Source organism: Mirounga leonina, unplaced genomic scaffold (genome assembly GCF_011800145.1).
Source record: "Mirounga leonina isolate KUSES-001 unplaced genomic scaffold, KU_Mleo_1.0 Mir_101414, whole genome shotgun sequence".
Lineage (NCBI taxonomy): Eukaryota > Metazoa > Chordata > Mammalia > Carnivora > Phocidae > Mirounga > Mirounga leonina.
In genome coordinates, this window is record NW_023270121.1 from 1,442,581 (window position 1) to 1,511,818 (window position 69,238).

At 36.8% G+C, this 69,238-nt stretch overlaps 1 protein-coding gene across 4 annotated transcripts; it reads left to right on the plus strand.

The window, feature by feature from the left end:
- Window positions 1-23,441: 23,441 nt before the first annotated feature.
- Window positions 23,442-59,391, plus strand: ZMAT1 (zinc finger matrin-type 1). 4 transcript variants are annotated; one of them, XM_035020994.1, is made up of 7 exons: window positions 23,442-23,753; window positions 39,562-39,668; window positions 46,105-46,206; window positions 46,284-46,458; window positions 48,181-48,465; window positions 56,239-56,338; window positions 57,708-59,391. In XM_035020994.1, the coding sequence occupies exons 1-7, from the start codon at window positions 23,477-23,479 to the stop codon at window positions 59,032-59,034; spliced, it is 2,373 nt and encodes a 790-aa protein (XP_034876885.1). In that variant the 5' UTR covers window positions 23,442-23,476; the 3' UTR covers window positions 59,035-59,391. The 4 variants fall into 4 exon arrangements, with proteins under 4 accessions (XP_034876885.1, XP_034876966.1, XP_034877120.1 ...); XM_035021075.1 differs by having other exon boundaries at window positions 48,181-48,249; XM_035021229.1 differs by lacking the exons at window positions 23,442-23,753; window positions 39,562-39,668; window positions 46,105-46,206; window positions 46,284-46,458; window positions 48,181-48,465 and adding an exon at window positions 49,259-51,344.
- The last annotated feature ends 9,847 nt before the right edge of the window (window positions 59,392-69,238 follow it).

Genomic DNA, 69,238 nt, shown 5'->3' on the forward strand with positions numbered 1-69,238 from the left:
GATTTTCTTTGTTCCATAATATCTAAGGCCTCAGCTGGAAAAACTCAGAGGTTCAGGGTGGCTTCATGGCTAGGGCTGATATCATATGAAGTTATCTAGTTGATGCTAGTTGTGGGCTGGGTCCTCAGCAGAAACTGCTAACCAGACATCTGCATGTGATATCTCCACTGGCCTGGGCTTCCTCACAACATGGTGATTAGGTTCCAAGTGCAAGTAACACAAGAGAAAGGAAATAGAAGCTGCAGTTTCTCAATGCTTATGCCCAGAAACTGCCAAAGCATCACTTTGACATATTCTAATGGTTAAAGATAGGTCATAAGCATGCCCGGGTTCAAGGGGAAAGACCATATACCCTACCTCTTGATGGGAGTGTCAAAAAGTTTGTGGACATGGTTTAAAATCACCATGCTTTCTTTTGGTTCCTTTTATCCTACCAACTTTTCACAATAAGTACCAACAAGTCATATTATTTTTAAATTGTTGTTGTTGTTTATCTTTAAGTGCCCACTGGGGTTTTCAAGGATTGAAGAAAGTTTACATGGTCCTCGTACTCTGAAAAACCCAGGGAATTCTGCATGTCTTCTGTGTGCCAGGCACTGTGCTTGCTCCTCGACATAAATTACCCCAGTTATCCCATACAACATACCTGTGATGTAGAGTATTAGCAACTGCATTTACTAAATGAGGTCTTGGGTAACAGTCACTGAATGAAAAGATTGATATTGTAACCCAGGTCCTAATGATGTTATAGTCAATGTTATTGCCTTTAACATCAGAGCTGTTTTTGAAAAGAACCCCTGAAGTAAGATCAATAAAAATATGAAAATTGACTCCATAAGTTCTATGTCCTATAAGCTTAAATGTCTACTATGGCACTATATTAATAGAGGAAGATCTATGGAGACACAGTGTTTTATAAATTATATGGGTTCCACAAATGAGAAATATAGTTTGAATATGTGTTGAAAAAACAGTTGGAAAAAAAAGGTTGAGTGTATTGGCTATGTTTTTATGATCCTGGTGCTCTTAGGTGGATCACACACTCGTCTTGGGATCAGTGTCTTGATCAACGACAACTTCATTGCATAGGTTTATGTTCTCATGGGAATGGAGCCTATATGGAAGAGCAGTCCTGGTTTGCATTTTAAATTCTAGTGTTGGTGAGGAAGGACAGAAATGTATCTCATTACTTCATTGCTACTGGAATGGAGAAACAGGCCTCAGTTGAAAGAAGGAAGACATCATATATAATCTAGGAGGGAAGCTGGCAGCTCTTAAGGCAATGGACACATGTTGTTCAATGGGGAATTGTGTGGACTCTCACTGGATTCAATGCTAAACTGGATTCCATTTTTGTAGCAAAATGATAAATAATAACTTTAATTCAGGGTACGTTAAAGCACTTTCACATCTTTTTCATAAAGCTGGAACCTCCTACCCAGGGCTACTGAACTCAAGGCCTCTGCTCTTGTTAGTAATTGACCCCCATCTGTCTGTTGATGCCACCATGCTTTAATATCATGAGCCAGAAGGCAATTAATTAAAATAATTCATCTAATCTTCACATTCTTCTCCTGCATTTTCCTGGATGTTTGAGAAGCATGGCAGGTGAAATTCAAGCTGATAGGTGAGGTAAAGAAGAGAGGTGAAGGGATTTATGCAAGGTTATTATAGAATTACTGGGTTAAATCTGGTACCAGGACCCAGAGAGGTCTCCTGAATTTACTACAGTGGCCTCTCCAGCAACCAAACTACTGGCTTTATTCCTTGCTAAGTGGTATCTCATCTTTCAAGGAATCAATTCAAGGAATCAATTTCTCTCTCTCTCTCTCTCCCCCCGTATGTGTGTGTGGAGAGACAGACAGATGGACATACATATCACATTGTTTTCAAGATTCAGTGGTTATAGGATGAAGAAAAAAATAATAGCTTTATCATTTTCCTTTATGTTCATGTATTTTCTTAACTCTTGATTTTATTGTATAGTATGATTTAAGAGAAAATTTCCCAATGAGCCCCAAAATGAAAAGATGGTACAGAGGGACAGAGCATAATAGTGGTACTGCTAGACAGAGAAATAAATTCAGGAGACCCATCCTATTGGGCCCATGCATAACTTACATCCTTTCCATTAATGGTTACTCCCTCAAGTGACCATTTTGCTGGCACTATAATAATGGGAACTGATTGAGGTCAATTGGCTGGATTGTTCTGTCTACCTGATTGTTTAGTACCTTTTTCCATGCTCTCTACTGGGCGTTAACATGCATACGAAGGTGTTCACTTTTTGCCTACTCCCAAGAGTCCATCCACATGCCTCCTCACAGACATTTTTGTACTGGATTTTCTCATCTTTCACCTTTCAGGACCCTGAACAAACTGACAAGCCATTTTCCACTGCCTATGAATTCATATATATCCTCACCTTGGGCCAGTTTTCTTTGAACCAAGGTGAATGAACAGATGCTATGCACACTGGGAAGCTTTACCCTCAAAATGGGTGTCTTTCAGCCATGGACAGACATTTCTCCAAACAAGACATACAGGTGGCCAACAGACACATAAAAAGATGCTCACCATCACTTATCATCAGGGAAATGCAAATCAAAACTACAATGAGATATTACACCTGTCATAATGGCTGAAATTAACAACAGAAGAAACAACAGGTGTTGGTGAGAATGTGGAGAAAAAGGAACACTCGTGCACTGTTGGTGGAAATGTGAACTGGTGTAGCCACTCTGGAAAACAGTATGGAGGTTCCTCAAAAAGTTAAAAATAGAACCACCTTATGATCTAGTAATTGCACTACTGGGTAGTTACCCAAAGAGTGCAAGATGGACTCGTGAGCCCTGATGTTTATAGCAGCATTACTTACAATAGCCAAATTATGGAAACAGCCCAAGTGTCCACTGATTGATGAATGGGTAAAGATGTGGTTTATACATACAATGGAATATTATTCAGCCATAAAAAAGAAGGAAATCTTGCCCTTTGAAACATGGATGGAGCTAGAGAGCATAATGCTAAGTGAAATAAGTCAGAGAAGGACAAATACCATATGATTTCACTCATATGTGGAATTTAGGAAACAAAACAAACAAGCAAAGGGAAAAAATGAGAGACAAACCAAGAAAGAGACTCTTAATTATAGAGAACAATCTGATGATTACCAGAGGAGAGGAGAGAGGGGAATGGGTTAAGTAGGTGATGGGGATTAAGGAGTGCACTTGTCCAGATGAGCACTGGGTGTTGTATAGAAGTGCTGAATCACTGTATTGTACACCTGAAACTAATATAACAGTATATGTTAAATAACAAATTAAAATAGATTTTTTTAAAAAAAAAGCATTCTTCTGGCTCTTTGTTGAGACTACACTGAAAGAAGGCAAGTATAAAAGTAGGTAAATTATATAAAGCTATCGGAATAATATAGACAAAAGACTTAGGTCTCTCATGTCAGCATGGTAGCATTAGAGGCCATGATAAATGAATGAATTCTGAACAACTTAACAAGTCGCAATTCATTTAAACAGATTTAAATCATACAAAGACCTTTCTCTGACCACAGTGTAATTAAATTAGAAATCAATAACAAAAAGATAACTGAAAACTCTCCAAATATTTGGAAACTCAGTAACAAATTTAAAAATAACCCATAGACTGAAGAAGAAATAAAAAAGTGAAACTATAAAGATTTTAGGATGGAATTAAAATAAAAATAAAACATACCAAACATGTGGCATGCAGCTAAAGCAGTAAAGGGGGGGGGGGGGAAGAAGGAAAACAGAAACAGACTCATAAATACAGACAAGAAACTGGTGGTAGTTGGAGGGCAAAGGATTAGAAGGATGGGAAAACTAAAGGAATAGGATTAAGAGGTAAAAACTTCCAGTTATAAAATAAGTAAGTATTAAGGATGAAAATTATAGCACAAAGAATACAGTTCATGATATTTTAATATTGTTTATAGTGACAGATGTTAACTACATTTATCATGGTGAACAATGAGTAATGAACTGTTCAATCACTAATCTTGTACACCTAAAGCTAACACTGTATGTCAACTATAATGCAATAATAAAACTTAAAAAAATATAGCAATAGATGCTTATGTTAAAGATTTTATTTATTTATTTGGCAGAGAGAGACACAGCGAGAGAGGGAACACAAGAAAGGGTAGTAGGAGAGGGAGAAGCAGACTTGCCACTGAGCAGAGAGCCTGATGTGGGCTGGATCCCAGGACCCTGGGATCATAACCTGAGCCAAAGGCAAACGCTTAACGACTGAGCCACCCAGGCACCGATCCTTATGTTAAAGAAAAAGAATGACCTCAGGGGATGGGTGAGTAAGTGGAGATTAAGAAAAAAAAATGGATATCTTTCAGGGCTACCTCTGAATGAGGCTTATTGCAGCAGCATTCCATTTTCAACTTGCACCCACATACTGGGCCAACCCATCCACGAATGAGGCTCAGGCAATTTCTTTTTCAATCAGCTGCTCATAAGGGATTTCTCATGGCCATAAATGTGAGTTGAGACCTGACTGTGATGTAAAAGATTTTTTTTTCTTTTTTAAGGATTTTATTTATTTGTCAGAGAGAGAGAGAGGAAGAAAGAAAGAGAGAGCATGTGAGTGTACAAGCAGGGGGAGCTGCAGGCAGAGGGAGAAGCAGGCTTCCCACTGAGCAAGGAGCCCGATGTGGAACTTGATCCCAGGACCCTGGGATCATGACCTGAGCTGATGGCAGACGCTTAACCAACTGAGCCACCCAGGCGCCCCTAAAAGTTTTGATAATTGGGCTACCCACTCCAATAGTTTAATTGTGCTTTCTGGACATGCCCATGCCAAAACTCAGCCATGTTGCTTCTTATTTAGTTAGTTATTTAGTTATTTATTTTTATTATGTTCTTCTAATTTACAATGAATTGTTGCTGGGTCCAATCAAACTCATGATTTTGTGGGTCTGACAGTATCCAGCTCATGATGGGAAACTCTGGCTATATGTTCGCTTGGTGTTGAAGGATCAGGTTCTCTGTCTCTGTCAAGGCCCAATAACATGCCAGGGGCTCTTTTTTGAATGGTGTCTAATTCTTCATTTTAAATGGTATGGCCTTCTTCCAGAATATCAGAGAGTATGTTGTAAATCTCCTATTGATGCTTGCTATTAATTCTACATTTAATCTATTCTTCTACATGTACCTCTGATACCATAAGATCTGTTAGGTCATATGGCCCAAGCGGAGGGCTGCTTATATCCCACTGGACCTGCTGCAGGGCATTTTCCTACTCAGGCCACACTCAAAGTTGTTACCTTTGCATACCACTTGGTAAATGGGTCAAAACAGTATTCCCAAGTATTCCCAGTATTCCCAATTTGGAATATGCTGCCTCCACAGTCTGTCAGATTTGTCATCTACCCCACCTGATGGAAGGATGAAAATGCTGTAATGTGTCCTGTGTTTTCATAAGGTTGTCTCACTATGCCCAAGCCACTAGACCCCTAAAAACTTCACTGATATGAATTTGTAATGGTTTTATCTCCCACTCTGGAGCATATATGTTTTACTAAAGACTTGAATGTACTTTGAGTTCTTTCTCATCTGATCCAATTAACATCATGCCATCTATATAGCAAACCAAAAGGATGTTCTGCAGAATGTCCACATGTTCCACATCTCTTGAGACTATATTGTAACAGAATTTGAGTATTAACATATCCCTGGGACAAAGCCACAAATTAATATGTTGTTTAAATCATGGGAATGTAAACTGCACCTGGACATTCTTCATGTTAGGATGGAAAAGAACATATTTGTTAGATTAGTGGCCACATAGCATGTACTTGAAGCCATGTTAATTTGCTCTAGCAAAGATATCACTTTCAACACAGCAGATGCAATTGGAGCTAATACTTGTTTGAGTTTGTGATAATTTACTCTCTTCTTTCATAATCCCTCTGGTCCAGACTGATGAATTAAATGGGAAAATGATGGGCATCATTATTTAAGTCCTGCATCCGTTAAGTCTTTAAGGGTGGCAACAAATTTCTACCAATCCCCAGCGGATTTCATATTCTTTCTTTTTTTTTAGTGTCTTGACTAAAGTGTAGAGCTTCAGAGGATTCCACTTGGATTTCCCCAGAATGATAATGTTTTCCTCACAGGCTAAGGAACCAATGTGGAGGTTCTGCCGCCTATCATGTATATCCATTCTAATTATATATTTGTGGATCAGGGAGATGACAAGCAGATGATTTCATGGACTCATTAGAACAACAATCAGCCAGACATGGACAAATTCATTAGAATCACAGTGAGTCAGCCTGGGCTAATTCATATGCTCCCTCTCCAACAGAAGACCATGAATATGTTTCAGGTCTTCAGGCATCAATGTCAACAAGAGTCCTATGTCCAAGAACAAAAAATGCTCCCAGTGTACAATTAGCTAAGGACATGTCCAAAGGTCCCTTTGGAAAAAGACTAAGAACCATTAATATATAAACTTGCTATAGAATTGCAACATCCTTCTTTCTGTGTACCTGATAACTGTGTTGTCCCTTTATGCTGACAAGACAATATATTCAGGGGAGTAGGTCTGTTGGATTAAGTGCTAAAGTGAGAGTCAGCAGGCATGTGTCCCATAATCTGACCCATCAGTCTTTGTAGCATATGAGGTAGACCATATCCTCTCTCACCATGTTCAGTGCCCAGTAAGTGCCAACTCTTATTTTATAATGAACTAAATGTCCTGTGGTGCTTTTGAGTAATTTTGGAATACAAGGTCCTACAAAAATATTCAGACCCACATCCAAACATTCTAGAATGGAGTTTTTTATTTTATTTTTTACAAAAATGTTTATTTCTTTTAATTTTAATGCCAATATAGCTGACAAACAGTATATTAGTTTCAGGTGTACAATACAATGATTCAACAATTCAATGCATGACCCGGTGCTTATCACAACAAGTGCACTCCTTAATCCCCATCACCTATTTAACCCATCCCTCCATGCACTTCCCCTCTGGTAAACATCAGTTTGTTTTCTATAGTCAAGAGTACATTTCTGGGTTTGTCTTTCTCTCTCTCTTTTTTTTCCTTTGTTCATTTGTTATGTGTCTTAAATTCCACATATGAACAAAATTTTGTGGTATTTGTTTCTCTGTGACCGACTTATTTCACTTAGCATTATACTCTCTAGCTCCATGTATGTTGTTGTTGCAAATGGCTAGATTTCATTCTTTTTATGGCTGAAAAATTTTCCATTATATAGACATAGATGATATATAGATATAGAGATATAGATAAGTATAGATATAGATTATAGATAGATGATAGATAGATAGATAGATAGATAGATAGATAGATAGATAGATAGAGATCTGTCTATTGCCTTTTCTTTATCTATTCATCTATCAATAGACACATGGGCTGTTTCCATAATTTGGCTGTTATAGATAATGCTGCTATAAACATCTGGATTCATGTATCCCCTTGAATTACTATCTTTGTATTTTTTGCATAAATATCTACTAGTGCAATTGCTGGATCATAGGGTAGTTCTATTTTTAAATTTTGAGGAACCCCTATACTGTTTTCCACAGTGGCTGCACCAGTTTGCATTCCCACCAACAGTGCATGAGGGTTTCTTTTCCTCCGTATCCTTGACAACACTTGTTGTTTCTTGTGTTTTTGGTTTTAGCCATTCTTAGGTAGTATCTCGTAGTTTTGGTTTGCATTTCCCTGATGCTGAGGGTTGTTGACCACTTTTAATGTATCTGTTGAACATCTGGATGTCTTCTTTTGAGAAATGTCCATTCAAGCCTTCTGCCCATTTTTAACTGGATTGTTTTTTGGGTGTTGAGTTGTATACATTTTTTTTATATTTTGAATACTAACCCTTTATTGATATGTCATTGCAAATATCTTCACCCATTCTGTAGGTTGCCTTTTAGTTTTGTTGATTGTTTCCTTTGATGTGCAGAGCTTTTTATTTTGATGTAGTCTCAATAGTTTATTTTTGCTTTTATTTCCCTTGCCTCAAGAGATATATGTAGAAAAATGATGCTACAGACAATATAAGAGACATTACTGCCTGTGCTCTCTTCTAGGATTTTTATGGTTTCAGGTCTCACATTTAGGTTTTTCTTCCATTTTGAATTTATTTTTGTGGATGGTATAAGAAACTGATTTTTTTTCATTCTTTTGCATGTAGCTGACCAGTTTCCCCAACACCATTTGTTAAAGAGGCTGTCTTTTTCCCATTGGATTTTCTTTCCTGCTTTGCCAAAGATTAATTGGCCATGTAATTGTGAGTTTATTTTTGAGTTTTCTATTCTGTTCCATTGATCTGTGTGTCTATTTTTATGCCAGTACTTCACTGTTTTGATTACTATAACTTTGTAATAAAACTTGAAGTCTGGAGTTGTGATAACTCCAACTTTGTTTTTCTTTCTTTCTTTTTTTTTTTTTTTACTCCCAGGCTTTATTTTATTTACTTTTGCATTTAAATGGTTTTTTTTTTTAGTTTTTTATTGTTATGTTAATCACCATACATTACATCATTAGTTTTAGATGTAGTGTTCCATGATTCATTATTTGCATATAACACCCAGTGCTCCATGCAGAACATGCCCTCTTTAATACCCATCACCAGACTAACCCATCCTCCCACCCCCCTCCCCTCTAGAACCGTCAGTTTGTTTTTCAGAGTCCATCATCTCTCATGGTTCGTCTCCCCCTCTGATTTCCCCCACTTCATTCTTCCCCTCCTGCTATCTTCTTCTTCTTTTTTTTTTTCTTAACATATATTGCATTATTTGTTTCAGAGGTACAGATCTGAGATTCAACAGTCTTGCACAATTCACAGTGCTTACCAGAGCACATACCCTCCCCAGTGTCTATCACCCAGTCACCCCATCCCTCCCACCTCATGCCCCACTCCAGCAACCCTCAGTTTGTTTCCTGAGATTAAGAATTCTTCATATCAGTGAGGTCATATGATACATGTCTTTCTCTGACTTATTTCGCTCAGCATAATACCCTCCAGTTCCATCCACGTCGTTGCAAACGGCAAGATCTCATTCCTTTTGATGGCTGCATATATATATATATATATATACCACATCTTCTTTATCCATTCATCTGTCAATGGACATCTTGGCTCTTTCCACAGTTTGGCTATTGTGGACATTGCTGCTATAAACATCGGGGTGCACGTATCCCTTTGGATCCCCACATTTGTATCTTTGGGATAAATACCCAGCAGTGCAATTGCTGGATCATATGGTAGCTCTATTTTCAACTTTTTGAGGAACCTCCATACTGTTTTCCAGAGTGGCTGCACCAACTTGCATTCCCACCAACAGTGTAGGAGGGTTCCCCTTTCTCCACATCCCCGCCAACATCTGTCATTTCCTGACTTGTTAATTTTAGCCATTCTGACTGGTGTGAGGTGGTATCTCATTGAGGTTTGATTTGGATTTCCCTGATACTGAGCGATGTTGAGCACTTTTTCATGTGTCTGTTGGCCATTTGGATGTCTTCTTTGGAAAAATGTCTGTTCATGCCTTCTGCCCATTTCTTTATTGGATCATTTGTTCTTTGGGTGTTGAGTTTAAGAAGTTCTTTATAGATTTTGGATACTAGCCCTTTATCTGATATGTCTTTGCAAATATCTTCTCCCATTCTGTCGGTTGTCTTTTGGTTTTGTTGACTGTTTCCTTTGCTGTGCAAAAGCTTTTTATCTTAATGAAGTTGCAATAGTTCATTTTTGCCCTTGCTTCCCTTGCCTTTGGCAATGTTTCTAGGAAGAAGTTGCTGTGGCTGAGGTCGAAGAGGTTGCTGCCTGTGTTCTCCTTTAGGATTTTGATGGACTCCTGTCTCACATTGAGGTCTTTCAACCATTTGGAGTCTATTTGTGTGTGTGGTATAAGGAAATGGTCCAGTTTCATTCTTCTGCATGTGGCTGTCCAATTTTCCCAACACCATTTGTTGAAGAGACTGTCTTTTTTTCCATTAGACATTCTTTCCTGCTTTGTCAAAGATGAGTTAACCATAGAGTTGAGGGTCCATTTCTGGGCTCTCTATTCTGTTCCATTGATCTCTGTGTCTGTTTTTGTGCCAGTACCATACTGTCTTGATGATGACAGCTTTGTAATAGAGCTGGAAGTCCAGAATTGTGATGCTGCCAGCTTTGCTTTTTTTTTTTTTCAACATCCCTTTGGCTATTCAGGGTCTTTTCTGGTTCCATACAAATTTTAGGATTATTTGTTCCATTTCTTTGAAAAAAGTGGATGGTATTTTGATGGGGATTGCATTGAATGTGTAGATTGCTCTAGGTAGCTTTGACATCTTCACAATATTTGTTCTTCCAATCCATGAGCATGGAACGTTTTTCCATTTCTTTGTGTCTTCCTCAATTTCTTTCATGAGTATTTTATAGTTTTCTGAGTACAGATTTTTTGCCTCTTTGGTTAGATTTATTCCTAGGTATCTTATGGTTTGGGGTGCAATTGTCAATAGGATCGACTCCTTAGTTTCTCTTTCTTCTGTCTTGTTGGTGTATAGGAATGCCACTGATTTCTGTGCATTGATTTTATATCCTGCCACTTTACTGAATTCCTGTATGAGTTCTAGCAGTTTTGGGGTGGAGACTTTTGGGTTTTCCACATAAAGTATCATATCATCTGTAAACAGTGAGAGTTTGACTTCTTCTTTGCCAATTTGGATGCCTTTGATTTCTTTTTGTTGTCTGATTGCTGTGGCTAGGACTTCTAATACTATGTTGAATATCAGCGATGATAGTGGATATCCCTGCCGCGTTCCTGACCTTAGGGGGAAAGTTCTCAGTTTTTCCCAATTGAGAATGATACTTGCTGTAGGTTTTTCATAGATGGCTTTTATGATATTGAGGTATGTACCCTCTATGCCTATACTCTGAAGAGTTTTGGTCAAGAAAGGATGCTGTACTTTGTCAAATGCTTTTTCTGCATCTATTGAGAGGATCATGGATACAAAAATTCTCACCAAAATACTAGCCAATAGGATCCAACAGAACATTAAAAGGATTATTCACCATGACCAGGTGGGATTTATCCCTGGGCTGCAAGGTTGGTTCAACATCCGCAAATCAATCAACGTGATACAATGCATTAACAAAAGAAAGAACAAGAATCATATGATCCTCTCAATAGATGTTTTCCTTTTTCAACATTGCATTGGGTATTCAGTCTTTTGTGCTCCCATACAAATTTGAGAATTGTTTGCTTTATATGTGTGAAAAATGCTGTTGGTATTTTGATAGGGATTACATTGAAGGTGGAGATTGCTTTGGGTGGTATAGATATTTTAACACTATTTGTTCTTCCAATCCATGAGCATGGTTGTCTTTCCATTTCTTTGTGTCATTTTCAATCTCTTTCATAAGCATTCTATACTTTTCACAGTACAGGTCTTTGGTTAAGTTTATTCCTAGGTACCTTATTATTTTTGATGCAATTACAAATAGGATTGTTTTCTTAATTTCTCTTTCTACTGCTTCATTTTTAATGTATAGAAATGCAACAGATTTCTGCACATTTATTTTGTGTCCTATGACTTTGCTGAATTCATTTATCAGTTCTGGTAGTTTTTTGGTGGAATCTCTCAGGTTTTCTATATATAGTATCATGTCATCTGAAAATAGTGAGAGTTTGACTTTTTCCTTATCATTGGGGATGACTTTTATTCCTTTTTGTTGTCTGCTTGCTGTAGGTAAGACTTCTGGTACTATGTTGAATAAAAGAGGTGAGAGTGAACATCCTTGTCTTGTTCTGACCTTGGATGGAAAGCTCTGTTTTTCCTCATTGAATATGACATTCACTGTGGGTTTTTCATATATGGCCTTTATTATGTTGAGGTATGTTCCCTCTAAACCTACTTTCTTGAGGGTTTTTATCATGAATGGATGCTGTACTTTTTCCAATACTTTTTCTGCATCTATTGAAATGATCGTATGTTTTTTGTCCTTTCTCTTATTGATGTGATGTATCACGTTGATTGATTTGTGAATACTGAACCACCCTTGCATACTGGGAGTAAATCCTACTTGAGCATGGTGAATGTTTTTTTAAATGTAATGTTCAATTCAGTTTGCTAATATTCTGTTGAGAATTTTTGCATCTATGTTCATCAGAGATACTGGCCTGTAGTTCTCTTTTCTTGTGGCATCTTTATCTGCTTTTGGTATCAGGTACCAGCCTCATAGAAGGAATTTGAAAGTTTTCCTTATTCTTCAATTTTTTGGAATAGTTTGAGAAGATTAACTATTAACTCTCCTTTAAGTGTTTGGTAGAATTCCCCTTTGAAGCTGACTGGTCTTGGACCTTTGCTTATTGGGATTTTTTTGATTACTGATTCAATCTCTTTGCTGATAATGAATCTGTTCAAATTTTCTATTTCTTCCTGCTTCAGTTTTGGTAGGTTATATGTTTCTAGAAATTTATCCATTTCTTCTAGGTTGTCTAATTTGTTGGCATATAGTTTTTCATATTTCTGTGGTGATGATTACTATTTCTCCTCTTTCATTTGTGATTTTATTATTTGAGTCCTTTCTCTTTTTTTGAGGACTCTGGTTAGAGTTTTATCAATTTTGTTGATCTTTTCAAAGAAACCACTCCTGGTTTCATTGATCTGTTCTACTGGTTTTTTAGTTTCTATATCATTTATTTCTGCTCTAGTCTTTATTATTTCCTTCCTTCTGCTTGTTTTGGTTTTTTTGCTCTTTTCCTAGCTCCTTTAGGTATATGTTTATGTAATTTACTTGAAATTTTTCTTGCTTCTTGAAGTAGGCCTGTACTGCTATAAACTTCCCTCTTAAAACCACTTTTGCCTCATCCCAAAGGTTTTGGACTGTTGTGTTTTCATTTTTGCTTGTTTTTGTGTACCTCTTGATTTCTTCTTTGATTTCTTGGTTGACCCATTCATTGTTTAGTAGCATGTGTTTTAACCCCCATGTATTTGTGGCCTTTCCAGATTTTTTCTTGTGGTTGATTTCTAGTTTCATAGCATTGTAGTCACAAAAGATGCATGGTATTGGTATGTATTCATTCTTTTTTAATTTGTTGAGGTTTGTTTTGTGGCCTCATGTGTGAACTACTCTGGAGTATGTTCCATGTGCACATGATAATAATGTGTATTCTGCTGTTTTAGAATGGAATGTTTTGAATATATCAGTTAAATCCATCTTATCCAGTGTACTGTATAAAGCCACTGTTTCCTCGTTGATTTTCTCTTTGCATGATCTGTCCATTAACATAAGTGGGGTGTTAATGTCCCCTACTATTATTGTATTACTATTGATTAGATCCCTTATCTTTGTTATTTTTTTAATTTATTTAATTTTATTATGTTATGTTAGTCACCATACAATACATCATTAGTTTTTGATGTAGTGATCCACGATTCATTGTTTTCATATAACACCCAGTGCTCCATGCAGTACGTGCCCTCCTTAATAACCATCACCAGGCTAATCGATCCCCCACCCCCCTCCCCTCTAAAACCCTCAGTTTGTTTCTCAGAGTACATAGTCTCTCATGGTTTGTCTCTCCCTCCGATTTCCCCCTCCTTCATTTTTCCCTTCCTTCTCCTAATGTCCTCTATGCTATTCCTTATGTTCCACAAATAAGTGAAACCATATGATAATTGACTTTCTCTGCTTGACTTATTTCGCTTAGCATAATCTCCTCCAGTCCCATCCATGTTGATGTAAAAGTTGGGTATTCATCCTTTCTGATGGCTGAAACATCTTCCATTGTATATATGGACCACATCTTCTTTATCTATTCATCTGTTGAAGGCCATCTTGGCTCTTTCCACAGTTTGGGTATTGTGGACACTGCTACTCTGAACATTGGGGTGCATATGGCCCTTCTTTTCACTACGTCTGTGTCTTTGGGGTAAATACCCAGGAATGCAATTGCTGGGTCATAGGGTAGCTCTATTTATAACTTTTTGAGGCACCTCCACACTGTTTTCCAAAGTGGCTGTACCAACTTGCATTCCCACCAACAGTGTAAGAGGGTTCCCCTTTCTCCACAACCTCTCCAACATTTGTTCTTTTTTGCCTTGTCAATTTTTGCCATTCTAACTGGTATAAGGTGGTATCTCAGTGTGGTTTTGATTTAAATTTCCCTGATGGTTAATGATGATGAACATTTTTTCATGTGTCTGTTAGCCATTTGTATGTCTTCTTTGGAGAAGTGTCTGTTCATGTCTTCTAACACATTTTTTGACTTGATTATTTGTTTTTTGGGTGTTGAGTTTGAGAAGTTCTTTATAGATCTTGGAAATCAGCACTTTGTCTGTAGTGTCATTTGCAAATATCTTCTCCCATTCTGTGGGTTGCTTCTTTGTTTTGTTGACTGTTTCCTTTGCTGTGCAGAAGCTTTTTATCTTGATGAATTCCCAAAAGTTCATTTTTGCTTTTGTTTCACTAGCCTTTGGAAATGTATGTTGAAAGACATTGCTGTGGCCGATGTTGAAGAGGTTACTGCCTATGTTCTCCTCTAGGATTTTGATGGATTCCTGTCTCACATTGAGGTCTTTCATCCATTTTGAGCTTATCTTTGTGTATGCTGTTAGAGAATGGTCGAGTTTCATTCTTCTGTATATAGCTGTCCAATTTTCCCAGCATCATTTATCGAAGAGACTGTCTTTTTTCCATTGCATATTTTTTCCTGCTTTGTCAAAGATTATTTGACCATAGTGTGGAGGGTTCATATCTGGGCTCTCCATTCTGTTCCATTGGTCTATATGTCTGTTTTTGTGCCAGTACCATGCTGTCTTGGTGATCACTGCTTTGTAATATAGCTTGAAATCGGGCAAAGTGATGCCCCCAGCTTTGTTTTTCTTTTTCAACATTCCTTTGGTGATTTGGGGTCTTTTCTGATTCCAAACAAATTTTAGGATTGTTTGTTCCAGCACTTTGAAAAATGTCATTGGAACTTTGATCAGGATGGCATTGAAGGTATAGATTGCTCTGGGTAGCATAGACATTTAAACAGTGTTTGTTCTTCGGATCCATGAGCATGGAATGTTTTTCCATCTTTTTTGTCATCTTCAATTTCTTTCATGAGTGTTCTGTAGTTCCTAGAGTATAGATCCTTTACCTCTTTGGTTAGGTTTATTCCGAGGTATCTTATGGTTTTTGGTGCTATTGTAAATGGAATCGTTTCTCTGATTTCTCTTTCTACAGTTGCATTGTTAGTGTATAAGAAAGCAACTGATTTCTGTGCATTGATTTTGTATCCTGCCACATTACTGAATTGCTATATGAGTTCTAGTAATTTGGGGGTGGAGTCTTTTGGATTTTCCACATAAAGTATCATGTCATCTGCGAAGAGCGAGAGTTTGACTTCTTCTTTGCCAATTTGAATACGTTTTATTTCTTTTTGTTGTCTGGTTGCTATTGCCAGGATTTCTAGTACTATGTTGAACAACAGTGGTGAGAGTGGGCATCCTTGTCATATTCCTGATCTTAAGGGAAAGGCTCTCAGCTTTCCCCCATTGAGGATGATATTTGCTGTGGGTTTTTCAATAGATGGATTTTATGAACTTGAGGATTGTTCCTTCTATCCCTATACTCCGAAGAGTTTTAATCAAGAAAGGATGTTGTATTTTGTCAAATGCTTTTTCTGCATCAATTGAGAGGACCATATGGTTCTTCTCTCTCCTCTTATTAATGTGTTCTATCACATTGATTGATTTGCGAGTGTTGAACCATCCTTGCATTCCGGGGATAAATCCCACTTGGTCGTGGTGGATGATCCTTTTAATGTATTGTTGGATCCTATTAGCTAGGATTTTGTTGAGGATTTTGGAATCCATATTCATCAGGGATATCGGTCTGAAATTCTCCTTTTTGATGGGGTCTTTGCCTGGTTTGGGGATTAAGGTAATGCTGGCCTCATAGAATGAGTCTGGAAACTTTCCTTCTCTTTCTATTTTTAGGAAACAGCTTCAGGGGGCGCCTGGGTGCCTCAGTTGGTTAAACGACTGCCTTCGGCTCAGGTCATGATCCTGGAGTCCTGGAATCGAGTCCCACATGGGGCTCCCTGCTCAGCGGGGGGTCTGCTTCTCCTTCTGACCCTCTTCCCTCTCGTGCTCTCTGTCTCTCATTAAAAAAAAAAAAAGAAAGAAAGAAAGAAACAGCTTCAGGAGAATAGGTATTATTACTTCTTTGAATGTTTGGTAGAATTCCCCGGGGAATCCATCAGGCCTTGGACTCTTGTTTTTTGGGAGGTTTTTGATCACTGCTTCAATCTCATTACTGGTTATTAGCCTATTCAAGTTGTCAATTTCTTCCTGTTTCAGTCTTGGGAGTTTATAGGTTTCCCGGAAGGCATCCATTTCTTCCAGGTTGTTTAATTTATTGGCATATAGTTGTTGATAATAATTTCTAATAATTGTTTCTATTTCCTAAGTGTTAGTCATGATCTCTCCCCTTTCATTCATAATTTTATTAATTTGGGTCCTTTCTCTTTTCTTTTGGATAAGTTGGCCAGTGGTTTATCAATCTTATTAATTCTTTCAAAGAACCAGCTTCTAGTTTTGTTGATCTGATCTACCATGTTTCTGGTTTCTAATTCATTGATCTCTGCTCTAATCTTAATTATTTCTCTTCTAATGCATGCCTTAGGCATCATTTGTTGCTTTTTGTCTAGTACTTTAAGGTGTAAAGTTAGTTGGTGAATTCGGGATTTTTCTATTTTTTTGAGTGAGGCTTGGATGGCTATGTATTTCCCCCTTAGGACTGCCTATACAGTATCCCATAGGTTTTGGACTGATGTGTTTTCGTTCTCATTGGTTTCCATCAATTGTTTAAGTTCTTCTTTCCTGGTTGACCCAAACATTCTTGAGCAGAGTGGTCTTTAGCTTCCAAGTGTTTGAATTTCTGCTAAATTTTTTCTTGCGATTGAGTTCCAGTTTTAAAGCATTATGGTCTGAGAATGTGCAGGGAATAATTTCAGTCTTTTGGTATCAGTTGAGAACTGATTTGTGACCCAGTATGTGGTCTATTCTGGAGAAAGTTCCATGTGTGCTTGAGAAGAATGAGTATTCTGTTGTTTTAGGGTGGAATGTTCTGTATATATCTATGAGGTCCATCTGGACCAGTGTGTCATACAAAGCTCTTGTTTCTTTGTTGATTTTCTGCTTAGATGATCTGTCTATTGTTGAGAGTGGAGTATTGAGGTCTCCTACAATTAATGTATTGTTATCAATATGACTCTTTATTTTGGTTAACAGTTGGCTTATGTAGATGGCTGCTCCCATGCTGGGGGCATAGATATTTACAATTGTTAGATCTTCTTGTTGGATAGACCCTTTAAGAATGATATAGTGTCCTTCTGTGTCTCTAACTACAGTCTTTAGCTTAAAATCTAATTTGTGTGATATAAGAATTGCTACCCCAGCTTTCTTTTGAGTCAGCTGGCGTGGAAGATGGATCTCCATCCCTTCCCTCTCAGTCTGGATGTATCTTCAGGTTCAAAATGAGTCTCTTGTAAACAGCATATGGATGGGGCCTGTCTTTTTATCCAATCTGCAACCCTGTGCCGTTTTATGGGAGCACTTAAGCCATTCATGTTGAGAGTGATTATTGAAAGATATGAATTTATTTTCATCATGTTGCCTGTGAAGACCCTGTTTCTATAGATTGTCTATGTAAATTTCTGTCCTATATCACTCTTGGGGTCTTTCTCCTTTTATAGAACCCCCCTTCATATTTCTTGCAGGGCCGGCTTAGTGGTCCCATATTCTTTCAGTTTCTGTCAGTCCTGGAAACTCTGCATCTCTCCATCCATTCTAAATGACAGCCTTGCCAGATAAAGTATCCTTGGCTGCATGTTCTTCTAGTTTATTACCCTGAATATGTCTTGCCAGCCCTTTCTGGCTTGCCAGGTCTCTGTGGATAGGTCTTACATTATTCTGATGTTCCTCCCTCTGTATGTAAGGAATCTCTGTATAATCTCCTTTTCACACATATATATATATCATGTCAATAAAATATATTTTTATTGACAACTTTTCATGTCAATAAAAATATACTTCCAAAACATCAGTTGCCAGTCAGATACATCCTATGCTATCATACTTTTATCTATAACTATTACTGCTTAAATAATGGAGAAATATATAAATCATCTTATATTTTCATCATAACCCTGATTTGCCGTATGCTCTCTACTCTTAGTATTTTTTAATAAATTCTCCAGATATATTTTATGTGTGTTTGAATATAATTTAAATGCTATATATTCATATGTAAATATGTTTATTTAAAACTAAGTAACATTAGGGGCACCTGGGTGGCTCAGTCAAGCATCCAACTCCCCTTTTTTTGGCTCAGGTCATGATCTCAGGGTCATGAGCTTGAGCCCTGCATCAGGCTCCAGACTCCATGGGGAGTCTGCTTCTCTTTCTCTCTCTCTCCCTCTCCCTCTGCCCCTCCTGCCACTCGTGCTTTCTCTCTAATAAATAAATAAATCCTTTAAAAAATAAATAAAACTAAGTAACATTATATATACTACTTTATGCATTTCTTATTTGTATATCACAATCTATTTGCTTTTCTTTAACTTCATTGTTGTTGAACAACTTTGGATGTTTGATTGCCATTGTTTTTCACCTTTGATTTATTTGTTAATAAAACTGAACATCACTGTTCTACTTAGATTCGTTTTTATGTCAGTTATATTACTTATATGCCACTAAATTATGTTTTAATTATTTCTTTCATTTTCTGATGGCTTTAAGTGTATTGTGTTTGGTGATATTAAAATTTTAATTTCCCCATATTATTCCAAACAAAGTACATCATATTTCACTGTAAAAATAGTGAAAGGAGCACTGGTATACCTTTTTTTTTTTTTTTACTGCTTTCTCAAATATGCAGATATATTCCTTCATTTCTTTTTGGTATCTCTGACCTCCACCTTAACCTTTTACACATGCCTTTACCTGCATTTTCTTTCTATGATTTGGCGAGTTCGTAATTAAAGCTTAGTTGAGGCAATACAGTGTCCTCCCTGTAGCCCAGTGATGTAAACAGATTATTTCAATCACTAAATTAAAATCCAGGGAATAGTTAGTGACATCAACAAGGTTCAGTTTACATTCTTTAAATGGGATTAATGAGCCCGATATAACATCACTGTTGTGAGAAGACAAAAATTATGGAAAACGTCTAGCCCATGGCAGGGTTTTGTCAATTGTTACTTTCTGTCACATCCCACTTCCTCTCTCCTGTGAAAGAAATTACTTTGGCATTCACTTAGTAGCATTACTGTCATAGAAGCAATGATAAGTGGAAAAGGAAGAAAGGAAAGTATGTGCTCATTATCATAATGTATGACTGAGATTTGGTGGCATTTTTTTGTGTTATGACACATCACCAAATGGAGCTGTGGAATGCAGAGAAAATTAACTACTTTCTTTTATTTCATGCATTATCCTCTTCCCCTTTTTACTGTTTGATTGAACAGCAGGCACATAATTTTCCATGGAGCTTAAGAGGGCAGAATTAATTCCATAATTTAACAAATATTTGTTGGTGCACTGTTGGGGAGAATGCAAACTGGTGCAGACACTGTGGAAAACAGTATGAAGGTTCCCCAGAAAGTTAAAAATAGAACTACCTTATGATCCAGCAATCGCACTACTGGGTATTTACCCAAAGAATACAAGAATACTAATTTAAAGGGATACATGCACCCTTATATTTATAGCAGCATTATTTACAATATCCAAATATGGAAGGACCCCCAAGTGTCCACTGATGGAGGAATGGATAGAGAATATGTAGCATATATACAATGGAATACTTGGCCATAAAAAAATAATGAAATCTTGCCATCTGCAATGACATGGATAGAGCTAGAGAGTATAATGCTAAGCAAAATAAGTCCTTCAGAGAAAGACAAATACCATATGAATTCACTCATATGTGGAATTTAAGACACAAAACAAAACAAGCAAAGGGAAAAAAATAAGAAAGAGAGAGAGAGGCAAATCAAGAAAAAGACTCTTAACTATACAGAAGAAACTGATGATTACCAAAGGGGAGGTGGGTGGGGAGATGGGTTAAATAGGTGATGGGAATTAAGGAGTACACTTGTTGTGATGAGCACAGAAAGTGTTAAATCACTATATTGTACATCTAAAACTAATATAACACTGTATGATAAGTAACTAGAATAACAATAAAAACTTAATATTTATTGAATGCTATAGTCCAAAGACAGGAAATTATAACTACCACACAGAGGTCAGGGGACTGCAGAAAACTATTGTTAATCTTATATGTCCTCCAGAGCCTTTGGGTATAAGACTTGTGGAAGAATGCTAAAGTCACCACAAAAATTCATGTTTTATATCTTTTGGAATCCATATAAAGAATGGCTTTTATCCCCATTCTATTTTAAAATGTCATACAAATGTATATCATCAGTAGGACCTAAACCATATTCAGAATCCTGCTGGCCAAGAAATCTGAGAAATGTAATTCATAGGCTTCCAGCTTCTGCAATACAGGGGAGTGCATAGAAGGGGTACAAAGGCTTCCCAGTGCTGGCTGACAATATCTGAAAAAGTCCTCTGAGTTTTATTCCTCTAACATTTCTGATGATTTTTTAACATACCAGATTTCCTATATTAAATATTTTCTGTTTAAAATACCTAGTGCAACTGGGTATTTACCCCAAAGATACAAATGTAGGGATCCGAAGGGGTACATGCACCCCGATGTTTATAGCAGTAATGTCCACAATAGCCAAACTGTGGAAAGAGCCAAGATGTCCATCGACAGATGAATGGATAAAGAAGATGTGGTATATATATATGTATATGTGTGTGTGTGTGTGTGTATATATATATATATATATATATATATATAGGAATATTATGCAGCCATCAAAAAGAATGAGATCTTGCCATTTGCAACGACGTGGATGGAACAGGGGGGTGTTATGCCGAGCGAAATAAGTCAATCAGAGAAAGACATGTATCATATGACCTCACTGATATGAGGAATTCTTAATCTCAGGAAACAAACTGATGGTTGCTGGAGTGGTGGGAGGTGGGAGGGATGGGGTGGCTGGGTAATAGAGATTGGGGAGGGTATGTGCTATGGTGAGCACTGTGAATTGTGCAAGACTGTTGAAACAAATAATACATTATATGAAACAAATAATACATTATATGTTAAAAAAAGAAGAAGATAGCAAAAGGGGAAGAATGAAAGGGGGGAAATCGGAGGGGGAGACGAACCATGAGAGACGATGGACTCTGAAAAACCAACTGAGGGTTCTAGAGGGGAGGGGGGGGAGGATGGGTTAGGCTGGTGATGGGTATTAAAGAGGGCACGTTCTGCATGGAGCACTAGGTGTTACATGCAAATAATGAATCATGGAACACTACATCAAAAAAGTAATGATGTAATGTATGGTGATTAACATAACATAATAAAAAATATAAATAAATAAAAAATAAAATAAAATACCTAGTGCAGTTTCTCTTCTGTTGACTAAACCCTGAGTGATGTACACTCCCCAAAGATTTTGATTGAATAGTTTTTATACAAGAGGATGGTGATTCATATTTTGAGAAGCAATGTTTTTGAGGGATTTCCTCCCCCCTACACACAATATTGGAAGGGATAAAATTACATTCCCTCTTTAGGCTTACCTTGTCCTATTGGCTATTTCAGTGGAATATTTCTTGTGTGTGATCTATCCAGTAATTTCTTTGATGAGTAAACATTGCACTAACTTCCAGAAGGACAGGATAGAAAATTAGAGAAACCATTCAACACCTCAGGTAATCTTGGGTAAATTACTGAACCACAAAACGGAAAAGACATGTTCCTGAGAGTCCAGCATTCCAAGTCTTCAGATTTGGTAGTCAGAAATGCACAGCCAATACTGCCAAATTTTCAGTGCTTTTAAGAAACTTTTTCTTGGCATGAAATGACCCTTTCAAATATTGACAAGGAAGTAATAAACAATTTTACTGTTAATCAAAACATATCTGTGTGCCAGACCTAGGGACTTAGGGACCTAGCCCTAGGAACCACTGGTTCATGACCTTGGCTCTAGGACTTTACTGTGCTGGAGCAGAAGGATTCAAGAATAAAACAAATTGTCTTTTGTATCAAAATGTTCCCAGGCTATGGAGAAGAAAGGCACACAATACTAATATGCACAGGATATAGGGGCAGCACAGAGGAGGGTGGAATTAAGTCTAAGTAGGACAAAACAGGTTACTGGAGGAAGTGATGTATTATCTGGGTTTCAAGGGGTGTATAAGGGCTCATTAGACATGTGCCTAATGTGGGGAAAAGGGCATTTCAGGAAGAGGGAACAATATATACAACATTGCATAATGAAATGACGGTCTTCATAGGAATCTGTCATTAATTTAATATTGCTGAATCATAAAATAAGAGTGGTGATGTGGGGGCAGTGGAAGGGATTCAGATCAGAGGAAAGGAGACCAGTAAGAAGCCATAGTTCTGACAAGAGATGATGACTTGAAATAGGGTAATGGAAATGAGACTGGAAAGGAGAGCATACCCAAGAGAAACTTTTGCACAGAAGCACCAGGACACATATCCATCAACAGGGAAATGAATGGGGTATTATATACAGCATTAAAAGTGAATGAACTACAACTACATGGATGAATCTTAGAAACAAAATGTTTAGCAGAAGAAAAACGTCCCAAAATGCTACCTAGAAAAAGATACAAAATGTTGCAAAATTTAAAACAAAAGTAAAAAACATTGTTTAGGCATCATGTATGTGATAAGAATATACGTAACAAGAGCATGGAAATAATAAATATAAATCAGGATATTGGTTTCTTTAGGAGGGCAGTTGGGGGAAAATGCTGAGAAGTTTTAAATTATCAGTAATATTCTAGTTCTTTGGTTGGGTACCAGATTCACAGGTTTTTACTGTAATTTAAATAGGTAGATGTATATATAAGTAGTCGTTTATGGCCCCATGACGAAAGTCATGACCGAGTATTCTGTTTATTTCTGCTCTCTGTACAAGAAAGAGATATTTTGGGGGTGAAATCAGTTGGTTTCCACACATTTTTTTTAACCTTAAATTGGTTTTAGATCAGCTCCTCCAAAGGAAGAGGCCTCACTGTGTGAGGCCCACGTGCTTTTGCATCCCGCGCTTTTTGCCCTTTGCCCTTGGCCATCATCGCTTCCCCTCCAAAGGGAAACGGGTGACGCCAAGCAGTGGGGGAGGGGGGAAGGGCAGCCCGCGGGTCTAAAGCGTTCCTATTGGTGGGGAGAAGGAGCGAGAACGAAGCTCAAGCTGAGGCGTGGAAAAGAGGGGCGAGGGGGGCGGGGCTAAGCGGGGGGCGGGGCTAAAACGGCTTAACGGGAACGAGGCGCAAGTGCAATTGTCCGCGCCTCGCTGCGATGGCGGCGGCGCCGAGCACAGTCGCACCGCTGGCGGCGGAGTCTTCCCCTCAGGAAGCTACCGTCTCTGCCGCCTCCTCCTCCTACACCGCCTGCGCGGCGGCGGCGGTGGCGGCGGCAGTGATTGTGCCTGCCTCCTCCGCCACCTCCACCCCTGCCAGCCCGCCTGCCGGTGGCTGTGGCGACGGCGGCGGCGGCTTTGGCGGCTCTACTATGGCGGCGGCGGGGAGGGGGGGCAGTAGTTTTAAAGTAGACACCCGCCCTTGCCTCAGAGAAGGTGAGTTCCCGTCCCGGGGTGTGGGGGCGGCCCCATCTCCTTCGCTGCCTCTCTTCAGCCCGTCCGGGATCGGACTGGGCGCGGTTCGCCACCGCCCCACCCCCCACCTGCTGTGGCGCAGTAAAGGCCAAGCTCGCCCCGCCCCGCCCTGCCGTAGTAGCCCCGAGTGTGCAAGATGGACCGAAGCAGAGAGGGGCTTCCCTACTTCTACCCCCCCAAAAGGATGGGGGGGTCCCCAGGAAAAGAAGCTGCAGGTATTCACAAGGCAGGAGTTTAAAGGGAAGAAGAATACCACATAGTTTTTCTCTCAGCCAGGGTGCCTCAGGATGGTCTACGAAGCTGAGGTGTGAGTTGGTAAAAAGAGAGGGGGCAAGGTAGAAGTGCTGTGGAGCTGGAGGGTCAGGGAAAGGGAAGGGGGACTGATGGAGAAAGGGGGCAGAGATAAAGAAAAGGCCGAAGAAACAAGTAAGAGGGAGGAAACCCCGTTTGGTGAAATTCAGCATCCTGCAGTGTAGAAACTTGCAGTAGGATATTTAAAGAGAGAGGAGGTTAGGAATTTGGGGAGGTTAGAATGTATACTTGAGCTTTAAAGTAGGAGCTGTTAGATTTTAGGATCATAGGGTCTGGTGGAGGGGGTTGTACAAAGAAAAGAATAAAGGAAGAGAGTGTGGTAGAAGCACAGATTTCAGAAATCACTTTGGAGAGTTTTCTTTGGCTATTTGAGGGTGTGATCTTGTAGAGCAAGGTTTAGGGGCCCATCTTTGAGATGGCTTTGATTTTAATAAGTGCTGTTGTACCTACCAACACATACTACTCCTAACATAAAAAAGATATTTCTTGACGATTTCAGTAATAAGTGGTTTCTAGTTCACACAAAATACTATATACTAGTAAACAGCCTACTAATAGCAAACTGTAAAATTTGCCATTGAAATGTGTTTTAAAGCAGTGTTTGGAAATGCTTCTTAGATTGTTGAGACTGATTCCACTACAGAAGAGCTCAGTAAAGCATTTTGCCATCGTCAATTTCGTAATTAATTTCCAGTATTTGTGTGTTACCTTATATTGCTAACTTGCCTCCAAAGTGAAAGACGTGGCCACCAAAGTGGAGTAGAATAATTTAAGTTCCTTTTTCTTAGGAGGACACCCCATTAAAATTACCTCATAAAAAAATGATTTTCTCTTCACATTTTTAAATGGTACATCCCTCTGTGGTATTTCATAACTTGTCACACCTTTCACTTTGGAGGAATGGCAAAGCAGTAAAAAAAAAAAAAATCCTTTACAATATTGGTCATAGGCACATTACATAAATGCCACTTACTAAATATGGAAGTTAGAAATACACTGTGATATGGTGATGTCTTTTTATTTATTAACTCTCTTACTGAAGGCAACCTTTGAAAGACTGTAGTGTCTTTAGTCAGCCTGGATTTGTACAGTTGTTTCAGGATGAAAATATGAAATCTGGATTTTTTTGTTATTATACCAAACTATGTATAACTAGAAAGAAGGAGAGAACAGTTTTTAGAGGTGGTCGAGATCACAGTTCAATCTCACTGTCATGGCCTTTCCACCATAAGCTTTAGGACCGTATCTCATGGGTATCTCATGGAGCAAATGGCTTTTTGCCTGTCTCTGTGACTGGCTTGGTTATAGTATCTTTGAATTTATGTAGGTATTGAAGGCTTTAAGAGAGAGAAATTCATAAAGTAGTAGCAATACCCTGTATATACTATTACTAGCTGGCAAAATGAGGAGAGCTCTAGCATAGGAGTCTGGTGCAGTGAACTTAGGTTCTGTTGTTTATCTACTAGATTTTGTGACCCTGAACAGATCACAAACTTCCTGGATTTGGGTTTTGACATTTCTGAAATAGAGGTATTGGACCAGCCATGCTCCAAGGTTGATTTCAGATCTGAAAGTATGAACCATGATTTTGCAGTTCTGCAGTGATACTCTCGATGGCATTTCCATGGCTGTGCATTAGGACAGTAATTCATAAGCCATGAGAAACTTTGACCATAGTTATCATTTGACATTCAGTGAGTGATGAAATCTGTGTTGTTAGTGTTGAGACCATTTACTAGGATATGAAACCAAATATAATTGCTACCTAAAAATTATCTCTTACCATTTCATTTTAGGTAAATATCCTTCATTAACTGTTCACTCCAAACCAAAACTCTCTTCTTACCTTTCCACTTAACAAAAGATAAATATGTGATATAGTACACTGTCCAAAACATTATTAGGTCACAAAAATATTTTTGTTTAAATATTTATAAAGACTATAAATGGTTGCCAGTTGTATGATAGTAGATAAAGGAGAAGAGAGAAAAATGTTGCTTGATGGTGTGCCAGTATCTTTTGCTTGTTTGTTTTTTAAGCCCTGGTTAGAAAATCGGTCTAAATAGTGACAAAGAATTGTCAAGATTCCAGTTATTACAAGTCCACTCCAGATAGGACCATTAAAAGTGGTTTGATCAAGTATTTGCTGAACTATTTTCAACTATAGCCAACATCTTTCTTGGGGTTGGTAATGAGCAGATGTCAGTGGAGATTAGAAATTGCCAAGCAGGGGAGATTAGAAGCTTTTGAGGTTACAAATGGCAAATTGGGTAATAAAAACAAAACAACAAACAAAAGAAATGCCAAATAAATGGACATATGACAAAACACATACCTACCCAGAATTCTTGGAAAGGAGAGTCATGAGATTTTGTAGGACACTTCATATTTCATTCAGTAACATTTTCAAAAATGTTTAATGGCTCAAAAATGAATTTTCACCCAGTATTAATGTTCCAGTGTAATCATAGTAAAAATCAAAACAAAAACAAATCCCTTTTATTTACCTCTTCTTTTTAAGAAAAAATAAATTAAGTGGATTCTGTTTTAGACTGGAGGATTGCTGGCTTTTTATTTAGTTAATTATCCATTTGCATAGCAATTACCTAACAATTACCTTTGTCTCCATATTATTCGGTAAAGTTTCAAGTCCACCATAAGAAAACCTAGTTAATGGCCTTTCCTTCATTTACTCAGGAATCATTTATTGAACACCTGTATGTGTGTGTGCCAGGCACTATGCTCAGTGATGAGGATATAGATGAATTAGACACAGCTATATTTAAGAGCTCAATAGTAGTGCTTGGTAGTAAAATTATAAAATGAACAAATAGGAAAAATACGATTTTAAATATCACTTGTCGAACTCTTAAACTATCAGGACTGCCCCATTGTTTATTATAAACCTGTATTCTACCCATGGTGTCTTATATACTACAGGCACACTAAAACACATTATTATAAATATGGTATCTAGGAAGGAATAATTAGCAAACTGTTAGAATTAATTTTTAATTCTTTACATTTGGCAGGGTGGGGATGTCTGGAGAGAGGTTAATGACCACTGGTTAGTTTCTGACCCTCTGTCTTTAATTAGGTGTCAATATGTGATAATATTGACTAAGCATGCCCCTTCCTATATTCATCACGTATCTGTTAGGGTAGGAACTTTGATTCTTTTCCACCTGAAACCAGTCTTGTAGATCCATTCACATTTACTAACCTGTTGGAATGAATGGCATGGTGGCTTTCTGACACCAAGTAGGTATGGGATCAAGTAAATTAATGGATATACACAGTACTTGAATTCATTTTATAACTTCACAAGCAGACAGGACTCCAGAGCTAACTAGCCACAGAGTGCTTATATTATGAAGGTCAGGGACTTAGTTTAAATAAAGACAAGGTAAATATTAAACATATAACTAGTACTCCCAGTTATTTTATTAATTACATTGTATTTTGTAATTGTTAATATGCTATAGGAAAGCCTTCATTATTTTTTTTTGTAAGAATCTGTGTAAAATAGCCAAAACTTGCCAAATTTATAGGTCAGGTACTAATTTTATAAACTGAGAAAGTAAGGATACTAGATAGCATTATAACTGAGTGTTCATATCGTTCACGGGTACAAATCTGCATTTCTGGCACAAATAATATTTCTGAAAATTCCTTAAATGGGTTGTGACATTTAGGGGGAAAAAAGAGTTAAAACACCTTGGCAAGGTTAACATGATCCATTTTCCACTATAACTTAGTGTTGAGCTCTGTTTATCTTTCCTTTATATGATGGCATTAAAAAATTGCAAAGGTCAAGTCAGCTATTAAAAAATCCTTTTAAATCAAAATGTTTGAGGGAGGCTATCTCAAAAGGTGTAATCATGGAGAATACAGCACATATGCTCTTTGCAGAATTAAGATGATGATTTTTCTGGTTTATTAACTTGACTTTATATTAACCTGACTTTATATCTGTGACTGGTTTATTAACTTGACTTTATAACAACCTGACTTTAAATCTGTGACTAAGAGTGAGATTTATGTTTATATGATTGCAGCCAACTCTTCTAAGGTTTGCTCCATTCTTGTCACTTCATTAAAATAGGATGCAGAGTTTTTTTAGAATGCTATTTTTTTTTTTGCAACAGGATCAGTTGGACTGTGAAATTCCCACTTCAACAAAGCATTAAGACAATTAATAGCTAGTTATTGCTATAAACATCTGATGGGTTGTCTTGAGGAAGAAATTTGGTCTTTTGTACAACTAAATCTAATTGTCATGCAACAAATGGAAGTAAGATTCATTTTGTTAATTATAGCCATTTATATATAGAATCATCTACTTTGAATAAGCTTAAACTTCTTATCAAGATAACCGAAAAACATTTAATTGGAGTGAACAGAGAAAGTTCTCATACTTAGAACTGAAGGGATGTTACAATCTTCCTTTCCTCAGAGATCCTGTATGGTTGTTTTTTGGGGGTTTGTTTGTTTGTTTTTGAAAGAGAGAGAGCCCGTGCATGCATGGTGCCTGGGGAGGGGGATAGAGGCAGAGTGAGGGAGAGAATCTTAAGGAGGCAACCCCACCCAGTGCAGAGCCCAACACAGGGTTCGATCTCAGGACCCTGAGATCATGACCTGAGCCAAAATCAAGAGTCAGACACTTAACCAACTGAGCCATGCAGGCACCCCAGATCCTGTATGGTTTTTAATTTCATTAGTGAGAGTGGACCAAATTGTAGGCATAGATTCATTATTTTTTTTCTGACTCATGCCATAAATGTTTTTCTTTTATCACAAAAATCTATTTTATCCTAAATTGTCTGGTGTTATCTAGTAGTATTAGAAGAAAGTTTCAAATAGGATAATTTGGATTTCACACTCAATTGCATTTTTGGATACAGAAGTTAATGGTATTTTACTTTAGCATATTGCAGCTATTTGGAGTAGGTACAATCCAACAAGGGTCTCTAAAAACGAGTTTCTGAGAAGTGAATCCTCTTTGCTTTTTATATCATCAAAGGCAGATGCTCAAACAAGCTGAATTGAATATTTTTATATCAACATAAGGGATTCTAATCCACAGAATGTTAATTATTTGTACTCACATTTGTATTTCACTTACTTAAGAACATCCCTCAGCTATTACTAATGCCTCTCCTCAGACTTCGGAACTTTTTCATAGTCCAAATCCACCTGAATCTGGAATGATATATTTTAACTTCCCCACTCTTTTGTTTCCTATGACCTCTTTGGACTTTAGCTTCCTTATTTTGAAATGAGAACATTAGACTAAATCAGTTATAAACTAGAATCAATTTTGCCCCACAAGGGACATGTGTCAATGTTTGGAGATATTTTTGTCACAACTGGGGAGTGCCGCCAACTTCTAGCTGGTAGAGTGCTGCTAAATGTCTTACCATGCATAGAATATCCCCTCACAACAATGAATTATCTGGCCCAAAGTGATAATAGTGCTAAGATTCAGAAACATTGGACTAAATGATCTCTAAAATTACTCTGATCTGATAAAAAGTTATTATATATAATATTAAGTAAAACTTTCAGCTACTGAATTAGTAAACAAGCACACTTTATCAAGCGATTATGTGTGTTAAACATTTTTTTTAAATTTTGTTTCATTTAATAGTCAGCATGTTCTGGGAGAGACACTGTGTTTCTGTACTTTTTAGATAAAAAAACTGGCTCAGAGTGGTTAAATACTTTGCTCAAGGGTATAATAGAGGTAGAGAGAGGATTTGAATCTGTTTGACCAACTCAAAAGCTTATTCTTTTTTCCTACTACCCAGTGCTGTAGGTCATAATTTTTCCCCCATTCCAAATTATTATGAAAGCTTTGCTTTCTCAAGTCATGTAAACACTCCTGTAGGAAAGAAATAAAAAGACTAAACACTTGGGACACCTGGGTGGTTCAGTCAGTGAAGCTTCCGCCTTCGGTCAGGTCATGATCCTAGGGTCCTGGGATCGAGTCCCGCATCGGGCTCCTTGCTCAGTGGGGAGCCTGCTTCTCCCTCTGCCTGTTGCTCCCCCCTGCTTGTGCTCTCTCTCTCTTTCTCTCTCTCTGACTAGTAAATAAATAAAATTTTTAAAAAGACTAAACACTCTCATTAATAGAAAATTAATTGATTCTTTCTCTCACCAACGGCTAACGCCACACAAAAATATAATCAAATTGTAGGAGCACCAACTACATGATCTTTCTTATCAGATCCCATTTATGGTTTGTCACAAAACCACTCTTTCATTTAAAATAACCCTTATGAAAATTAACCCTTATAATTGTTATTCAAGAGAGGATCACTTATGTGATAATAGCAAAACAAAGGTTTATTACTTGCTCATGCATTTTCCTCTAAGTGATAAGTTGACTGCAGGGGAACTGCCTGCCCTTCATGCTGTGGTTGAGGGAGAAGAAGGTGCTTTTGTCTTTTATTTTAACTTTTTTCAGTATTTTATTACATTTCTTATTGTGGCCAAATATACACAACATAAAACTGTCATTTTAAGCATTTTTAAGTGTGCAACTCAGTGGCATTAAGTACATCCACGTTGTTAGGCAACCTTCACCACTATCCATCTCCAGAAATTTTTCATTTTCCCAAACTGGAACTCTGTACCTGTAGGTCATAGTTTTGTTATATGACCATATTTCTCCAATCTAAAGAACTTTCTGATGTGTCTAATATCTGGAAAATAAAATATTTAAAAGTTATGCTTAATTTGTTAACAGTTGGCACTAAAAGTGTACTGTTTATTGTGACCACAGAGGACAGCCTTGCAAAGCAGTTTTACTCTTTTAATACTCTGAATGTAAACAGGACCATGCATGAAACATGGTTTTATTTCATCTGTTCCATTTCCTTTAAGCTGTAACTCCATTATCAGCCTTAGGTCTCTGACAATTTGAATCTAGTTTTTGATAGTGCTTTCTTATTTCCCATTGCTTTTTTTAGGTTAAAATGCAAAGAAATGTTATCAACGTGAGAAACTCCTGTATGTTTCAAAGACAGTAGTATATCCCAGTCTTTATTTGAGAGGACACCATTGTATCACTAAGATCTCGCTATCAAGCTACACTAAGATGGGCTTTGATTCTGAGTATAAAATCTTGCTCCCCTATCCATATCTCTTTTCCAAGTTTATGATGGCATATAAAATTCAAATATGTCAGAGAATGAAGAACAGTTGAGAAGTACTATGCTACTATGCTAGGAATATTAAAGCAACATGTCTTAAGATCGACTGGGAGATATTTACCTTCCCATGTTCAAAGAACTTTATTTGCTGCAGGTGAGGGATGAAGTCACACTTATTTTTATTTATTTATTTATCATTATTTTGTCATTTGATATTCTAATATGTAATCTACTTATATTTTTAACCCTAGCTCTCCTAACTTCTAACTAAATTAGATTGGAAGATGCAGGACCATCTGCCATGAATTTGGTGTCTTCATTGGTGGAAAAGAAAACTCAGCCACTTTTACCTAAATTATAACTAAATTATAGGGTATAAAATAATACCCTAATTTGCTAAAAAAAAAAAAAAATGTTGACACCAGCTATAATGACCAAAACATTATATTTAGTAATTGAAATGCTGTGTATGTTTTTGCAAAGAAATAACTTGGAGAGAACCAATTTTAGGGTTAGGACACAGATAAGGAAATGCAGATAATGGAGGAGTAGGGGAAGAAATATTGGGACCTTTTGAATTTTTAGGCCCTAAAGTCTGTGCGACTGTATAGCTGCTTAAAACTTCAAACCATCTTTTGTGTTTCCTGATAGACTTATTATTTGGAAGGAGCTAAGATATTTGGATCCTTCTATAAGTACTCCACCAAAATTTTGCTTCTCTATGTATTTCTATCTAAAATACAACCTTTTCTTATTGATAACTATCAACCCCTATATGGTCAAGTACAAAGAAACTTTAGAAATGGAAATATGAAAGATTGTGTTATGTTCTTAGTCATATAGCTAATTAATAGCAGGGTAAAGGTTAATGCAGTCTCTCATTCTAGTGCTTTTTACAACTCTTAACTCCTTTTGGAATTAAGAATCATTGTGAGCCCATATTAACAACCAACCAATAAAAATACATTTGTTTCAAATTCTAACCAGTTTATAAAGAGAAAAGATGTGAAGAGAGTATAAAGAAGAAAAGGAAAAAGAGGAAGAAACAAATTGCCAAGTTTCTTCAGCTATTCATTCCTACCAGAACCAGTTCCAAAGCCCCAGTTCTTTGTGAGCACACTTATTTTCGTTCCTGGCATATAGTGAGTCCACAATAAACATTAGTTCCTGTTCCAGCCATCTTCCTCACAGCCAACATCATTTACTCACATGACCCCTAATTTAACGTCTATTCCCTGAAGTTGGTCTGCCCTCTAGGTCTTCCCCCTGAGACAGGCTGGAAAACACACTATATATCACTAATTTTCTCTCCCACTTTTAGAATTGGCAATAGGCCATTTACTTCTGGGAGTCCAAAAATCATGTCTCAAATAGTGGGGATAGGGGTATAGTAGGGTCTAAGGGAACATTTTTTAGCATCTCTTGTGAATCAGGCATGTATTTCTTATATATGCCAAACCTAGAGAGGAAGTTTCTCATTCAAGACTTTGGCCTTTTTAAGAACCAGCTCTCGGAAATCTTGGGCAGACTTAGGCACTTACTAACTATGTAACTTTAGACAAATTGCTTGACCTTTCCAAGCCTCAGGTATAACCTTTAGAAAGTAGCAATCATTACATTCAGGTCAAATTTAGGGGAAATGCAGTTTGAAGAAAATTTGGCAGTGTGGGGTGCCCTCTGAAAAACAGTACTCCATCATGTATGATTGTTCTCAGTAAAAAGCCAGCTTCCACAAGCCTCCTGTCTACAGATTCAGGATCTAAAAAATCTTGAAAGGCCAGAATTATTGGTAGAATCTAACAAAGGAGAACTTACATGAGACAAATACAAGTGTATATTGGGTCTTTATGAGAGCCATAAATATTTCTATCTATATAACTATGTCCTGGAGCGCAGACTTTGGCTCCAGGTGAAAAAGAAGGTTGTATTTTAGTCAAAAGTTAGCCTAGCATGAGTCAATAGTATGATGTGCCCACCAAAAAAATAGTGAAGCTATCTTGGGCTATATTAATAGGAGAGAAATATTCAAAACAAAGAGGTGAATGTACTTAACACTACTGAACTGTACATTTAAAAATGGTTAGGGACGGGGCGCCTGGGTGGCTCAGTTGGTTAAGCGACTGCCTTCAGCTCAGGTCATGATCCTGGAGTCCCTGGATCAAGTCCCGCATAGGGCTCCCTGCTCGGCAGGGAGTCTGCTTCTCCCTCTGACCCTCCCCCCTCTCATGTGCTCTCTCTCATTCTCTCTGTCTCAAATAAATAAGATCTTTTTAAAAAAATAAAATAAAAATGGTTAGGGTGGTAAATTTTATATTATACATTTTTACTACAATAAAAAAATGAGTTGATGATCTCATTTTACTAGCTTGTTGTTATTGTGACCCCATTAGGGTGATTGTGCTTATGTTACACTTTATGAATGGCAGGGATTTAGGTAAACTAGTGAGAGGACTAGAAATCGTACTGCATGACAGAACTGGGATCAGTTCACAAAAAGGCTAGGGTGGGAGGGGCAATAAAGATGTAACGATTCTCTTAAAATATTTGAGGATTGCCATTTTAGGAGAGGGATTATATTCACAATGACTTTGAGGAATAGAACTAGGACCAGTGGAAGCCCTGAGACACTATAAAACTGAACAGTGATGCATCAGCATCACCAGGGAACTTGTAAAAAATTGTACGTTCTTGGTCCGCCACCCCAGAACTACTGAATAAGAAGTTCTGGGAATGGGACCCAATAATTAATTTTTAACAAGTTTCCAGGTTATTCTGATGCACACGAAAGTTTGCGACCCCCCTACTCCAGGAAAACATTTTCAGTTCAACAGATTCAGCAACAGATCACCTGGAAAGCTTTTAAAAACAAGATAAACAAACAAGAAACTATGGTGGGGACCTACTCCCGAGATTCTGGTTAATTGGTCTGGGGTGGAGTCTAGGTATTGGTATGTTTTAAAAATAACCTAGTGACTTCAGTGTGCAGCCAGGGTTGAGAACTATCTTTGCGAAAGGTTGAACTAGCATCACTAGGTAGGCTGTTTAAGAGATTACTTGGGGACCCTATTTAACAACACAGATTCTTGGGCTTCAACTCTGGAGATTTATATAGATTTGAGGTAGTGTCAAGGAATACTTTTTTTCTTTCTCTTTTTTCCTTTCTTTTTTTCAAAAATCATTTCAGGTTATACTAAAGCACAGTTAGCTTGATAAGTATCGTAGATGACAAAACCTGTATATCAATCAGCTTAGTCACCAAATAGATATTGGACAGCCGTTATGTGTAAGGATCTGCGCCTGACCTGTAGGGCAATGATTCCCAACATGGTTGATTATCAGAATCACTTGTGGTTGGATTGGACCACCCACAGAGATTTTTAGTTCAGCATGTCTGATTTTGAAAAACTGTGCATGTGAATTTGATGTGATACCTAATTGAGAATAATATTTACATGAACTTTTTTATCTGAAATTTTGAACGTAGATTTAATCATATTTGAATTGATTAGGAAAGCATGCTATTTAAAGAAAATTAGGGTCAATCCTCCTAAGTACATTTTAATGTGCATCATCATTCCAGTATCTTTTTTTTTTTTTTTAAAGATTTTATTTATTTATTTGACAGAGAGATAGCGAGAGCAGGAACACAAGCAGGGGGAGTGGGAGAGGGAGAAGCGGGCTTCCTGCCGAGCAGGGAGCCCGATGTGGGACTCGATCCCAGGACCCTGGGATCATGACCTGGGCCAAAGGCAGATGCTTAACGACTGAGCCACCCAGGCGCCCCCAGTATCTTTTTTAATTACAGATTTTTGTATATTTTAATTTTTTATTCACTGAAGTCAAAACATGAGCACATTCATTATATTAGAATCACAAAGAATATCCCATTGACAAGTAATTGTAAGTGAATTTATTTGATCTAAGGTCAAAGTTCCACTTTTTGCATCAGGAATAACATTGTGTAAGCTTAAATGTGATAGATCTAAAAGCTTATCATATTCGTAGCAAATTCTAAGCTCCGGATTTAATGCCCCCTGGTTTTGATAGTTACATCTCTTATATCCATTCCTTCTTTTCTGTGCCTGCTGCCCCTCCTTTGGTTCAAGCCTCAGTGACCTCCTGCCTGCAATTGATTCCTAACTCCTATCCCCATTTTGAGCTACTTCTTTTCCCTTTTTGAATGCAGAATTCAATCCAAATGCCCTAGTGAAGACAGCTATGATTTGGCCTCATTCCAACCTTTCAATTATTGTCCTTCATATACTTGCCTCTCCCCAAATATGTTTATTCCACTTTTTTATCTGAATTTTACACATCTTTTAAATCTTAGTTCAAAACCTGTTCTCTAGAAAGATTTTCTCAAACTCCTCAGCAGGAACACATTGTACCTCATGTCTTTTATCACTTATGACATTTGATTTTGGGATCATCGTTTTTTCTATACACTTACTAAAATTACTAAATTGTAAATTCCTTGAGATTAGGAATTCATCGTTTCTAACATGTGGGACAGTAATGTATATAATGGAAAAAGTAGAGATAAAGCAAAGTTTTAGCTCCACCAAATAACACATGTGACAAGTAATTTTGATTGTACCGAATCCCTATTTTCTAATCTTCAGAATATGTGAAATGCCACTTACCTTGCATATTTGTTTTAAGGACTAAAGGGGTAAGCTGTTGTTTTGTTTGACACATAGAAGGCCTTCAATAGATGCTCATTCTTTTTCCTTATCTCTTTCCAAAATGTCTACCATAGTACTTTGAAACTAACTTCAATAAATATCATAAAGCTAAATGATGCCTAAAGGCACTGATGGCCTGAACTAGAGTGGTGTTATGGGAAGTGAAAAGGAAGAGATGGATATGAAATGACATTATAAGCTAGAATTGACGTGAAATAGTGATTTTCTGGGGAGAAGAATGGCTGAGACTTTGAGCCTGAAATATTGTGCCATTTAATAAAGAAAAAAGACCAAGAGCTTGTTTGAGGAAATGAGTCAAAGGCAGTAAGTCTAGGCAATACCATTCTAAAGAAAAAGTTACAGGGGTGCCAGTAACTTCATGGGCTTCCTGGAAATGATGTGGGGTACCGGTAATGAAAGGCTGGGTTAAAATACTCATCCTTTTTTTTTTTTTCAATGTAGCACTGGGTGTTATATGCAAATAATGAATCATGGAACACTACATCAAAAACTAATGATGTAATGTATGGTGATGAACATAACATAATAATTTAAAAAATTGAAAATAAATAAATAAATAAATAAATAAATAAATAAATAAATAAATAAATAAATAAATAAAATACTCGTCCTTGGTATTTCCCAACTTGAGTTGGGAAACATTGAGTTTCAAACATTGAGTATTTAGACCTGGGGAAATCTGGAATTAAAGATTGATTTAAGAGAGAAATGAGTGTTATATTTTAGGAATTTTTGAACTTCTAAATTAGTAGTTCCTTTTGTCTTCTTAAAGGAAGCTTTCCTTTGGTAATAAGATATATTGCTAACAAATTATAATATTTACTATTTAAAGGTTTTAAAGGGAAATTCAAAATCTTACCAGTATGCTCAAATTGCATATAATAGTTAATTCTGAAACAAGGGAAGTCCTGAAATACATTTTAACCTCTTTACCTTGCTGATTTTAGAGTCAAAGATAAATCATATATTCTAAAACAATCTAAAAAATAATTCAGAGGGGATACTATCGATATATTATAGGGATAAATTTTTAAGTGTTTGTCAAGGCATTTCTGACATGTTCCTAATTACAGTTATTCTTTCTTTTTATTAAACTATAATTAACATAAAGTATTATATTAGTTGCATTAGTAATTAGTTACATTACTAAATGTAATGATTCAACAATTCTGTTTTTCAGTGCTCATCAAGATAAGTGTACTCTTTGTTTTGTTTTGTTTTGTTGGCTTTTTTTATTGTTACGTTAATCACCATACATTACATCATTAGTTTTTGATGTAGTTTTCCATGATTCATGGTTTGCGTATAACACCCAGTGCTCCATTCAGTACATGCCCTCTTTAATACCCATCACCAGGCTAATCCATCCCCCCATCCCCCTCCCTTCTAGAACCCTCTGTTTGTTTCTCAGAGTCCATAGTCTCTCAAGATAAGTGTGCTCTTAATGCTTTTATCTATTTCACCACTTCACCCACCCACCTCCCCTCTGGAAACCACCAGGTTTTGATCTGTATTTAAGAATCTGCTTTTTGGGTTTGCCTCTTTTTTACTTTGTTCATTTGTTTTGTTTCTTAAATTCCATATATGAGTAAAATGGTATGGTATTTGTCTTTTCTCTGACTGACTTGTTAGCATTCTACCCTCTAGATCCATCCATGTTGTAGCAAATGGCAAGATTTCATTTTTTATGGCTGAGTAGTATTCCATTGTGTGTGTGTGTGTGTGTACACACATCACATCTTCTTTATCCATTTGTCTATGGATAGACATTTGAGTTGCTTCTACATCTTGGCTATTGTAAATAACACTGCAATAAACATAGGGGTGCAATAAACACAGTGTTTTCATTTTCTTTGGGTAAATACCCAGTAGTGGAATTACTAGATCATATGATAATTCTATTTTTAAGTTTTGAGGAAGCTCCATACTGTTTTCCACAGTGGCTGCACCAATGTTGCATTCTCAACGGTGTATGAGGGTTCCTTTTTCTCCACATCTTCACCAACACTTTTAATTTTTGTGGTTTTGATTTTAGCCGTTCTCACAGGTGTAAAGTGATACCTCATTGTGGTTTTAATTTGCATTGCCCTGATGATTAGTGATGTTAATTATAGTTATTCTTATCTTGGACAGGCAATTTTTTAAGAAAGCCTTTTTAGTGCATACAGTGATACTGAAAATTAAGCTTAGTTGAAGATATCTGACATAACTTTTAAAATGAGTATCTTTAGGTGTGCCTGGGTGGTGCAGTCAGTTAAGTGGCTGGCTCATGATTTTGGCTCAGGTCATGATCTCAGGGTCCTGGGATTGAGCCCCCTCCATTGGGCTCCACACTCAGTGGGGAGTCTGCTTGAGGATTCTTTCTGTCTCTCCCTCTCCCTGTGCCCCTCCCCCTGCTCATACACACTCTCTCTCTAAAATAAATAAATCTTAATAAAATAAATATCTTTAAAGGTTTTTAAATAGAAAGTTTTACATGTGTTTTGCAAAAATTAAAACAAGGTAACTATAAAGAATAAAATGTTAAAGTTTCTCCCTTTGTTCCTTTTCTAGCCCCATTTCCCAGAGTTAACCACTTTTAAATTTAACTTATTTCTTTCCATATTTTTTCTATGTGGTGTATAATTAATTTTTGTTAGTGTTGGGAACTGGATTTGTTATATTTTTTCTTCTACAACAGAAACTTAACTTAGGTAATAAGTTATATTGCCAACAAACTATAATATTTACTAAAGATTTTAAAGGGAAATTCAAAATCTTACCAGTATGCTCAGTTTATTAATTTAATGTATCATTGGCATTGCTCCATAAATATGTGGTATCAACTTATTCATTTAAATAGCCAAGTAGTGAGCAAAATTTTGATGTTTTGTGATTTGAAACTTATAGATAAACTAATAAACTTTGGCAGAATACATTGCACCTGTTAAGAATCTTAGGTAGAAGTGTGGACCTCAAGTGTAAATGCAGAAAGTTTCAGTATGTGTTATTACTACAGTGAGAAACACTATAGCATAATTTCTAGATGTCATTACATGAACATAACTTTATAGCTTTGAGGGGCTTGTGTGAGACATGTTTTGCCAGATGGGTATGCTAGTCTTTTTACAATAATGGAGGATGTTTGCCCACCATGACCAAAGTTTCTTTGTGGTTCCAAATGATTTTTAGATAACATTATAGCCATAGCTCTAGATAAGTGACAGTCTTAAAACAATGCTTTTCTTAGGATTATCTCTTGTAAAACAAAATTCCAAGGCTGGGTTTTTTAATCCTGCCTTTCATTATTGGTGCCCTAGATCATCCCATGAAGCTCATGAAGTTACTGATAACCCCATAACTTTTCCTTTGGAATGATATGGCCTAGACTTATCGTACTAAATAAGTAATTCTTACTATATCAGACATTAGAAGCATACTTAATATACCCATATTAAGTTGCAACCTCAATAAGCAAAAAGTTATTATGTAGCCTCACAGGCACTCAGATTTGAGGTGACATATGAAGTAATAGATAGTTGAAGAATGAAAATGATACTTCTAAATATTCATTAATGTGATATACAGTCTCACCTTCCTTTATTTTATTCATAGATATGACTTGGAGTGAAGAGGAGAAGACTGAACTTTATACAGATAACTTTTGTAATATTTGTGGAGTGGTGCTACAGTTTGAATCACAAAGGATTTCACATTATGAGGTAGGTTAAAAATAATGGGAACAGAGTCTATAGGAAGTTTTTATTTTATTTCATTTTTTATGATTTAATGTATACATATATTTATTTATATATTTGTTTATCCTCCAAACTCATTTAAAGGTTTTTAAATGTAGCAGATAAACTTCATATTTTATCATTTTTGATTCTTATGAAAATCCTGTGAAAGAGGTGATAGTATTTCCCTTTGATGGATGAGGAGACTGGCTCAGAGAGGGACAGCAACTTACTAGCTTAAGTTTGGGGAATTTGGGTTTAAAATCGGTCTTTTTGACTCCAAAGCTTCTTTCCTTTTCTTCACACCATTCTGCCTCCCTTTGTATTCATCAAGCCACTATATCCTTCATGTCCTCATAGTAAATATAAGGGAGGCATTATAAAGCTTGAGTACGAAACTTAATGTGAGTAAAGGGATATTATAGAACTCCAGAGTCTTCCTTTATAGCAAATAAAGACTGTAAAAACAAAATAAACCAGTCTTGCACTTGACTTAGCCAACATCTTTTTAATCACAGAACCATAGAATTCTAAAGCTAGGAGAGAGAATGTTTAATGTTCTTACACCTTTGGTTTATTGATTTAAAAACTGAGACCCAGAGGGATCATGATTATTCATAGCATCATTGGCATGACTAAACTTAAAAATGATTTCTTCTGATTTCATGTCCAGTGTTCTTTTCTTTCATTTGGTGTTGCCCCTCCCCATTTCTATATCATATGATTAGCTATTGATTTCTTTCATATCTAGTGTTTAGGTTACCAAAAGTACTAGATAAATTCGCTTTAAAAAATACAATGCCAACTTTACTTTTTTAAACACACCTCGTTTTGCCCATTGCTAATGTTATTGGCAGCTATATTTCAGTTCTTATGTTGACTGGGATTCAGTTACTATAATTACAGATAGGGAAATTCTGTTGGCTTTGGATTGAGAAGACCTGCATTCAAGCTTTAACTCCATCATTGTTGTGTAACCCTAGGCAAGTCACTTTACTTCTCTGAGCATGTTTCTTGAACCTGCAAAATAGGGATGGTAAAATCTCCCTTACTGAGCTCATGAGAATTAAGTGAAATCAAATATGTGACAGTGCCGAGTACATCCTCAGACCCCATAGTTCAAAGATTTAGAGTTAGTAAAGAGAGACACACAATCAGGGGGCTCTGTGATAACTGTGGTTCGAACCATTTGAATTTAAATTTGAGAAAATAGCTTTTTGTGGGCTTATGAAGTACTATTCAGTGTAGAAAATATACAAAAATAAGAGAAAATCACATTCAGTTATAATGCTGTCACTTGTAGGTAACCATCATTTAACTTCTCTTTTGCTGATATGATTCCAGTATGCTTTCTGCATGTGCATGTGCACACACACACACTTTAACAAAAGATAATTGTATATGTTGCTTTTTACTTCTTTTTCATATAAGAGCATATTCTGGACGCCTGTCCTATCATTACATCTTTTTATTTTTCTGTAATATTTTAATGGCAATAATATTTTAATGGCAACAAAGCATTATGTAATGTTATAGCATTTTTTATTAACAAATACTTACTGAAAACTTACAATACTTCAGAACTTCGATAGTTATAAGGATTGAATTATAAATAATACAGTGTCCTTATCTTCACAGAACTCTGCAAATAATGCAGGCAATAAAAATACATTGCAAAAAAAATTCATGATATTAAAAAGCAAACAGATAAGTTTACACATTGTGTAATTACAAAATGTTTGCTACTAGCCTACAATTAAAAAATTGGCACTTTATAAAATGAAATTGATATTTACAGCATTGTCAACTCTAGTACTTTGAAAGGTTATACGTTTTCAGAAAGACTGGGTTTTAAAAATGTTTTATAGAATTCTGAACCTTTGAAAAGCTATTCTGCTCTGGGAAAATTTGGGGAGAGCAAAGCTAGATTTCCTAAGAGTCAGGTTTGCTGTTCACTGTATTATGAAATAAGTACTTTTAAACTGAATTGTTTGAATTCCAAAATACATTTTTGAAAAGCAATATGGTTTTAATAAGAACAGAAAATGGGCTGTACATGTCTCTTAAAATTCCATTTCTTATCGATTTTATTATAGATTTTATAGGTTACCATTTTTTTTCTCTTATTCAAATTTTTATTTAATTCCAGTTAGTTAACATACAGTGCAATATTAGTTTTAGGTGAACAATATAGTGATTCAACACTTACATACGACACCTGATGCTCATCACAAGTGCATTCCTCAGTCCCCATTACCTATTTAACCCACCCCCCACCTACCTCCCCTCTGGTAACCATCACTTTGTTTTCTGTAGTTGATTCTATTTTTTGGTTTGCCTCTCTCTCTCTCTCTCTTTTTTCCACTTTGCTCGTTTGTTTTGTTTCTTAAATTTCACATGTGAGTGAAATTATATGGTATCTGTCTTTCTCTGATTGACTTATTTCACTTAGCATTATACTCTCTAGCTCCATCCATGTCATTGCAGATGGCAAGATTTCATTCTTTTCTATGGCTGAGTAATATTCCATTGTTTATATATACAACATCTTTATCCATTCATCAGTTGATGGACATTTGGGCTCCTTCCATAATTTGGCTATTGTTGATAATGTAGCATATTTTTAAATTTAAATTTCAGTGCCATCTGGAAGTTTGGTGCTTATGGTTATTAAATCATCAAATCAAAACTATATATAACTTTCCATATATTTGAAAGCATTTCCATACAAATACTGTACTTGAAAAGGTGATTTTTTTTCCTCTTTAGTATACAGCTTGGTTAATACTATCAGACGATCTCAGTATATAGAATTTATTGCACATGTCAAATAGAACAGTACTGTAGAAGTTTTGAATGTTTCTTAAGTTATTTAAGTTCTTAACAGTTAATATACAGTGTAATATTAGTTTCAGGTGTACAATATAGTGATTCAACACTTCCATACAACACCCAATGCTCATCACAACAAGTGCATTCCTTAATCCCCATCACCTATTTAACCCATCTCCCCACTCACCTCCCCTCTGGTAAACATCAGTTTTTTCTCTATAGTTAAGAGTCTTTTTCTTGGTTTGCCTCACTCTCTTTTTTCCCTTTGTTCATTTGTTTTCTTAAATTCCACATATGAGTAAAATCATATGGTATTAATCTTTTTCTGACTTATTTTCCTTAGCATTATACTCTCCCTCTCCTGCTCCATCCATGTCATTGCAAATGGCAAGATTTCATTCTTTTTTTTAAAGATTTTATTTATTTGTCGGGGGGGGGAGGGAGAGGGCAAGCACAAGCAGGAGGAGCGGCAGGCAGAACAGGCAGAGGGAGAAGCAGACTCCCCACTGAGCAGGGAGCCCGACGTGGGACTCGATCCTAGGACCCTGGGATCATGACCTGAGCCGAAAGCAGACACTTAACCAGCTGAGCCACCCAGGCATCCCAGATTTCATTCGTTTTGATGGCTGAGTAATATTCCATGGGGTGTGTGTGTGTGTGTGTGTGTGTGTGTGTGTGTGTGTGAGAGAGAGAGAGAGAGAGAGAGAGACACACACACACACCTTTATCCATTCATCAGTCAATGGACACTTGGGCTGTTTCCATGATTTGGCTATTGAGATAATGCTGCTATAAGCATAGGTGTTCATGCATCCCTTTGAATTAGTATTTTTGTATTCTTTGGGTAAATACCTAGTAGTGCAATTGCTGGATCATAGGGTAGTTTTACTTTCAACTTTCTGAGAAACTTCCATACTGTTTTCCAGCATGGTTGAACCAGTTTGCATTCCCACCATCAGTGCAAGAGTGTTTCCCTTTCTCCACATCCTTGCCAATACCTATTGTTTCTTGTCTTGTTGATTTTAGCCATTCTGACAGGTGTAAGGTGATATCACATTGTAGTTTCAATTTGTATTTCCCTGATGATGAGTAACATTGAGCATCTTTTCATGTGTCTGTTAGCCATCTGGATGTCTTCTTTGGAACAATGTCTATTCATGTCTTCTGCCCATTTTTTAACTGAATTATTCATTTTTTGGGTGTTGAGTTTGAGAAGTTCTTTATATATTTTGGATACTAACACTTTATCAGGTATGTCATTTGCAGATATCTTCTCCCATTCTGTAGGTTGCCTTTTTGTTGTGTTGTCTGTTTCCTTCACTGTGCAGAAGCTTTTTATTTTGATGAAGTCTCAATAGTGTATTTTTCCTTTTGTTTCCCTTGCCTTAGGAGACCTACCTAGAAAGAATTTGCTACAGCTGGTGTCAAAGAGGAGGTCATTGCCTGTGTTCTCCTCTAGAATTTTTATGGTTTCAGTTCTCACATTTAGGTCTTTAATCCATTTTGAATTTATTTTTGTGCGTGGTGTAAGAAAGTAGTCCAGTTTCATTCTTTTCCACGTTGCTGTCTAGTTTTCCCAAACAACTCCAACAAAAAGCTACTAGAACTGATAAATGAATTCAGTAAAGTCTCAGGATACATAATCCACGTACAGAAATCTGTTACATTTCTATACACCGGTAATGAAGCAGCAGAAAGAGAGGTTTAAGGAATCAATCCCATTTACAACTGCACCAAAACCAATAAGATACCTAGGAATAAACCTAACCAAAGAGGGGAAAGACCTATACTCTGAAAACTATAAAACACTGATGAAAGGAATTAAAGAGGACACAAAGAAATGGAAAGACATTCCATGCTCCTGGATTGGAAGAACAAATATTGTTAATATGTGTATACTACCCAAAGCAATCCACACATTTAATGCAATCCTTATCAAAATACCACCAGCATTTTTCACAGAGCTAGAACAAACAATCCTAAAATTTATATGGAACCACAGAACACCTGGAATAGCGAAAGCAACCTTGAAACAGAAAAGCAAAGCTGGAGGCATCACAATTCTGGACTTCAAGCTCTATTACAAAGCTGTAGTGATAAAACAGTATGCCACTGGCACTTAGATCAATGGAACAGAATAGAAAATCCAAAAATGAACCCACAACTATAGGGTCAATTAATCTTTGACAAAGAAGTTTTGAGTTTTAAGGGTGTTGCACTTATTAATATTTCCCTTTGTGTTTATACTTATATGTTTAAGCAACCATTTTTTGCACTTTTGTCATATAGATATTTCCCTCTATTTTCTAAAAGTTCTGTTTCTCATATTAATGTATTTACTCCATTTCGTATTGAATTTTGCATATGGAGGAGGGTGTTTTATGACTTTTTTTCATACAGATAGCCAGGTGTCCCAGCACTTATATTTCACAGTCCATTCTTGCTACATGGATTTGTAGTGGCACTTCTGTCATATACTAAATTTCATATATATGTTTTGAGGCTATTATTCTGTATTATTATATTGCTTTGTTTGCCTTTCTGTACAGTAGTTTCACCTCATTGCTATAGCTTTAAAATAAAGATATGTGGTGGCGAAATTTTACATTTAAAAAATCATCATTAAGTTAAAAGACAAACCACATATTGAGTGGTATTTATAACAAGAGATAGGACATATATATAAAACTTTACCTCTTTTAAAAAAGATCTGAAAGAAAGATAGCAAAATGTTAACATCTGTTAAAACTGGGTGGTGGATATGGGCTTCAGCTATATTATTTCCTGTACTTTTCTGTAAGATGGATATATTTCATAATTTAAAATTCTATAGATAATGATTGTATCATAGCATGTGCTCAGAAATGTGAGTTTCCCTTCTACCTACACGAATATTTTTGTTATTATTTATTTTGTACACATTTTTTAGATATTTTTCTAATATGCTTAACCTGGAAGGGTTAAAATCTTCACATAAAAGAATTTGAGAGGTAGGCAGTGCAGGGCTGGTATGACAGTTCCATGACATCATCAGGAACCTAGGCGTCTTCTGTCTTTCTGTTCTGCTAAGCTAGCTTTTGTCCTCAAGATCCCCTATAGTCCAAGATGACTGTTAGAACTGTGACCTTTCCATCTTAATTCCAGAAACAGAAGGGAAGAAGGTTAGAAGGGCTCATCCCTCGGCCTGTTAAAGAGATTTCGCAGAAGTTCCACCCAATAGTTCAGATTATATCTTATTGGCCAGGATCTAGTCACATGATTACATTTTGCTGAAAGGGAAGCTGAAACATGCAGTCTTTTAGCTGGGTATATTGCCCAAGACATGTAACTTAGAAGAAGAAATTTGATATTGGGAAGCAACCAGGAGTCTCTGTCAAAAACAAGAAAATAAAAGTTATTGACCTCTAAATTATAGCATTTCATTTTAACTGAGAGTTAGAGATTTGAAAAAGCATGTGAAGCTCTTTCATAAACTTGGTACACACCACATATATTACAACTCACAAGTGCTGTCCTCAACTTCAAAGAGGTGTAAACTCAGAGTGCCTCTGTTGTTGCATAAACAAAATCATATTATATCTTTTTTCAGAGTGAAAAACATGCTCAAAATGTTAGGTTTTATTTTCAAATGCATGGGGAACAAAATGAAGTGCCTGGTAAGAAAATGAAGATGGATGTTAGGAATTTTCAGGTAAGTGGCCTATATTGATGTTGTAATTCTAGACTTTGAGTTATCAAATCATTCTAACAAGATTGTGCTTATTTCAGGTCCACAGGAGTGAAGTAGCGGACAGAAACAAATTTTGTGATCTCTGCAACATGATATTTAGCTCCCCAGTTGTTGCTCAGTCTCACTATGTGGGAAAAGTCCATGCTAAAAAACTGAAGCAATTAATGGAGGAGAATGATCAGGTATCTCCATCAGGATTTCAGCCAGAGATGGGTAAGATTACATTCACCTCTTTAGCTTCAATACAGGGTCTCCTTACCATTTTTTGTCCAACTTTGCTATCCATTTTTTTATTGGAGAGACTTTCATTCTGGAGTAATAACTTGATTATTCTTCTTCTGCCCAGTTAATCTCTTTGTGTATCTTTGTCGTTTAATATAGAGATTATAATTGCTAGCTAAATTTTAAGAAATGTTATGACCTTTCCTTTTTAATTTATTAAATACAAATGAAAACAGGTGATTTGCTATGCTGCTATAAAGAAACAACAAAAAGCAGCCTGAGCTCTCCATTTTCTAATCAAATCATAAAATCTTACTTAGCTCCTTCTTCTTTCCCTTGCCATCTATCTCATTTTTTCTTTTTTAGTACTTTCTAGAACATTATCTCACATGTGTGTTCACACCAGTATTTTTACCATAATATAGTTATGGTGTAGCATTTTCTGACTATAACTACAAGCAAAAAAAAATAGTAAGTTACAGAATCTTCTTCTACCCTGATAGTTCATTTCTTTCTTCTAATAAAGTACCACCAACATCATCAATCAGTAATGGGTACTTATTTTATGCTAGATCCCAAAGATACAGAGAACCGTAAAACATTGCCTCTTTCCTCCTTCCAGTGATGTTGAGTCACCAGCACATGAGAAATCTAGCCTGAAGATCTCACTTCTGGCCTAAGATGGCAGAGTACACCCTGGAAAATCAAACTTGTATTTTGAAAAATTTGTGTGCCAGAAGAAAAAACAAGATGATTAATCCTCTGGAATAAATAATTTACCACATTCTCACTAGCTTCAACACTTTAGGAATAAGGCATGACTAGTATGGAAAATTTACCAACATTAATTTCCAATCCATACTGTAGGCCTCATCCAAACTTAAAATATACTATTTTCTTAATAATGATGAGCACTGGGTGTTATACGCCACTAATGAATCATTGAACACTACATCAAAAACTAATGATGTACTATACAGTGGCTAACTGAACATAATAAATAAATAAATAAAAGAATACTATGAATAATAGTACTGTGAACAATAATAAAAAATTAAACCAGAATTATTTTTAAACTTATTCTAGTCTCTCTAATTTTTGTATATTTGTTTTTCTTCCTGTCATCTAAGGAGGGTTAGAATCCATATGCCCTACAATAGAAAGCATCTTGTAAAGTCTTATTTTCAGTCCCCCAAATTCATCAATTTGAGCTCAGGTAGGATACTAAATGTAAGAGCTCTGAAATAACTATAATTGTGGAAACATATAACTTTATAGCCTTAAACAACTGCATAAATTTTATTTTGATACAAACACCACAGATCTGGACTGGATAGACTTACTGGGGTACTCAAGAAAGACACCAGCTTAGAAGTTGGTACCATCTGTTTTACCCTCACTGATTTTAAGAACCATCCTAAGCTCTCGTGCTTTCATCGATTTTTCCAGTGAATATAATTAGCCAATGCCTGATGCTGAATATTCTTCCCTGTACCTTTGTTGAAGAAACTTGGTGACAGACTTGTATTCAAATTTCTATTCTCACAGAAGGAAATTCTTTTTAACCTGAGTACCTTTATCCAACAGCCCTGTGTGGAAAAAAGTCCAAAGATAGCAGTTTTCAAAGAATTCTGAATTCCCCTAGTACTTTGTAATGAATGCAGCTCTAATAGCTGAATATATGTTGATCACTTCTCATTACAACTATTTCAGCAGATGTGCCTCTTACTACTTCTGCAGAATCAACTTTTCTGAAGCCCCTTGCCGTCAAGCCTCCTCCAGGTGGGATTAAAGACAAGACTATGCCTTCCTCTTCCAGCAGTGCTTTGGATTTGAATAATCCAAACAAGTATTGCAAGCTCTGTCCTGCTTCCTTTAATAGTCCATTAATGGCCCAACAGCATTATGTTGGGAAAAAACACAAAAGAAATGAAGCTAGGAAGAAGTTTGTAGACAACATAAGAGAGAAACCTCTTCCAGCAAAATCAGATGCAAATGGTAAACAGTAAAAATATCCCAAAATTCTTTCATAGGAAGTTGATATTTTATAAAACATACTGGTTTATGTATATATCAATTTGCTGTAGTTTGATAGCAGTAATGGGATTATACAATTTTAGATGAGTAAGGACTTCAGAGTCCATCTAGTTCTGTCTGTTGGTTTTCTAGAAAATGAGATTCAGAAAGTTTAGATGACCTTTATGAATTATAAAATCAAATATAGGTATTCCCGTGGTTCCATGTTATATCATAGGTACATAAGGAAGTATTTTTAACTAGTGTCATGTGGTTACATTATTCAGTCACTAAGTATGGCTTAAGTGTCTCTAAGGTGCTAGGCTAGTCATTGTTGGGAATACAAATGAGGATATACCATTTTCCCTGAAGGAGCAAGTGTCTAAACTAGTTGGGTTAATAACACTTCATTGCAAGAGGCTACAGACATGAATTTTTATGTACATATTTTTGGTAACTAGAGGAGTGAAACATCATGGTTCAGAAAACCTTCATAGAGGATGTATATGATTTAAATTGGTGGAAGTGGGAAGGAGAGAGAATTAACAAAGGAGCTAGAAAGACTGGCAAGAATTCAGGCACAATAAAGATTCTGATCCTGACTGGAATAATCCACTTGCTCTTCTAACCATTTTTTTTTTCATTTTTCCCCCACAGGCACCTTCTCACTACTAGTGTATTTTATTCCTTTTTCATATTCTCTCTTCTTCCCACTTCTTTTCCTCCACTCACTGTTATTTTTCAATTCTTTTCTTACTAGACCTTTCTGCTTCATGTGAAAATGTTCATTACTCCCACCTTGAAGCCCTCTTCTTTGTCATATGTAACTCCTTATGCTCTGGTTCTTCTTCTGTGTTTCTGTTTCTTTTCTGTTTTCTTTGGGGGCTCTTTTTTAATTCATTACCTAAATGTAGGTGTTCCTGTGGCTCCATTCTTGGCCTTACTCTACAAACATGATCTAAGCTGTTCCCCGGATTTCATCTCTTACCTGTATGCTTATAACCTTTCTGTCAAGCTTTGGACTCATATCCAACTGGCAGCTACTGCTTTACCTGGATACCTCATATCCATTTCAATTCCACTCAGTTATTCAGAGTAGAAACCTGTAGTTAACTGTGAATCCCCCAACACTACCTTCTTCACTTTTTATATCTAATGAAACACCAAGCCATGACTGTTTTACCTGGTCCCTTATCTGCAGCTCTACTCTTCCCATACTAGGTCAGGCCCTCAACATCTTTCCTAGAGCTTTGGTACTCAAAGTGTGGTTTGTGGCCAGCATCATCAGCATCATTTGGAGCTTGTTAGAAAAAAAGAATCTCAAGCCTCACTGCAGACCTGCTGGAACGGAAACTGCATTTTGACAAGATCCCTAGGGATTTGTACTCACATTAAATTTTGAGAAGCATTGTTCTAGAATATTGCCACAGCCTCCTAACTACTATCCCTGCCATCAGTTTTGTCTCTCCAAATCTACCCTCAATTTAACCACTAGAGTGTTTCACCTAAAGTGCACATCCTTCCAGGTCATTCCCTACTTTAAAATCCTCACTTGTTTCTCCTTTTTCTGAGGATAAAAATCTAAGCTTCATAGCTCTTTACCATCATTCCCTGCCTATGTTCTCCAGGCTTATCCCCTCTTACTTCCTGCCATGATCTGTATAGGTCAGAACCTGCAAACTGCTTATGGTTTCCAGAAACCATTACCCTATTTCTTGTCTCTCTGCCCTTTTTCATGCTGCCATTTTGGAACATCTCCATGTTCCTCTTCTTTATCTAATTCCTAACTCATTCTTTAACATACTACTTCCGGGAAGCCTTTTCACTCCCTTCAAGACTTATCTTCTGTGTTTCCTTAGCCTGCATGTCTAATTTTCTCTCTGTGCGTCTTTATCTCCCACTAGAATGTATAAGATCTTTGAGGGAAGGGATTTCACCTAACTCATCTGTATTTCCGGTGCTAGAGATAGAAACTGGCACAGAGTAGGCCTACCTCAATAGCGATTAGTTTAATATAGAATCAGTGAACTGCTAATCTTGATATATTGAGTGCTAACCCTGCATTGGTACTATTTAAGTTTCCTAATTAATGTGATTCAACATATCTCAAAAAGTTACATAGAGATCTGTGTTTTTATCTAGGAATTTGAAGAATGTTGATTTAGGCAAGTGTAGAAATAAAAGTGGTAGGGCTTCTGAAAGTAGTAGATGTTTGGAGAAATGACAAACTTTAACTTGTTAGGATATTTTTCCTATTGCTGGGGTGAGGATATCTGAAATAAGTACCTTCTAGTTTAATGGACAGCATTAGGTAAAATTGGAACTGAGTCAACTATGAGAAGTGTACATACTCTGGTCACTTCTAAAGGGAGAGTCATTTTAGCATTCTGAAGTTTCAAGGTTATTAGAATAAGAGAAGGAGAATTTTGGTGAAATTTTCATCTGGCCAGGGAGGGAGTGCTGACCATTAGCATAATAGAGCTCAAAGAACAAATTTTCAGCCCTGCTTTTAACTGTCCCATTTTAAGAACAGTAAACATTTGAGGATTAAAAAATAGCTGGAGAATTTAAATTAGCTAATGAGAATTTCAAAGAACAGAACAGCAGAAGCCCATATTATAAGCGAGCAAGTGGTAAGACAGAAACCATTTGATACATGACACCTTAACTATTTCATTCATCACCCCATTTTCTCCCTTCTTTCTGTCTCTGCCTTTTTTCCATCTGTTTTGTTTATATATGTTCCTACTATACCTAATCTCTCTTTCTTCATCATTCTCACTGCTTTCTTCATGTCCCTCATCCGGGCCAGATCTTATTAGCACAGGAATGGCTACCATAACGATATGGAACTAAAGTATGTATGTATTTTTTTATTTATTGTATTTGTTTTGTTTATCTTACTAATTTCTAGCCTCATTATTGCACTTAGATATTTCACCTTCACCTGTGACTCAACATACCTAAAATTGAATTAATAATCTTCTCTAAAACCAACTTGAATTTCCCAAGATTCCTGTCTTTGCCAATTGTACCATTTATTAGTCACCTACATTTGAATCTTTGAGGGCATCTTCAACTACTCAATTTTCCTATATCCTGTCCATCAGCAAGTCTTATCAAGTCTTATTAGAACTATTTTTCCTTTCCATTACATTTCCACTACCATCATTTCACACTTCAATGTTGTAACAACCTTCTGGAAGGCTTTACATATACCTCATTGTTATTCTCTCACTCCTTAGTAGCAAGATTTCAACCCTGAATAAATTCCACAGTCCACCTTTTCTACTTTTACATTCAGGATACTGGGTGACGCTATGGAAAATTATGTAAAGCTAGAGATTGGGTACCTCAACAGAGTCTTGGGATCCAATCTCTGTGGACTTGTAGTCCTATTTAATCCTTTACCTTTTCCTTCACTTTCCTCTCAGCCGTGATTTTAAAACCCACACCACTCTCCAGGACTCTCTTCCACTCTTCTACACTTCCCTTCTCACACCCTTCAGGTAAACTTATCTCCCACATTCAATCAGTTACCAAGTTTTTCCAGTTTTTATTTTTTTTTTAGTTTTGCCAGTTTTAATGGTATATTTCACCAGTCTCCTTGCTCTTCTCTATCCCTACTGTGTTCTAGCTCATGCCCTCCTTATCTCTTGCCTCATCTAGTTATTTACATACATGTGGTCTCCTTACTTTGAGGCTTGTTGCTCTCAAATTTATCCTCCATATTGCAGCTAGAGGAGAGACTTCTCTCAAACACACAGCTGACCATGTCACTTACTACTTAAAACAGTTCAAGGTTTCCCAATACACAGGATAAAAAGTCTAGGCTCTGTAGCATAACCTATACATCTCTGATCTGACATCTTTTTGCTTCTTCCATCTTGTCCTGTTATATTTTATTCCACAACAATTCCAAATTTTAAGAAGTTCTTATAAACACTTCTATGCTTCTATCATGCTAGTCCCTCTCCGTACAGTACTCTTCTCAACTCTTTTCGTCAAGTTAACTGTTGTTCATCCTTCCAAGTTGAAGGCATCATCTCTTCCAGTAGCCTTCTTCAGACCCCCATACTCTGCTTCTTTGAGCTTCCATACCCCTTAAGCACACCTCTTACCTTTTACCAAATGAGATTGAAATTCTTTGTTTATATATGTTTCTCACTTGGATTTGTGAGCAACCTGCCCATTTTATTCATCTTGTAACCCTAGAATCTAGCATAATGCTAGATTAGCTAACGCTAAGGTGCTTAGCGTTTGTTGAACAGATTATTTGAAGTCAACACATCATGCTCATTTCTGTCTCTCCCATATCTGATACTGTTTTCATCCCCTGGAATGCCCTTATCTGCCTTCCTTACAATTCAAATCCTTCTTGTTCTCCAAGATCCATCATAACTTCCCTCACTGCTCTAGCTGCTGGTATTCTCCCCCTCCTCTGATTCCTCATAGACTTCACTTTTTCGTTGACAATTGCATTAATTTTAGCCCCTTAACTGAATTAGCCTCCTTGAGACAAGGGATTATATTTTATTCTGCAATATCCATCTCAGCACTTTATATGGTAATAAGTACATAGTTTTTCTCAGTATTTGCTAATTGTTTATTGAGAGGCGGTGTCATGTAGAAGAATAAACATAGATTGGGAGATATGTTTCAAGTCACTTACCCGGTTGTACCTCAGATTCCTCAGGTGTAAAGTAAAAATAAGGCTACTTCACAGTATTGTCAAAGGATGAAATGAAGCAGTACAGTATCCATCACAGAATAGGTCCTTAACAAATGTTACTTTTTTTAAAATGTTTTTTTTTCTCCTGTCGTAACTTAAAAACAGGTAAATTAGACTTTTTCTACTTTACTTCATAAAGTAAATCCCACATTAAGTTGCATTTTTGCTTATATGTAGCTCTCAATTGATTATTTTCCATTTAAGCTATTAGACCGGTGGTTCTCACCTTGACTACATGTTAGAAACATACAGGGAGCTTTTAGAAATCTCAATGCTCAGGCCATTCCTCAAATCAATTAAATTAGAATCCATAGGACCTACACATTAGTGTTTTGTTTTCTCTTTTTTAACTCCCCAATTGATTAGGATATAGAGCTAAGATTGAGGACCACAACGTTAGACTATAAAGACATGTACTTCCCCTATCTGTGCTTTGAAAACAAAGATCTTAGTCTGGGGAGTTATAAGATAGAGCTGTGATTAGGAGAAAAATGGGCACCACAAGTGTTAGGTTATAGAAGATTCTGAAAGCTATGAGATGCAAAGAAGCTTGAGTTTCTGGATGAAGTGTAAGAAGCATAGTGGATTAAAGAGATTTAGAGTATACTTATCTTGGTGAGCACTAAATAATGTATAAAATTGTTGAATCATTATATTGTACACCTGGAACTAATGTAACACTATTAATTATATTTCAATTAAAAAAGGAAAAGAAAAAGAAACATAGTGGAGGCAGGTTACAGAAGGATTAGACCAGGAATTCTGAACTTGGAGCCAATATCTTCACAGAAATTGTTTACACCATTTTTATATATTATTTTCTGAGATGTCTATATCTAGAAAAAGATAAAGAATATCAGGGTATGAAAAAGACAAGGGCTAAGGTAATAGTAATCAGACCAGAGTTCCAGAACTGCCTCTGGACCTTTTATATGTGACCTGCAGCTTCTCTAAACCCCTATATTACCTATATTACAATCTTCCAATATAACTTGTAAAGAAACAAAGGAGGAACTGGGGAGAATATTATGTATACTATATACTTTATAAGCACTAAACAAATATGTAAAACCCCTGAAATATAATCTGAGTTTATAATCATAATGAAGATCATTGGCTTGATATTAGGGCAGTGGTGCTCAACAATGGCTGTATAAAAAAAAAAAATCATCTAAAAACGCTCTCAAAAAGTAAGAAAGCCTGGTTCAATTCCTAGAGATTCTGATTTAAATGGGCTGACGTGGACCTGTAACATGAATATTTTTAAAGTTTTCCACATGGTTCTAATGTGTAGCTAGCATTGAGAACCACTAACCTAGAGGAAACCAGGTGTCCTGCTTATCTTGCATAACTTGGGTGCTCTCAAAATGTATGGTGTTGGCCAAGCAAATCTGAGTTTTAATTTGCGCACTTGTTAGATAATGATATTAATTTTTTGAAAAGGTTTGTTGTGAGCATGCATAGTCCTGGATTTAGTCCTTAGCTTTGCAGGAAGTCCAGAATCTTCACAGTAGATCAGCCTCAAATCAGGGACTGACCAGACCACAAACAAACTTGGCAAACACTTATAAATAATCAAGGAACTAGAAAGGTATTCCCTTAGTGTATTTCCCACATGTTCTCTAAGAATAATTACCTGTGGTATTGTTAAAATACAAATTCCCTCTCCTAGAGACAGCGGATCATGTTCTCCAAGGGAGGAGCTTGGGGATCTATATTTAAGTAATGCTCCAAGTAACTCTTATCAGAGAAGTCTGGAAACATTGTAATTTAAGTTAATACATTGTCATTCTGATATTGATTTATGGTAGGAGAAGATATATATTTTTTCAGTTCTCAGGGTTTTTAAAACTTGGATCTATCATCCAGGGTATCCCTTTTTTGGGATCAAAGAATATGGGAAACCAAATTATAATCAGAAAGTGACTTGATGAGCATGAAATCAGAGCACTGGGAGAGAGGATAGTTATGAGGAATCATTCATTCAGTCTTTGGCATAACCTGCTGAGCTCTCCTGGGCCCACTAGAGTATCTGTCAATAGTAAGCAGAGGCCTCATGTTCTTCCAAGTTAGCATCTTTCTTTCCCCTTGACAATATTCTCTTGTTTCTATGAATAATCTTTGCTTGGACAAGACCCATACACTTGATAATGATTAATTTAGCATCCTTTGAATGATTAAGGTGCTGTTTGATTCAAAAGATGACCTCGCTTGACCCTAAAATTACTGCAGCCACCAATTTATTGCCCCTTCTTTAGGGTGGGGTTTTTTATATTTGGCTTATGAAATTTATTAATTTGCTACTTCTGACCAAAGAGAAAATGGAAGAATAATGAGGTTAAGAAAATAAAGATTAATTTATCCCCTGCTTTCAATTCTACCTAAGAAGCAGAATAGAGAGGTAGCTGGTATGCCTATTCTATAGTTCTTGACTCTTTTGAAGTGGTAACTAGTAGTTTTTAGAATTTTGCTTTCAGCTTTTATCCTGAGAGTGGGGCTCACTGAACCTCTCTCCTTTCTAAAATCTGTCTGTGGAAATTACTTTTGGTAAACTAATGCACTACAGTGATTTCAGGTAAGAGAGTAAAAATTTGCTTTTGTTTGATCTTTTGGGAACTTTCAGGTTTTTACTGGGTGGAAAGAGAATTAGGAGCAAGCAAAAAGGTTGGTTAAGGGATTAAGAGGCAATCGTTGGTTGGATGTACTAAATTTGAAGTGCCTGCTACACTTTCATGTAGAAACAATAGGCAGGCAGATAGCAGTTTCTTAGGAAAGGCCAAGCCTAGAGAAGCAGTGTGGTGTAGTGTAAAGAATTCTGGGCTCTAAATTAAGAAGTATGGGCGCTGAGAGGTTATCTCTATTACTAACTGGCTCTTTGACTTTGACCAAATCATTTGACCTCTCTGGGCCTTATCTTTAAATTGGGAAATTTCAGTAGATGATCTCAGTAAATTCCTGTCCAGCTTTGTGATTCTAAGTGTGTCCGTATTGACCTCCTTAACTTGGACTCTCTATTTTTTCAGCATTTACTATGAGAACCTACGTTTGCCATATTTGTAATATCACCTTTACATCTTTAGAAATGTTCCGATCCCATATGCAAGGAAGTGAACACCAAATTAAGTAAGTATATTTTTTTACCAAAATCCTCCTGTGACACCAAAGAGCAGGGCTTCTGTCAAATACCCTTGCATGTACTTTACAAACTTTCTAGGCATTCATTTCCCTATGAGTTGATACTGCTATAGGTGATGGTATTTGTAGGTGATGGTATTTGAATCCCCTAGGGACTTTTCTAGCCATGATAGTATACTGGCAGAGCTGGCTAATTGGCACCCCTCCTGACCAGACAGCATTATCCTTCTCTGGGGAGATGCTAAAGGATCATTCTCATTGAGCCATACAAACTCAATTAAGTCCTGGAAGGTTCTTAGTTCCAGGAGATAAAGTGATCTGGTCATCATCCTTCCAGCGAGGTACAGTAGTTAAGAAAAAAGGTCTTGCTGTTGGACAGACCTGGATTGGAATATCAGATCTGTCTTTCTAATAAGTGTATAACTTTGGACAGCTCCAATATGAAGTTGTTATAATGAAATATTAAAAATTTGTGTAAGGTGCCTGGCCTGGCATATAATAGGAGCTCGATAAATATTCCATTCTATCTTATTGTTTTAAGGAGGAGAGGATTAAGTGGACAATTAAGGACTGGATAAGTCAGGTAGCAGGACAGAGGGGCACTTAACTATTGTATTTTTGGTTTGTTGCTTTAAAAATCAAAGCATAGTGTTTCTGTTACATTATTTTATTCTGGTAGAAAATATATCTACTTTGAGTCTGAATACTTAGGAGCTAAATTGATTCACCAAATTAATCTTCAGACTTTTTTTTTTAATCTCAGAGTTCCAGAATAAATAGCCATTATATTTATAGATCTATACAAGGAACTAATTAAAACTTTTAAAACAATGTGACATTCAGATCAGACCATCTTTGGGGCATTAAATATTATTGGTCCTTTCCCGCATATCCCAACATGCCTTACATTTTAAGTACTAAGACAGTAGCAGCTATGTCTGCATCTTCCCTTTTTATCTCAGCCCTGAACATTTTTTGTGTGTAAAAAATTGTGAGGTACATGGGAAATATCTGACTATCCCTGCTGCTGCTTTTTGGCATAAAAAGTGATGATTTATAGCTTTTATATTGCAGTAGGTTTTTTAAATTTGTTTGGGCTTTTGTTGTTTTTGTTTTTCCAAGCTAATCTTTTTTTTTTAATTTTTTTATTCTTATATTATCCCCATACATTGCATCATTAGTTTTAGATGTAGTGTTCCATGATTCATTGTTTGTGCATAACACCCAGTGCTCCATGCAGAATGTGCCCTCCTCAATACCCATCACCAGGCTAACCCATCCTAAGCTAATCTTTTTGAAAGCAAAGAAAATATTCAGAATAAAATAACCTAAGAACTTTCTACTGTCTTCTTTGCAGAGAATCCATTGTTATCAACCTAGTGAAGAATTCAAAGAAGACACAAGACTCTTATCAAGATGAATGTGCAGATTACATCAAAGTGCAGAAAGCCAGAGGATCAGAGTCCAAGACTTGTTTCAGAAAGATGGAAGAGGATTCTCTGGAAACCCGTGGGTACAGGGAAGTAGTTGATTCCAGGTCCAGACATAGAATGTTTGAACAAAGACTCCCATGTGAGTCTTTCCGGACATACCCAGGATCATACAATATTTCACAAACAGGAGAAAACCAATTACCTCATTGCTCACCAGCTCATTCAAAGAGGACCTATGACTCTTTCCAAGATGAACTGGAAGATTACATCAAAGTGCAGAAAGCCAGAGGACTAGATCCAAAGATTTGTTTCAGAAAGATAAGAGAGAACTCTATGGAAACCCGTTGGTACAGAGAAGTTGATTCTCGACCCAGACAAAGAATATTTGAGCAAAGATGTTCACTTGAGACTTCCCAGACCTACCAACAACCATATAATATTTCACCAGTGGAAAGCCAATTACATCACCGGTTACCAGCTCATTCAAAGAGGACTTATGATTCTTTCCAAGATGAACTTGAAGATTACATCAAAGTGCAGAAAGCCAGAGGACTAGAGCCAAAGACTTGTTTTAGAAAGATTAATGATAGCTCTACGGAAACCCATAAGTACAAAGAAATGGTTGATTCCAGACCCAAACATAGAATATTTGAGCAAAAACTCCCATTTGAGACTTCCCAGACCTATACAGGATCATACAGTATTTCACAAGCAGTAGAAAACCAGTTACCTCATTGCTTACCAACTAATGACAGCAAACAGAGACTAGACTCCATGACCTCTTGTCAACCCATCAGAGACTATTTCCCAGAAAAACCAGTACCCCTGAGCCTTAGTCAGCAAGAAAATAACTCTGGCCCATACAGTGTAGAATCTGAAGTTTACAAGCACCTCTCCTCAGAAAACAGTACCAGTGACCATCAAGCAGATCATAAACGGAAACATCAGAAAAGAAGAAGACACCTGGAGGAAAGTGAAGAAAGGCCAGAGAAAGAAGAGCAGTCCAAGCATAAAAGGAAAAAGAGTTATGAGGATACTGATCTAGATAAGGACAAGAGCATCCGACAAAGGAAAAGAGAGGGAGATAAAGTCAGTGTCAGTTCAGGAAAGCTTAAACATCGAAAAAAGAAAAAAAGCCATGGTGTACCCACTGAGAAAGAAGAACGTAAGCACAAGAAAGAGAAAAAGAAATCTGTTGAAGAAAAGACAGAAGAGGAAATGCTTTGGGATGAATCTATTCTTGGATTTTGAGCTTTTAGTTTTGTTTACCCAAGGATGAATTGAAGAAATCAGTTAAGAACATGGATTTAGACAAACAGAACATCTAGTGAAGAAAAGGAGCAGTGGATACAGTCAATGTCAGTTCAGGAAAGCTTAGTTTTTGTGTGTATAAATTGAAATTGAATTGAAAGAAGAAACAAACAAGCTTAGACCTACCCTCTGAGAAAGAATGTAAGAAAAACATAAAAACACAACAAGAACATAAGAGAAAAGGAAACCTGTTGAAGAAAAGATGAGAGTCAATGTTTTGGGAGGAATCTGTTCTAGGAATTTGAACATTTCATTTTGTTTACCTAAGGATGAATTGAAGAAATCAGTTTAGAAAATGGATTTAGACAAAAACCAAAAACATCCAATGAAGAAGAGAAGAGGTGAATATGGTTATTGTCAATTCAGGAAAGCTTAGTTTTTTGGGGGGGTATAAAAATTGAAAATGAATTGAAAGAAGAAACAAGCATAAACCTAGCCTCTGAGAAAGAAGAACATAAGAACACAAGAATAGAAAAGAAAAGTAAACCTGTTGAAGAAAGATAATGCTTTGGGATGAGTCTACTCTTGGATTTTGAACTTTTTAGTTTTGTTCCCTTACGGTTGAATTGAAGAAATAAGTTGAAGAGTTTGGTTTCATGAAATTGTTGTTATTTGAATTTTCCTAAGTGAACAGTTAACTTTAACCTCTAACAAAAGCCAAGTGAAGTAAAAGTATTCAATATGCCTTTTCCTTAAGTTACTTTTCTTCATTTTCTTAAAAAAAAAGAAAAAGTACGTTTCTTACATATAATGTAATTTTGCTTAATGAGGTTGTCTTTACTTCTATTCCTCAAATTGCTGTGGTGGTGAATTATTTACCCATGGGAGATAATTTATTTTAAATGAGAGAATTACCAGGCATTAGAGAATCCATTCCTTGTTTGGGTTTGTGATAGTGTTGGTATTTTATTATTGTTGTTGTGTGTTTGTTTCTTGGTTTTCTCCCAAGAAAAATGTATGAAGCGATTTAGACTGATTTTTTTGTTTGTTAAATCTAATTTGCAGTGTATTTTTATATTTTCTAGTTCTGAAAGTGAAAATGAAACAGTCTATAATAAATTTAGATGATATATAGTTTTAAAAAGCTCTCAAAATGTACTGATACAAAATCAGTCTATATTCTGGAAATGTTTATATTATATTAAAGTGTTTTAATTTCTATACATTGTTTTGTGTAACCAATCATTTCCCAGCCAAAGATGATTTTATTTTGGGAATGAGAGGGGAAACAATTATACAGTTTGCACCTCTTGGGAGATCATAATGTAAGGTTGTAATAATTTCATTTATTTCACATCTTGCTTAGTAGAAGAAGCAGACTTGAGTTCACTTTTAAGTTAAAAAAATTGACCAACTAAATAACTTGAAACTGGAGAAGGAAGAATTTTCTAAGTGGGAGAGGGCTGTGAGAGTACATTACCTTTATTTTTTTTATAATAAAAAATTCTTTTGAGTTTTTATTTTTTTTTCCATGCAGAACGTGCCCTCTTTAATACCCATCACCAGGCCAACCCATCTTCCCACCTCCCTCCTCTCTAGAACCCTCAGTTTGTTTTTCAGAGTCCATCATCTCTCATGGTTCGTCTCCCCCTCCGATTTCCCCCCCTTCATTCTTCCCCTCCTGCTATCTTTTCTTTTTTTTAACATATTTTGTATTATTTGTTTCAGAGGTACAGATCTGCAATTCAACAGTCCTGCACAATTCACAGCGCTCACCATAGCACATACCCTCCCCAATCTCTGTCACCCAGCCACCCCATCCCTCCCACCCTCCACCACTCCAGCAACCCTCAGTTTGTTTCCTGAGATTAAGAATTCCTCATATCAGTGAGGTCATATGACACGTCTTTCTCTGATTGACTTATTTCGCTCAGCATAACACCCTCCTGTTCCATCCACATTGTTGCAAATGGCAAGATTTCATTCCTTTTGATGGCTGCATAATATTCCATTGTGGAATATGGAATATTATATATATATATATATCACATCTTCTTTATTCATCTGTGGATGGACATCTTGGCTCTTTCCACAGTTTGGCTATTGTGGACATTGCTGCTATAAACAGTGGGGTGCACGTACCCCTTCGGATCCCTACATTTGTATCTTTGGGGTAAATACCCAGTAGTGCAATTGCTGGATCGTATGGTAGCTCTATTTTCAACTTTCTGAGGAACCTCCATACTGTTTTCCAGAGTGGCTGCACCAGCCTGCATTCCCAGAGTACATTACCTTTAAATTGTCACATATTGATTATTTTTTTACACTGGTGCTCCCCTTTTTAATGATTAGCACCTCCTGTAAGTATTTGAACATCACCATGGTACCGTAGAAAATCCTGGGAATCCAAATCCCAGGATTCTGGTCTTAGTTGTACCATCAAGTTGCCATGTGACCGTGTGGGAATATTATCAGAATCCAACCTGGAATCATCAGGAATAGGAAAAATAGGCTATAGTATTCCCTTGATGTGTTAAACTTATCAAAAAGGTAAATAAATTTATGGGGCACCTGGGTAGCTCAGTTGGTTAAGCGTCTGCCTTCGGCTCAGGTCATGATCCCAGGGTCCTGGGATCTAGCCCCGTGTGGGGCTCCCTGCTCCGCAGAGAGCCTGCATCTCCCTCTCCCTCTGCCTGCTGCTCTGCCTACTTGTGCTCTCTCTCTATCTTTCTGTCAAAATCTTTTTTAAAAAGGTAAATAAATTTAGATGGTGATGTATCTGCATGTAGGCAACACATTTAACAGTGGTTTTTCCTTGAGATTTTGTTGAAATGGTAAATAAGAGATGAAGCATAATATGATTGGGTTTATACCGGGTTTAATGAATAGTCTGAAAGGGAGTTACATAGTTCCCAAATTAACTTTTCTTCCACAAGACTGTTAGTATAAGATTATTTGGTACTACAATACTACTTCTCTTCTTTTTAACACATCTGGTATATTGGTGAAAGGAGGGGGAAAAGAACCAGAACAGAGCAAATAGACTGTGAATTACCCACACAAATGGCAAAATCTCTTTTCTGAACTTGGCAAAAAATGCAGCTTTTTTCCACAGAAAGTGCAAGACAAGATTATTGAATTGTAAGCATTTTTAGAATTGATAAATACTTTTGCAGAAGTCCATTTTTTGTTGAAAGGTGGAGGGTAGGAATTCAAAAGTATACATCATCAGAATATTCACTAAGACACCAAATTGTTACGATCTTTTCCAAATAACTTAAATAGATCAATGATTTATTAAAATTAGCAGCACACAATTTCATCAATATTGTGTAAATCATACAAAATTTTAACCTTAAAATCATCTAAATTAGGTGGGGTGGCAAGTTGGGGGAGGGATAAGGGTGTGCTATTGACTACATTCTTGGGGAAGTTACCAGTGACTTGCTCTAAAAAGTGGTTTTGAAAATTTCTATGACAAAAACTTTTGACAAAAAATAAACTTTATGTTAACCCTATCATAAAATTAATTTTCTATTAACCAGAAAGTATTTTCTGGTTGAAGCCGGGGACAAGAACCTGGAGTCTGACTTTGGCACATTTGCCCCGCTCCCAACTTCTGCCTCTGAGCACTAGGAGGTTGCAGTAAAAGTCAAGATATTTAAATATATATGCAAGATTCAAAGTTATCTCTACTTCTGGAGTTGAGGCTGAATCTAGTAAGATGAAATTTAGTAGTATAACCATTAAATCCTGCATTTGGCTATAGAAGACAATACAAAAATATATTTGAGGAGGCATAGTTTTAAGATATTGCATGTGAAAACAGCATTGAGATTTTTATTACACGCTTAGTTTGAAAGACTAATATGCTCATTCAGACATAAGATCACATATGATCTAAGACAAATGGTATTCAGACAAGTAAATTAATAGCACCTAGCTTCATAGATATATACTCAATATATATTGGGTATTATTATGGGGGGGCAAATTTTGGCTGAATTTGGAAAATAATTTTCAACAATTGTAGCTATAGGGAAAAAATGGGATTGACTGCCTTGTCATATGCATGCCTTAAACAAATAATAAGAGCTGACTGTCAGCATTGAGCCAGGAAGGAACCTGAGGGAAAAAATGAAGAGCATAGGTTCTCTTCCACAAACAGCTCACATTCAACAGAGTAAATGGACCAATAAATAGGAAATTGCAATATAAATTTGATAAAGGCTACAATAGGAGTGCTGAAGGTGCTGTGGATAGAAGGGTAACAAGCTTAATGGAATGGGAAGTGGGCATTCAGGAAAGGCTTCCCAAAGGAAGTGACATCTAAGCAGACCTTTTCCTCTCAAAGAAATTTCTTTGATACACCCACTTGGCTATCTAATAGGTACCTCAAACAATATAGCTAGCTACATAGAGTGCCTGCTTCTGCCATTACCAACCATTTCACCTCCCAGTTTCCCCCATTTCTGTAAAACTGTCCAATTGCTCAAGCCAAAAACCATTTTTGAGAACCTCTTCACTTTACATTAGTCCATAAGCAATTCTCCTTGATAGTATCACCAAGATATCTCTCTTAATGTTCACTTCTCTTCATCCTCACTGCCACCACTATAAACTGAGATACCATTTCTTGATCGAACTAGAAAAATAAATTTGAGAGCAACTGAAACATTCATAGAAGCCATCAGAGGTTCTGAATTACAGTGAGTGGAAAAAAACTACACAGAATCAGCAAGAGATTAAAGAGTGCTGTGGTGAAGTAGGCCCTTGAGGATTTCAGAACTATCCAGCATAGTGTTTCCTACAGAACAAACCCACATACAAAAAGAAAACTGCTAGTTTCAGAAATCAAATTGAACAGGACAGAAACACTGTGGGTAAGGGGAAAGGAAAGTTCAGATAGTAGTGGATAGGGGAAGATTCCAGAGAAAGCAGATCCCAGGAAGTATTATGACAGCAAAATAAACTTCTGAAAGTGAGAATAGCACTTTGGAAGGCCAGACCTAGTAGAATATGAACACACCAGAGAAATGCAGCAGACACAAAGTAAATGAAAACTAACCTAACCCAGTATTTTAAAATGACCTGAAAGAAAGAACATGTAAGAGCTTTGATACACAGCAAAAATTCAGAAAGAGAACCCAGAAATAGACAACAGAAAGATGTAAAACAAAAAGTGACAGAACTAAGTAAATAAATGTAAAAAACAGTGGAGATTAAACTGCCAGGAATACAAGAGAGAAGAGACACTATGTTAAAGACAGGGAAATAAAGAATAGAAAAAAGGAAAATAAAGACAAATTTCTGAAATTATATAGATTGATAGAACAAATAAAAGACAGCCAGTGGGAGATAAATTTGTTGTAATGGAACTGTGTTTGTGCTGCCCAGAACCACCCCTGCCCCAACATCTCAGGACAAAGGCACTCATTTCTCCAACTTTTGGGGGAATTGGCCTTGTCTGAAGAGAACTGTGTCTTGTAAGATCATGCCCTCTCCTGGGGGCAACCTGTATCCTTTGGTGGGATAATGTAGGTATATACAAATGCCAAGGTCTCCTTTTGGGCACTTCTAAAAGGCCATCTTAGTTCCAGAGCTCCCTATGGGATCAATCGAGATCTTTGCTGTAACTGTACCACGGTTCAATTTCTCTGCTAATCCTGCTTCCCTTACTACCTCACAGTGTTGTTCTTCTGAACATGCCCCTATAAACTACCTACAAAGAAATCTCCATTTCATCATTATTTTCCCCCAGAACCCTACCTAAGACCTGTGGTATCAGGAGTAGTCCTAGGAAACAGACTCCAAAAATGGGATTTGGGAAGCAGGAAGTGAGGATCCTGTCAATCATGGTAGTGGGTAAAATACTGGTAATAAGTAGTCCATGGTGTGCTATAACAGTACAATTGTTAAAACTTTCACCAGTGATACTAGTGAAAAGAAATGCATGTGCAAATACAGTATCTCAAGCAGTTGAGAGGATTGGGGGAAACAGCAATTATATAGAATCCGCTGACTCTTGCTGAGTGCCATTCATGTACCAGAGAGAGCAAATGAAAGGTTTAGAGAATTAATTACCAATTTAAAGCAAAATATGAAAGCCAGCAGGCATCTTTGGTAGCATATAAAGGGATTTCCAGCTCTTTCTTGAAATCTCATCTCCCATGAGCCCTCTATCTTGAAAAAGTGGACCAATTCTAGGATTGCCAGAAAAATATACAGAATGCCCAGTTAAATTTGAAGTTCAGAAAAAGAGCTATTTTTGAGTAGAACTATGTCCAATGCAGTATTTGGGACACAATTACACTAAAACAAAATTTCATCGTTTATCTGAACTTCAAATTTAACTGGATTTTTTGTATTTATTTTTTTGTTAAATCTGACAATCCTACCTATTTCTCCCGATTGGTTGTTAGCATTGAAGATGATATTTAGCCCTCTGCCTTGCCAAACTTGTCCCCTCCTCTAGCATCTATCCCCATGACTCCTGCTGGCCACCAGACCAATAACTATAATCAAATCACAACTTAACCTGGCTTGAGAAGTGTTGGTCTGATCAGGGTAAAAAGGATCTATGTGCACTCTAAAGGAAGGAAAGTCCTAGGAGGAGGCTTTCTGGGACTGAGCTCAGAGGCCAGAAAATGTGTGGCCAGACTGTAAGAGGGCTAGGTGTTTCCAGGAAGAGCCCCATAATGCAGGGAGGTTAGAGATAAAGATGGAGAAAGCAGCCCACTTGAGGGTATGTAAGAGAGAATATGCACAGGGAGAGTAGGGTAGACCTGAAAGGCCTTCACAGAGAGGGTTATAGTCTTTGCCTGTTAAGTAACAGGGGTCATTGAGGATTTCTAAGCAGAAAATGAGAAGGAGTTGGACTGGATGGTCTTAAATGAGTCTAATGTGTTCATTCAAAAAAGAGTGTTAGTGTGAAGTTGGAAGGGTAGACAGGGAAGAAGACAGACACAGAATCTGTATAGTAATCCAAATGTGATATCAGGGACTAGGGTGATGTCAGAGAAAACTGGAATTAAGAGACAGAAAAAAGACTATGAATTTCTCTTGTAAAGACTCTGAAAGAGTAGGACTGGGTCATAGATGTCCGAGAGAAAACTTAATTTCAGACAGGCTAATTTCACAATGACTGATACCAAGAAAGTCAATCTAATGTCATGATGCCATGAAAGGAAAGAGATAGCCTTCAGGTTGAAAGAAGCCTAATAATATAACTACAGGCTCAAGTTTCTTGGGACTTTTTAATCAAGTCCAGGGAGGATTAAAAACTTTAAGTATGTAAAAATTGACCCATGGGACTTGTCAGTGTAACTTCACTATGTACCTCAATTTAAGATAAGCACTCAGAAAACAAATGTTTGGGAGTAGCAATAATTAATCATATTCTGGAAAGTTAGAAAAGGATTTTCCACAGGTCTGCTATTCTAAAAACAAAATAAAACTATTAGTATAACCTTGCTAAATATTTGACTATTCATGTCTCCTTCCTTTTGTTTTTATATAATTTTTAGGTATATTATAACAAGATTGAAGAGGGAGAATTCATGAAATCTTTAATTGGCTCACTGAGGATAGAACAGTGTGTCAGGGAAATCTAACTGTGTAATTCTTTTCAAAAGATTAGCTGTACATCTATCTTACTGCACCTGTAATATATACAGGTCAAGGAGATTTCTTAGAAAAAGGAAGTGTATTTGGTACTCCCCAAGGAGATAGAAAAACAGGAAGTATGCAAATACTCTTTCCCTTTAGTTTAAGAAATGCTCTAAGCAAGAGGTTTATTTGGTTCTTGGAATTTTCAACCACCATAAAATGGGTAAATCTATAAATTCTATAAAGGGACATTTATGGGGAGAAGTGAAAGCCATGGCTTATCAAGCTCTCATTTATCCTGAAATACTGCATGAAGTAGCCAAGAAAGTAATCCGCATTATGGTTTTCTTTTCCATAGCTGATAGCACCTTTAAGAGGTTAGGTGGAGCTGGGCTCATTCCCATCCCAGAAAAGAAGAAAATTCTGGCTTTATAGATTTCTTCAATGCACATCCAGTGAAGTCAGGAGGTGATTCCTTATGTTTTCTCTGAATTCACTTCAGTGTAATATCTGTTATTCAATAACTGGCAGAAACCTATCAAATGCACAGGTAGCTTTTAGTGCAGTAGGAGAAGAAAAAATCCTATACATTAGGGTGAAATGACATGGAGTATTGCGGGCATTGTATTCAGATTCAGAAGACCTGGGTTTGATAGACCACTCGCCACACTCATTTGCTTTAAGGTAACTGGAAGGAGGTCATTTAGCCTCTTGCAACCTTACTTTTCCTCATCTATAAAATGGAGATTTTAAAGAAACTCATCTCACAAGGTTATTTGAGGATGAAATTGAAATAAGATAATGTGTCAGCGCAGTTTTGACAGATACTGAACTCTCAATACATATTGATTAAATTAGAATATCACGTAGAGAGTAACAGTTGGGAGACAATTACTAAATGCTACATTACAAGGTGGTGACCCCAAGAAGAAGTCTTTTCCAATGGTCATAACTGTCCAAAGGCAAACTGGCTTATCTCAAGAGGCAATGAATACTGGCAGTGGTCAAAGGCAGACTAATTATTAGACTAGGTTATGTGGGGAGCTCTGAAGCATTACCTGTAGGGTTCAATATCAAACTTACTCTCATTATCCCTCATAACTTCACTCTTATTTTTTCTACCTAACTTTATCTACAATTTCATTTAAAAAAAATCCTGTCATCAAGTCTCTATCTTTGTAAGCTGCCTTGACAATATTTTGAAAAAAAGCTTGACATAAACAAATAAGCAAACAAATTTCACAGCAATCATAAGTGGAATTGAATCTAGGAATTAACATTTTTTGTGGTTTCATTTTTCGTACTAGGAGTGATTTTGTAGGGAAAGTGTGCCTTCAGGGAAAGTGAGAATTAACTATGAATCACAAATTCCTTCTATTGTCATAGTTTTTAGGTAATTGCTTTGTGGGTAGGCATTTTGCCATCAGCTATGACTTTATAATAGTGGATTTATAAATTAATAATTACACTGCCACCCATTGGTTAAGTTCAAGTTTTTATTTTATTTTTAAAAATTTTTTGATTAACATATAATTTATTATTTGTTTCAGGGGTACAGGTCTGTGATTTATCAGTCTTACACAATTCACAGCACTCACCATAGTACCTACCCTCCCCAGTGTCCATCACCCAGCCACTCCATCCCTCTCACCACCCTCCACTCCAGCAACCCTCAGTTTGTTTCCTGAGATTAAGAGTCTCTTATGGTTTGTCTCCCTCTCTGGTTTTGTCTTATTTCATTTTTCCGTCCCTTCCCCTATGATCCTCTGTCTTGTTTCTCAAATTCCGCATATCAGTGAGATCATATGATTCTTGTTTTTCTCTGATTGACTTATTACGCTTAGCATAATGCCCTCTAGTTCCATCCACATTGTTGCAAATGGCAAGATCTCATTTTTTATGGCTGCATAATATTCCACTGTGCACATACCACATCTTCTTTATCCATTCATCTGTTGATGGACATCTAGGCTCTTTCCATAGTTTGGCTGTTGTGGACATTGCTGCTATAAACATTGGGGTGCATATGCCCCTTCGGATCACTACATTTGTATCTTTGGGGTAAATACCCAGTAGTGCAATTGCTGGGTCATAGGGTAGCTCTATTTTCAACTTTTTGAGGAACCTCCATACTGTTTTCCAGAGTGGCTGCACCAGCTTGCATTCCCACCAACAGTGTAGGAGGGTTCCCCTTTCTCCGCATCCCCTCCAACATCTGTCGTTTCCTGACTTGTTAACTTTAGCCATTCTGACTGGTGTGAGGTGGGATCTCATTGAGGTTTCGATTTGGATTTCCCTGATGCTGAGTGATGTTGAGCACTTTTTCATGTGTCTGTTGGCCATTTGGATGTCTTCTTTGCTGAAATGTCTGTTCATGTCTTCTGCCCATTTCTTGATTGGTTTATTTGTTCTCTGGGTGTTGAGTTTGATAAGTTCCTTATAGATTTTGTATACTACCCCTTAATCTGATATGTCATTTGCCAATATCTTCTCCCATTCTGTCGGTTGTCTTTTGCTTTTTTTGACTGTTCTTTTGTTGTGCAAAAGCGTTTTATCTTGGTGAAGTGCCAATAGTTCATTTTGCCCTTGCTTCCCT

Excerpts from the sequence above, each read along its gene's own strand:
- ZMAT1 (XM_035020994.1), top strand. The coding sequence starts at position 23,477 with ATGGCGGCGGCGCCGAGCACAGTCGCACCGCTGGCGGCGGAGTCTTCC. Across the intron at positions 46,459-48,180 it reads AGGATTTCAGCCAGAGATGG|CAGATGTGCCTCTTACTACT; the intron begins GTAAGATTACAT and ends CAACTATTTCAG. Across the intron at positions 56,339-57,707 it reads GGAAGTGAACACCAAATTAA|AGAATCCATTGTTATCAACC; the intron begins GTAAGTATATTT and ends TCTTCTTTGCAG.